This window comes from Lachnellula hyalina, assembly GCF_007821495.1.
Source record: "Lachnellula hyalina strain CBS 185.66 chromosome Unknown contig00114, whole genome shotgun sequence".
In the NCBI taxonomy this organism is placed as follows: Eukaryota; Fungi; Ascomycota; class Leotiomycetes; order Helotiales; family Lachnaceae; genus Lachnellula; species Lachnellula hyalina.
In genome coordinates this window covers 1-69255 of record NW_022157228.1, presented here as the reverse complement: position 1 = coordinate 69255, position 69255 = coordinate 1, and the positions used below count along the sequence as shown (strand labels likewise).

The 69255-nt window shown below is 48.0% G+C and overlaps 17 protein-coding genes across 17 annotated transcripts in view; 8 read left to right on the top strand and 9 right to left on the bottom strand.

Moving 5' to 3' along the window:
- The window catches only part of nuc-1 (Phosphorus acquisition-controlling protein), a gene marked incomplete at both ends in the record, with an annotated part of 2040 nt that extends 582 nt beyond the window's left edge, over positions 1–1458 (top strand). The window contains one exon of the mRNA XM_031152430.1: positions 37–1458. Coding sequence (XP_031003656.1) covers positions 37–1458 — 1422 coding nt within the window. The remainder of the gene's footprint in view (positions 1–36) is intronic.
- A 1003-nt stretch (positions 1459–2461) lies between these two features.
- On the bottom strand, positions 2462–2843 carry LHYA1_G007500 (uncharacterized protein; the record flags this gene model as incomplete). The annotated part of the gene is made up of 2 exons (XM_031152429.1): positions 2462–2750; positions 2803–2843. 2 exons carry the CDS (start codon positions 2841–2843, stop codon positions 2462–2464), a joined length of 330 nt encoding a protein of 109 aa, XP_031003655.1.
- Positions 2844–3340: 497 nt separating this feature from the next.
- cdcA (Tyrosine-protein phosphatase) lies at positions 3341–5530 on the top strand (the record flags this gene model as incomplete). Its single annotated transcript, XM_031152428.1, has 3 exons — positions 3341–3386; positions 3443–3964; positions 4026–5530. The coding sequence occupies 3 exons, from the start codon at positions 3341–3343 to the stop codon at positions 5528–5530; spliced, it is 2073 nt and encodes a 690-aa protein (XP_031003663.1).
- Positions 5531–6308: 778 nt separating this feature from the next.
- Positions 6309–7326, bottom strand: LHYA1_G007498 (14-3-3-like protein; the record flags this gene model as incomplete). Its single annotated transcript, XM_031152427.1, has 5 exons — positions 6309–6428; positions 6484–6554; positions 6607–6848; positions 6902–7208; positions 7266–7326. 5 exons carry the CDS (start codon positions 7324–7326, stop codon positions 6309–6311), a joined length of 801 nt encoding a protein of 266 aa, XP_031003662.1.
- Positions 7327–9253: 1927 nt separating this feature from the next.
- On the top strand, positions 9254–9793 carry INH1 (ATPase inhibitor, mitochondrial; the record flags this gene model as incomplete). The annotated part of the gene is made up of 3 exons (XM_031152426.1): positions 9254–9366; positions 9466–9597; positions 9754–9793. The coding sequence occupies 3 exons, from the start codon at positions 9254–9256 to the stop codon at positions 9791–9793; spliced, it is 285 nt and encodes a 94-aa protein (XP_031003667.1).
- Positions 9794–10328: 535 nt separating this feature from the next.
- NSP1 (Nucleoporin) lies at positions 10329–12406 on the bottom strand (the record flags this gene model as incomplete). The annotated part of the gene is given in 3 exon segments (XM_031152425.1): positions 10329–10517; positions 10569–12143; positions 12161–12406. 3 exon segments carry the CDS (start codon positions 12404–12406, stop codon positions 10329–10331), a joined length of 2010 nt encoding a protein of 669 aa, XP_031003666.1.
- A 499-nt stretch (positions 12407–12905) lies between these two features.
- LHYA1_G007495 (Uncharacterized protein) lies at positions 12906–14674 on the top strand (the record flags this gene model as incomplete). The annotated part of the gene is made up of 3 exons (XM_031152424.1): positions 12906–12981; positions 13036–13913; positions 13985–14674. The coding sequence occupies 3 exons, from the start codon at positions 12906–12908 to the stop codon at positions 14672–14674; spliced, it is 1644 nt and encodes a 547-aa protein (XP_031003669.1).
- A 1661-nt stretch (positions 14675–16335) lies between these two features.
- LHYA1_G007494 (putative RNA-binding protein) lies at positions 16336–17535 on the bottom strand (the record flags this gene model as incomplete). Its single annotated transcript, XM_031152423.1, has 4 exons — positions 16336–16350; positions 16386–17160; positions 17181–17378; positions 17432–17535. 4 exons carry the CDS (start codon positions 17533–17535, stop codon positions 16336–16338), a joined length of 1092 nt encoding a protein of 363 aa, XP_031003668.1.
- Positions 17536–17750: 215 nt separating this feature from the next.
- Positions 17751–18107, bottom strand: LHYA1_G007493 (uncharacterized protein; the record flags this gene model as incomplete). Its single annotated transcript, XM_031152422.1, has 2 exons — positions 17751–17847; positions 17887–18107. The coding sequence occupies 2 exons, from the start codon at positions 18105–18107 to the stop codon at positions 17751–17753; spliced, it is 318 nt and encodes a 105-aa protein (XP_031003661.1).
- A 6139-nt stretch (positions 18108–24246) lies between these two features.
- NIK1 (Histidine protein kinase) lies at positions 24247–28685 on the bottom strand (the record flags this gene model as incomplete). The annotated part of the gene is made up of 7 exons (XM_031152421.1): positions 24247–24297; positions 24438–24863; positions 24912–26160; positions 26245–26518; positions 26571–27671; positions 27779–27923; positions 27984–28685. 7 exons carry the CDS (start codon positions 28683–28685, stop codon positions 24247–24249), a joined length of 3948 nt encoding a protein of 1315 aa, XP_031003660.1.
- A 2788-nt stretch (positions 28686–31473) lies between these two features.
- LHYA1_G007491 (Uncharacterized protein) lies at positions 31474–35687 on the bottom strand (the record flags this gene model as incomplete). Its single annotated transcript, XM_031152420.1, has 3 exons — positions 31474–32367; positions 32414–32995; positions 33048–35687. The coding sequence occupies 3 exons, from the start codon at positions 35685–35687 to the stop codon at positions 31474–31476; spliced, it is 4116 nt and encodes a 1371-aa protein (XP_031003665.1).
- Positions 35688–36850: 1163 nt separating this feature from the next.
- LHYA1_G007490 (uncharacterized protein) lies at positions 36851–40027 on the top strand (the record flags this gene model as incomplete). The annotated part of the gene is made up of 4 exons (XM_031152419.1): positions 36851–37177; positions 37240–39159; positions 39226–39441; positions 39506–40027. 4 exons carry the CDS (start codon positions 36851–36853, stop codon positions 40025–40027), a joined length of 2985 nt encoding a protein of 994 aa, XP_031003664.1.
- Positions 40028–44055: 4028 nt separating this feature from the next.
- LHYA1_G007489 (uncharacterized protein) lies at positions 44056–45515 on the top strand (the record flags this gene model as incomplete). Its single annotated transcript, XM_031152418.1, has 3 exons — positions 44056–44545; positions 44598–45054; positions 45110–45515. 3 exons carry the CDS (start codon positions 44056–44058, stop codon positions 45513–45515), a joined length of 1353 nt encoding a protein of 450 aa, XP_031003673.1.
- A 4820-nt stretch (positions 45516–50335) lies between these two features.
- On the top strand, positions 50336–51426 carry pcn1 (Proliferating cell nuclear antigen; the record flags this gene model as incomplete). Its single annotated transcript, XM_031152417.1, has 4 exons — positions 50336–50406; positions 50478–51010; positions 51065–51354; positions 51409–51426. 4 exons carry the CDS (start codon positions 50336–50338, stop codon positions 51424–51426), a joined length of 912 nt encoding a protein of 303 aa, XP_031003674.1.
- Positions 51427–56519: 5093 nt separating this feature from the next.
- On the bottom strand, positions 56520–57830 carry LHYA1_G007487 (Serine hydrolase-like protein; the record flags this gene model as incomplete). Its single annotated transcript, XM_031152416.1, has 3 exons — positions 56520–56664; positions 56756–57510; positions 57591–57830. 3 exons carry the CDS (start codon positions 57828–57830, stop codon positions 56520–56522), a joined length of 1140 nt encoding a protein of 379 aa, XP_031003670.1.
- Positions 57831–58377: 547 nt separating this feature from the next.
- rqh1 (ATP-dependent DNA helicase) lies at positions 58378–63818 on the top strand (the record flags this gene model as incomplete). Its single annotated transcript, XM_031152415.1, has 2 exons — positions 58378–62640; positions 62688–63818. The coding sequence occupies 2 exons, from the start codon at positions 58378–58380 to the stop codon at positions 63816–63818; spliced, it is 5394 nt and encodes a 1797-aa protein (XP_031003671.1).
- A 4420-nt stretch (positions 63819–68238) lies between these two features.
- On the bottom strand, positions 68239–69234 carry RFC2 (Replication factor C subunit; the record flags this gene model as incomplete). The annotated part of the gene is made up of 2 exons (XM_031152414.1): positions 68239–68403; positions 68449–69234. Coding segments are annotated over 2 exons (951 nt in total), but the record flags the coding sequence as incomplete, so codon positions are not given.
- Between the last annotated feature and the right edge of the window lie 21 nt (positions 69235–69255).

Here is a 69255-nt window from a genome sequence, read left to right as displayed (position 1 = left end):
GGAAACCTGAATATATTTCTGACTTGGCAACAACAGATGGCTTTCACTCCACTTGTATCACCAGCAGTGACTCCTCTAGAATCCCACTTCAATATTCCGGAATACACTGTACCAGGAGCCTATTTCAGCCCCTTAAGCTCTCCAGCTTTACACGCCCAGAACGAGCACTCAGCCATCTACGACGCGCGAAATTCGGGCACCACAAATTCTCCTATCGATATGAACCCAGAAACTCATTCTGCGCCTGCAAGCTCAGTCATCCTTTCGAGAAAAGCAAGTAAACAAGCACCGCAGAAACCACGCAGTGTGCGAACCGTACGGCAGTCTCCCATAGTGAAACCGCGGAAATCCAAAAAGAGTGGCACAAGTATTCCTGCCCAAGCTCTTGGGGACATCATAGAACCCACCAATCCTCAGATTACCCGTTCGAATGCGGCAAGTCTGTCTTATTCTAACCCTAGTACGGAAGAGTCAGAGGACTCAATATCTCCTGAGCATCTGTCAGATATGGCTCCACCTCCAGTACCACCTCCTGGATCAGCAGGAAGATCTCCTTATATTACGTCCCAGAAGGAGAACCCGAGTCTTCAACACCTGGCTCTTGGGTCTCCTGCAACTCCTGCATCGCTGATGAGATTAACGCAATCACCTCAAGCGAACGGAGCTGGCAATAACCAGAATATGGATATCGACCAAGGAATGGAGGTTTTCGCCCTACCGGAACCTGCCACTTCTTCGAAACCAAAGCCTTCACCTATAGACACTCAGTCTGATGGTCAAATTACTCCCACGTTAGCTTCATCTGGTGTCCAAGCTCCTGGCTTTCAGCCTCTGCCATCCCCAGCTTTCAATCGTTCGAGGACAAGTGTATCTGCAAGTCAGAGTCCTCAAATTGATTCTATGAACGGGAGAAAGTCGGCTCAAACTTCTGCTCGCGGCTCTAAAAAACGTGCAGGTAGTTCAGTCCTCGCATCACCTGCACTTTTGCCACGGATATCTCCTAGTATGAAGCCACTTATCCCAGGGACTCCAAATTTGTCCGAGAGTACCGCTTCGCTGCTCCTAGCATCCAAGTCAAATTACCAGAAAATCTTAGAAGGTACTCATCTTCCTGGAGTTTCTTATCCCTCGGAGTTATCCACAAACTTGACCTCCAAACGCACCTCTCATAAGATTGCTGAACAAGGTCGGCGAAATCGTATAAACTTCGCCCTCCAAGAAATCGCTACACTGTTGCCACGGGACACTAAGGACAGCTCTGGAGAAAAGAGTGGAAGCGGTGATGCTGGAGAACCTAATGATCCTGGAGGGAGTGGGAAAGGTGCGGCTCAGAGTGCAAATAGCAAAGCTAGCACTGTCGAACAGGCTATCGAATATATCAAGCAGTTGAAGCAGGAAGTCGCCGACGCAAATAAGAGGGCGGAGGAAGCCGAGAAGCAGCTTGGTGTGAAGTCGTAGGGGGCTAAGCGTATTACGAGGTGTTTTGGGAGTTTTGGATTAATGATACCATGGCGCGGGATTGCTTTGGATATGTTTACGACGTTGGGAGGCTAATCGGTGGTCCCCCCTCAGCTTTCCTCATGCTCAACTACCAGCAGGTTGAAGAAGGCAGGGGTAGCCACCTATTAATCAGATAGCAATGCGAGGAGTTTGCTGCGTGGTAAATATAGTACACGTGACACCTAGCTCTTCATCAGTTTGGGAGACAAACTTGTGGAAAATGGTGTCTACATACGAGCTATAATCGTGCGGAGGTAGTGGGAGGGATGCTTGAACTCCCACACTATCAAGGTCAGGGGGACACGGTTAATCCTAGAAAAATAAGAATTTTGTTATAGTACAAATAAAGTTTAACTATCGTGGGATTGTTTTCACCTCGAAGCTTCAGTGTCCGAAAAGATGTGAAATCTTCTAGCTGTTATCATATCTCGGGCATCTTTGGGGAACATCTAGAAAATGCCTTAGCCTCTAATCTATAGAATATATTCTGGAAGTAGAGCCCTGGATTGATGAAAGCCTTCCTTTCCCGTGTTCATAAGTAAAGACCACATTTTATAGTAATTCTTGCAATAAGATTTTAGCATTTTGTAAACGATTTGATCTTAACTCCAGACTCTGCTTCTGATGTTCATCAAAGAATTCGGGAGTATTGTAAGGTCATACATAATCTGGCTTTCGGGAACCTGCAGCCGCTGATCCAAACACCACGCGAGGACCACGCCTTCATGATGCCGTGAGAAGGAAAGCACCTAGACATGATCTCCTGTCTCGGTCCTTGTCGTATCTATCCCCTACCTTTCGAAGTGAAAATCCATTTCGATCTCCAGGTCTGATATGCCTTCCAAAGTGCCATGATCCCCACGGCATAACTGCTTGTGTTTTTTGAGTTCTCACAACTCTTGCACATATACTCCCTTCCTGGCATACCGTAGTACAGAAACTTCCTTAAGCTTCCCAGTCTTCATCCCTCTTTCGCCTCAACACCAAGTACATCGACATCTAACTCCTCCATCACCCCCAGCACCACACTCAAGCTTTCCATAAACCCGTTAACCGCAACCCTTAGCATTCTATTCGTTGTCGCCTTGTATTCCGTGCGCAGAACCGTTTCTTCAGACCCGTCGCGTCCTTCAGGTGGGGAAACGGTCGAGAAAGATCGGCATACCAGAGGGGAGAGCTCCTTGTCAACTCGCAGAGCTTGGAGTGCGGCAGATGCTAGGCGGGCCGTAGGGAGGGGTAGGTCGATTGTGCTGGAATGCGAGGTTAGTTTGTTGTAGCGCAGGAGAGTGAGGAGGGACGCACAGTGAGCAGGGGAAAGAGTGGTCCAGCTGCTGATGGGCCATGATGCTTGTAATGTTTATCTTGAAGATTGATTGCAGTGTAAGCACAAGTCCTCTGCATAAAATTAATGTCGGCTGTGAGATTGGCAGTGGTGTTTTGAGGCGTCAAGGATGTTTTTGCGGAAGACTGTATGTTGCTGAGCCAACGGGCCCCCAAAATAATGGGTGCACTTTAGCTCCATTCGGATTCAACAAGTCTCTTGCTTTCGAGACCAAACATTCTTCAGATCTTGCCATTCATCCAACTACCTTTCTCTTCTTCCCAAGCTATACTTGATACCGAAGATTATTCCTATTCTCAGCTTTGTTTCTGTATCGATTACAGAAGTGCATATTTTGTGCATACCGGAACATCAAAATAAACAAAGTAGCACCGCACGTATCCTCACTTCCCCCGAAAGTCAACCTTCAACGGACTCGACGATACTTTCCAGCACCTGGGACAATATTGGTAGTTGCGACTGTCTCGAACTTGATACTTTAGAGCACCAATTCTCAAGATGACTCCTGCCGTCAAGTATGGGCAGATCATCGAGTATATCCCAGGTAAGCTTGCTTATTCCACACAACATTTCGCACTTCGCGGGGCATGGGTAGTTCAGCGTCGTCAGTTGGCGCAACATTATTACACATTGCTAGCATATCCTTCCTAATGGATTATGATTCTATGGTTAAATGGGCTGCATCTGTATCTGGCGGCGAGGAATACGAACTGAGCGCATCACAACAATCACAACAACAACAACAGCGCCCGCCAGCGCAACCCACTCGTCCGTTCATTGTGCTAACCTTCACAGACCGACTGTATCTAGCATCCTATACTACACCGCCAACCCCCGACACTCTCTTCCCATATCCTGATCGCCAACCTACCCGAAGATCCCCTAGCAAGCGGTCAACTAGAGCTGTGGATGGTCCTTCCGCTGTGGTGTCAGAGAGAGATCGCACCCCTCCCCACTATTTCTCCATCGACGATTCATTGTTATACAATGCCTTCCACCACGATTTTGGACCACTGCATATTGGACACCTGTACCGATTCGCTGTCCAATTCCATGATATTCTTGGTGCACCGGAGAATGTAGGCAAGCCAGTCGTATTCTGGAGCAAGGCCGATGCACGAAGTGAGTATTCCTCTTGTAATCGCATGTTTTTCGAAGCAGGCAACTAACTACACGATTCTAGGCCGAGCAAACGCTGCCTGTATTCTTGCCTCGTACATGGTCCTCATCCAGTCATGGGCACCACATCTTGCGCTTGCGCCAATAGCACAAGCCGACCCACCTCTCATGCCTTTCCGCGACGCAGGCTACAGTCAAGCAGACTACGGGATTACGGTACAAGATGTTGTATATGGTGTTTGGAGAGCAAAGGAGCAAGGGTTCTGCGCATTGCCATCATTTGATCTTGAGGAATATGAAAGATATGAACGGGTAGACCAGGGGGACTTTAATTGGATAACACCGGACTTCCTCGCATTCGCATCACCACAACATACTCCTGTTGCGCCAATACTGCCATCTTCTCCACTATATTCGACGCTTCCATCAACCTTGGAGGCAGTTGATGCTCATCCTACACTCCCAAACCCGTTCAAAAACGTTCTGAAGCACTTCTCGAACCGTAATATCGGCCTCGTCGTGCGTCTTAACTCGGAACTGTACTCGCCATCGTACTTTACTGCACTTGGAATAGAGCACTTGGACATGATCTTCGATGATGGCACTTGTCCATCTCTTAGTGTCGTTCGCAAGTTCATCAAGCTCGCCCACGAAATGATCACGGTGAAGAAGAGAGGAATTGCTGTTCACTGCAAGGCAGGACTTGGCCGGACTGGGTGCTTGATTGGAGCCTACCTGATCTACCGCTATGGCTTCACTGCTAACGAGATCATTGCATACATGCGCTTCATGCGGCCAGGAATGGTTGTTGGTCCTCAACAACATTGGCTGCACCTGAACCAGGGAACTTTCCGTGAATGGTGGGTAGAAGAGCAATTTGAGGAGAAAATGAAGGCGAAGCTGGCAACCATGGCACCAAGCACACCAACAAGACAAGGCCAAAAGCCTTACCTTGCCAACAACCAGATTGCCACCCCTCCCAACCGACGATCACCACTTGGAGAAGTCGACAACGAGCAGCGAAATAGCATCGGTATCCAAGAAGACTGCCTCCCAGCTCCAACACCAGGGCAGCCCAGAAAGACAAGCAGGGCAGTGGACCGCCACCACCCATACAGCCGCAACGTCTCCACATCCTACAGCACGACAGAGGACGAGCATACGCTGCAACGAGAAACAGAAATGATCTCCATCCATCGCCAATCCCTCGACGACCCCGAAGGCGAAGACGAATGGCAAGTCCGCATGCGCACCAACCGCAAACCCTCGCGTTCGCCCGGCCGCAGCGAGAAGAGCTCCCGCTCCATCAGCCAAACAACCACCACAATCTACACCAGCACCATCGATAATGATAGCAGAAACGATATCGAGAACATCGGCGCGTCACCAAACCGTCCCAAGACGCCTGGCACAGTGAAGTCTGGCAGTGGCTCAAGCACGCTCAACAAAGTCCGCGGCAGCCCAAAGCGCAGTGGCGATAGCTTGCGCAACAAGGAGCCATCTGGGGTCCGCAAGACGAGCGGGCGCGTAGGCAGCGTCAACGCGTCGCGGAAGGTGTCGGGGTTGTAGATGTGTCTATTGAGAAAGTGTGAAATCCATGCTGTGCTACTTCTACTTGCATAAAACCCGGCGTCGGAGAGTATATGAACTGAAATGTGGGGAGTACTGGCGCTTGCTTGTTGTTGAGTATAATGCTGTTGCTTTTTTCCTGACTTGCTCGCATGGGAGTCTTGTTTTGTAGTTCTTGTTTTCATTCATTCATGACGGCGATGTGGATAGTTTGCGGATTTGGATGGCTTGGCTTCGAAGGTGTTTTTTTTTTTTTGGCTTTTGGCTTTATCATGATTCATGAGCATGCATTCATTGCATTGCATACAAAAATGACACGAATTGAATAACAGAAAATTAAAACATTGAAAGAGCATCCATCTACCTGCCATGCTCTTGAATTAATGATATGTGTGCATGTTGTGATTTGGCAAGAGAGCTCCTGAAGAAGCCTGGATTTTATGAATTTGCTATTTTTTTGGTAGTCTAATCGAGAAAGCCAGCGCAGAACGAGAAGCCGGCAGCCGGTCGCATGAGGAGCGCGCATCAAATTTCATCTGACGAGAGGTCTGAGCGAGAAAAGAAAAGATGGTGGTGATCTCTAAGTCTTGTAAGAGACATTGAAAAGGGGCAAATACAGTCTGATGCATTAGAGTCTAGAGGCAAGCAAGTTGTGATCGACCTCCAAAAAAAGTTCATCGATACTCTTCGTCTCAGCTGCGTACAACATGCAATATTCCCATCCCGCCCCAATCAGCTGTACCCAGAGTACCAAACATCAACGCCGGAACAGAACCCTCTACTCAGCCTCAGCCTTAGTCTCCGATGGGGCAGCAGCCTCAGGGGCCTCCTTGGACTCGGCAGGCGCCGCGCTGCTTGTCTCAGCAGTTGGCTCGGCCTCGGAGGAAGTCCAGAGGGTCTGGATAAAATTAGTCCATTTTCTTGGAAAGCGCACCACTCCAAGGCTAACTTACCAAGTTGTCTCTCAGGAGCTGCATGATCAATGTGGAGTCTTTGTAGCTTTCCTCGCTGAGGGTATCAAGTTCTGTGAATAAGGTTAGCCAAATGAAATACTTTTACTGACTGACAAAACTTACCAGCAATAGCATCATCAAATGCCTGCTTGGCGAGGTGGCATGCCTGGTCGGGCGAGTTAAGAATCTCATAATAGAAAACGGAGAAGTTGAGGGCAAGACCAAGACGAATGGGGTGTGTTGGCGCAAGGTCGGTCTGAGCAACTTCGGTTGCGTTCTTGTAGGCCTCAAGGGACTTGTCGGCAGACTCCTTTCGCTTGTCGCCAATGGCGAACTCGGCAAGGTAACGGTGGTAATCTCCCTTCCTGTAATGAACTATCAGCCTCTGACAAGTCCTGGATCATATGACGGAACAAACATCTTGTGGTAGAAAACCTTTGATTCTCCGCTCTTGGCGGAAGGAATCAGGTGCTTGTCAAGAACCTCGAGGATATCTTCGCAGATCTTTGCGAGCTCGGCCTCGATCTTTTGACGGTACTCCTTGATGAGTCCAACTTGGGATGAGTTGCCTTTCGACTCCTCCTTTTGCTCGATCGAGGTGACGATTCTCCACGAAGCACGGCGAGCGCCAATGACATTCTTGTAGGCGACAGATAGGAGATTTCGCTCTTCGACGGACAATTCTTGGTCCTCAGAAGCAACGGACTTCATGTTCTCTACCATTTCTGTGAAGCGCTTCAGTATATTGCAGCCACATTGGGTGAATGTTCGCGGGTGCTAACCTTCGTATCTCTCGGCCTGCTCAGCGAGCTTGGCGAGGTAGACAGAATCTTCGTAACCCATGATTGCGGTTTGATGATATCTACGAGAGTGCAATGTTAGCGAGGCTGTAGATCGATTTTAAGATGGAAGTTGTAGAAAAGATAATGCTGAAAGCGGTGTGGGCCGCTGTAATAAAGGACGCATGTGTCATCCTGCCCTTTTGGCGCTCATCAGGACGGCGCGCAGAAGATGCGCCAAACGACCTTGCTGCATAGTCTTTATATAGAGTTGACGTTGCTTTGCTTTGTAGTGCCTTTGAGATGTTGTGCAGACCATAGCAGGAGTGCGGCAGGTGCCCCTCAGCCTCTGTGAGGGGCAATCGCAAAGCCTTGTAAATGCAGCCCCTCAAATAGAAGTGACCAGGCCATCATCGACTGGGACGCATTGCCGAAGGGGCAGTAATCATCGAGAGACCGTCGCCAGGCATGTATTGATGGCAGCGACCCCAAACACATTCAAGGGATTGCAACAGCGGGAAATGACGAAATAGAAGCGGGAAAGGAGCTCACCAGACTGTTGTGTTGAAAAGGGGGTATTGGCTAGGGGAACAGATCGTCAGGTTGATGGATCTGTAGGGGCGGGGGAGAATGCGATGTGGATTTGGATTCGAGGGTGTTGTGGTGTTCTCGAGATAAAGCAGGAGAGGAGAGGAGGGAAAGGTTGTTGTTGAGGCGGAATTGCAGAAGTCGATCGAAAGGAAAGGGCAAGGGAAGGGCCGCCAACTTCAGCTAGCGAGACTTTGGTGCGAAAGAAGCGACGTCCAGTGGCTGCGTTGGCTGTGCCGGTTAACACCACAACAATAACAATAACTGTAATTTGGTAATGAGGCAGCGGCAGTAAGGTCAATTTTAATATTGATTAAGAAGAGGAAGCCCGTTTCCTTGCTTATTCGGGTTGTTTGTTTGTTGTGACAGTACACGTATTATTATTATTATCGTAACAAGGGAGGTGCTGCTTGTTTGTTTGTTTGCTTGTATGTATTGACGCGGCCTTGAGGAGTGAAGGCTAGCAGAGAGGAAAACGATTCGTATGAAAGTTGAGTGGTTCTTTAGGAAAGCAAGCCATTTATTTATATACTCTCTTATAGCCCTACGGCTATGGCTTTGCACCCCCCTCAAGCTGTCAATGCCCTCAAGATTCTACAGTAGCGATGGTATGATAATACCACCATCTGAGCGCAATGGGATCCAGCCCAGGCCTCGATTACTGCCGTGTCTGGTCCCAGTTTAATCTCTTGAAGTGGCCACCTGGGCTCGCAGTCAGTTTTATGAAACGTCTTTGGAGATCTAAGGCAGTCCTTGTGGGCATTGTGGCTATGCTATGTTATGCTCCCGACCAACCGTGAACCTCTTGTTGAAGCGATATCGTGAGTTTCGAATAAGCCTGCATTATGCAGAGCCTCTTGTCTTGGAGACTGTAGCAAATGCATGGTAACCAATGGTACCAATGATGAGAGATCCGTCTTGGCTTACTTGGAGTTACGGAACACGGGGGCGGTTGCTGAAGGTCACATGTTTGGAGGGGTTCAAGGAGGGGCTCAGAAATCATCAATACTAACCAATCTAAGACAATTCAGAGCAGAAAGTCTTTTAAAGCGCTATCTAAGTAGAGCAAACATCAAACCCTTCTCTAATACTAAACATAGACTTTGCAATGCCAATCTCCAAATCGGTGTATGATAGAGATCACCTGATATCCTACGGTGGCCTGATCATCAGAAGCCAGCCTGGGAAGCTTTTCCAACTTTCTGCCAGCCAATCACGTCTGACCATCGAAGCTTGCCGGTCTCCATCGGCAGAACCATCACCTTCGGGTCACCAACCACAACCCTCCATCCAAACCAAACCAAACAAACCAATTCCAAGCCCAAGCCACGGAACCCCTCAGTACCAGGCAGTATAAAATCATCATATACTCTCTCACCAATTCCTCTTCCAAATCCATCGCAATGTACCGTCAAACCCTCACAAGGGCAGTTCGTCCTGCAGTCCGAAGCTTCTCAACTACATCTTCAGCCATGGCCGGCGGCGACACTGGAGCTCCCAGATCCACAGCACAAGGGTACTTATCCCTCCCTATGCTCCTCCCCCTCTCCCTTGATCCCATTCAAGCGAACAGCCAAACTAGCAAGCAAGCAAGCTAACGAAATACCCAAAACAGTGACGCCTTCACCAAACGCGAAAAGGCAAACGAAGACTACGCCATCCGCATGCGCGAGAAGGAGAAGCTCCTCGAGCTCCGCAAGAAGATCGCAGAGCAGCACGACCACTTGAAGAAGCTCGAAGAACACATGTAAGCCATCACCTTGCCTCCGATCCAATCCATCCCATACCTTCCCTCCCATATCATCCGCTACCTTTCTTTACACGCATCACACTCCATTTACTTCCTTCCCCTCCATCACCCCAAGAAAGCAAAACGCACAGGCTAACACCAACCCCCCTCCAGCAATGAGATCTCAAAGTCCTCGGGCGGCGAGCAAAAGTAAGTATTCATATCCCATTTCGGATATCCCGGGGGAGTGTGAAGTGGAGTGGAGGCAAACAAGCAAGTGGATGGATTGGGGTATTTCGTTTGTGGTCTCGACTTCTACATTCTGTCATTTGCTTCGTGCAATGCTGAACAGTGTGTCGCTGTGCCTATAGCTGAATTTCGTATGCCGATTTCATTACGAGAATGTGAAGGGGGAAGGAGAGGGGGGGTGGGGGTGGAGGTGGAAGGATATGAACCGTTGAATTGAGTTGAGCTGTATACAAGGAATGAACACATGGAGTTAAACTCTACACTTGCGTACGTCATGCAGTCGTCAGATACCGTTGTACGACACTACTTTGCTTCGTCCATCTGTTCGTTTTGTTTTCGCTATTCTACAAGTACAAATGTGATTTCATCTACCCTTGCCCTCATGCATTTTATTCCGCATTTCAGATATCACTCGCCCGTTTCAAAGGCCAGATGCTCCATCCCGCCATTGCTAAACGCCAACCCTCAAATACCATCCATTCATGTATACCGCAGCTCGCTCATCTCCTTGCGTACGACCGGTAGAAAGACTCCGCAGCATCATTCTCTAGCCCACCATATCCATTCGACCCAACACTCTGACCCAGCTTCTGAGCCTCTGCGACCTTTGCTTGGAGTAGTGTAGCATTCTGATCAATCCATTGCAATTGGGTCAGGTGGTCGTTTAGGACTCTCACAATATGTGACAACTATTTACATTAGCAATTATGCACTTGGAATCTAAAGGAGGGATAACATACCGGATCATCAGCTTTATTACTCTTGCTCAAAGATGAAGAAGCTTCATTAATAGCCTCAATCATACTTGTAAGATTCTTGCCCATATCCTCCAAACGATCCGTCAACTTCTCCGCAAGCTTGTAGGTGCGTTCTCGCTCTTGATCGGGTCCTTGTAGAGCATCGCCTGGACCTACTTGTCTCGCGAACATCTCATCAACCTCTGACTCGTATTTGTCCAGCCATGAAGCTAGCTCATCTTGCTGGCTCTCTACGTTAGAAAGTTGGCGTTCAACCTCTGAAGTCTCTCGCTCAGCCTCAAATGTCTTTTGGTATAACTTCTGGATTTTATCTCCGTTGTCTACAAGTAATCTATCCCAAGCGGCAACTTTGGCTGCTTGATCTTGGAAGTCTTTTTGATACTTCGACAAGTCAGAGGCCCATCGTGTAATGATCTCATCCATAGTCTTGTTCTTGAGACGTGATAACTGAGAAGCAGGGCCAGCTGTAGAAGCACCGAGAGCAGGTCCTCCACCGGGTTGTTGCGGTCCACTCGTGCTTGCTCCCGCACCTGGGGGGTTCACTGGGCCACCGGATCCTCCAGCTCCCAAGCCGCCTGTAGCAGGAGCTGTAGTAGATGCTGCAGCCGATCCAAATAAGCCACCAGTAGCAGGAGCTGTAGTAGATGCTGCAGCCGATCCAAATAAGCCACCAGTAGCAGGAGCTGTCGTAGATGCTGCAGCCGATCCAAATAAGCCGCCTGTAGCAGGAGCTGTCGTAGATGCTGTGGATGTCGTCGCTGACTGGCTTGCGCCTCCAAATAGGCCTCCTGTTGGAGCTGGTGCTGTAGTCGTTGGGGCGGATGTAGAACTGGTGCTTGCAGGAGGGTTTCCTAAATTGCCAAAGAGACTACTCGACGCTGGTGCAGTAGGGGCAGCTGTTGAGGTGCTCGGGGCAGTATTTTTGGGCGCACCAAGACTGAACAGTCCCCCAGTAGCAGGAGTAGAAGTAGGGTTACCAAACAGACTTGAGGTAGTCGTACCTGGGGCTGTTGTAGAGGATTGAGTGCTTGGGGTGCTCGCTGAAGGAGTGCTGGCCCCGCCGAACGAAAACGATGGGGTTGGAGTTGCAGCTGCGGTCGTGGAAGGATTTGGCTGGCCAGAGCTGGCTGGATTATTGGAGGTTGGATTATTGAGGTTCGCAAACATACCACCGCCACTGGGCTTGGGCGCTCCACCGTTGGAGCCAAAGAGTCCTGAACTTGGGGCTGGAAGGTTTTGGGTAGGCTTTGAGCCTCCTCCAAATAATGAAGATGAAGACTGCCCAATAGCACCCCCAAACACGCTGGATGAAGGGGCTTGGCTATTTGACGGAGGTGGACCAGCTGGAGTGGTAGAGCTCATGAAGCCACCGAATTGCTTGGAAGCTGCTGGGGTGGTTGAACCTGCTGGAGCAGATGTTGTTGCTCCACCAAATGGGTTCGAGGTGTTCCCAGGACTAGAATTATTCTGACCAAAGAGATTACTAGTCAATGAACTTGAGCCGCCTGCTGGCTGCGAGAAGAGGCCTCCGCTTGCTCCACCACTACTCGCGGGCGTCTTGGAGAACATATTACCGCCAGCTGGAGGGTTGCCAACGCTACCTCCAAAAAGAGAAGGCGTTGTCGATCCAGAGCCTGCGTTTGATCCTGCGTTTGCCCCCCTCCGAAGATAGATGGAGCTCCCGTCGTAGTTGTATTTCCAAACGCTGGAGGCTTCGATGTTGACAGATTGCCGAAGAGTCCAGTAGATGTAGTTATGCCAGAATTGGATGCTCCCGTATTAGGGGTGGAAGAGCCACTGCCGAACGTGAATCCCGACATGTTTGCGGTCGCTGGAGGAAGATTGTTGACGGGGCGTTCTCCTAAAGAGAAGGTTAGAGCTTATCCTGAAAAAGGGCGAAGAGGATAAATACGATTTAACAGACCAACTCAATAAGTTGGATTGGGAATCAGCTTCTGCGATCACAACCTCAGCTTCAGAATTCAAAGACGTTGTTCGGGCGCATGCGTGTGAATTGCAATCTTTTTGTTCAAGGTGTAGCTTTGTAGCTTTAGGCGCAGGCGCGTCTGGGAAAACCATCCTCGCGGTTGACATAAAAAAGCGGCGCCCATGTGGCAGTTGCCACTCGGTGGGGAACACTGAAAGTCGCTGCCGCTTTTTCAATACACAGCCCTGGCAACCGATATCAAAGACCCTGGTCTGGACTCCTGTCTTCAAACAAAACAACACCTCCTGAAATACAGCTTCTATTAATTCCAGACAAATCGCCCGCTAAAATATCACATCTCGCTCTTCAGTCACCATTTACGATCAATAACTATGCCACAAGACGAGCATGCGAATTTGGAACCGCCGCCAAGGAAGAGTATGGAGGATCCAGGTGCACACGACCTTGGTAACGATTTACCCTTCATCCTAGGACATTCCCGTGCTGACTGAATGCCTTCAGAATCTTCCGACGACGACGACCATTTTTCAGACGCCCAGTCTGATCTCAAGACAACATCTGGCAACATTTCCCCCGTGCCATTGACCAGAGTCGAGAAAGTCGACGGCGAGCCTAGCCATGGAGAAGTTCCAGGGACAGATGCTTATGACAAGAGGGTGCAGGATGCCGCGCCTGATGAGATAGAAGTCATTCCCGACGGAATTGTGTCTAGGTCGAGATCTGCTACCACTACTCGACCTTCTACGCCCGGAGGACAGCCCATTCCAATTACAGTTGTTGAGAAGGTTAACCCAGAAGCTCCCAGTCATGGAGAGGTCCCAGGGACACTGGCACACGATAAACGTGCTGCAGATGCAGTGCCAGATGTGGTAGTGAGAACTGGGTCGCATAGTCGTTCAGCAAGTGGTCGGTCGAGGGCAAGCAGCACTCCAGGGGATCAGCCGATCCCCGTTACAAAGGTCGAGAAGGTAGATTCTACACCCAGCCATGGAGAAGTGCCAGGGACCAAAGCCTTTGATTTGAGAAAAGGGGATGCTGAACCAGATATTGTGGAGGAGGTAGGAGACGCACCAGGTAGGAACAACCCCTCGCGTTGCATTTCAGAACCATTGACCAGATCAGGGTCGCCAACGTTGCCTGGTGCTAGATCCCAACCCATAAGCCACACGCGGCGGAAGTCATCTATAGCGTTGAAGAAGGCTTCAGCTAGCGATGACTACAATGAGGAGGAAGATGGTTCAGACGGAGAGTTTGGCGATGATTTTGATGATTTCGAGGAAGGGGAGGACGATGCTGAGTTTGGGGACTTTGATGAAGGGTTTCAAGAACCAACAGCTACTTCCCCTCCGCAACAGTCTTTTCCATCCCCGCCTTTATTTGTAAGTAGCAATCTATACAATTACAGCCCTATCTATTCCGCTGCAAAGTGACCATTCTAACAACCTCCCAGCCAGTACTAGATTTCGCCTCCCTCTCAACCCCTTCCGAAATCCACACAGCAACAGAACCCTACCTAAACACCCTCTTTCCCCCCGACACAATAGACACCTCCATCCTCCCACCTCTCATCGCCGAAAACCCCATCTTCCCCACCCCCCGCTCCGCCTCCCTCTGGTCCCAACTGGTCGCCCCTCCGCCCCTCCAACCCCCAAACTGGATCCGCTCGCGCATCCGCCGTCTCTTCCTCGTCTCCCTCGGCGTCCCCGTAGACCTCGACGAGATCCTCCCCGCCTCGAAACAGAAAAAACTCATCCTCCCCTCTATAAACCTCCAACCCCGCACCTCCAGCGACTCGCGCTCCGTCTCGCGCCTCAAGCAAGAAAATTCCTCTTCCACATCCCTCGACTCCCAAGACCAAACCAAACGCTCCGACTCGCGGCGTCGCAAAGGACCTCCCCCCGCCCCCTCCCTCGACTTAGTCTCCGCACGCCAATTATGCGCCATCACAGACGAGGCGCTGAACGGGCTGACGATGAACGAGCTGAAGGAGCATGTTGCGAGGTTGGAGGCCATGCAGGGCACCGCGAACGAGGTGCTCGAGTATTGGACCAAGAGGACTGATGAGAAGCTGGGGGATCGGGAGGCTTTTGAAGGCGTGATTGAGAATCTAGTCAAGCATGCTAGGAAGACCAGGAAATAAGTAATGTTAATTCATAACTGAATGAAGATACATATTGGACCTTCGGGTCACTCAATCAATGCTGCTTGCAAGATTCGATCTGGCTGTGAACGTTATATGCCGAGATTGTGATGTGAGTATGATTGATGAGACAGACAGTTGAAGAAAGAAAGAAAGAGAGCCTTGATCGAGCTTTCGTAACTATGAATCGCTCTCGAAATATTAGCCGCGTCAGCAAGTACAGGAGAAACTACAAATCTAGTATACCAGACACGAGGGAGTGGAGCTGAATTGCAGTATCGAACTTATTGCATACAAGAAACTCATACACGTCTCGAACAATACGTATAGTCCTCGTCGAACTAAAAGCAAGCAAGCTGATCTTACAGAATAATTCACCCAATGCCAAGCCAAACCAAGCCAAGTTCAACATCTAAATCCCCTTACTTTAAAGTAAACAAAACCCCATCTGTCAATTCAATCATTCTACCTACCTAAGGTATCATCTATATTCAAGTTTCAAATCCAGTACAGCGATTAAAAGCATATATATCCTGTTCATAACTATTAAGATCTTACTCCTCGAGGGAGATTATTTTAAGACAATTTATGCATAGTTAAAATATTTTATTTTAGTATTCATTTATAATAAGGAACGTTAAATACTTCGCGCAGATATCAATCGAAGTCTCCCTCCCATCCCATCCCCTTTTAAACTATATACACAACTTTGAACCCTAAATGGTTTTCGCACACATCATTCTTCAAATAGATCGATCCGTCATGTCTGGTATATCCATCCCCCCGAGTTACGTCGCTCATATATTTGCTTTTCCTCATAGATTCATTCCCCTCTGCCTGAAACACCCAGACCGATATTCCGCAGCAGTAAAAGCAATTCCTTTGAATCCAGAAGCGCCCCAAAGGTATTTAAGCATACACAAGGGATCAAACTACATGAGTCAAGCAAGTACAGCACGAATGAATGCAAGCAAGGTATAATCTGCGAAAAATCCATTGATGACTAGTAGCTAAGCCCGCATGATCGAGCAGGTTCCTTTTCAAAACAACGCACTGGGAAAAGAAAAAAAGCGAAGATACATGAGTTGCAAAAACCTCGCACAAGTGGAGAGTCTTTGCTATGTTCCATTTCTGGTCCGACCATGATGTGACGTGTGTATTGCAAAGAGTCTAAACTTTTGATGTTGGCTTTTGGGGGAAGAGGTGTAAAACAACGTTGACGAATTGTAATAAGGAAAGGCATTTGCATGCTCGAAAGCAACGAGCTCTATAAACCATGCATGTGGCAGAAGCTCACAAAGCAGCCCCTCTCAGATCGTGGGAACTGTATCAGGGAAGAAGAATGCAAAGCTATATAACAGGTGGCTCAGAGCGTACAGATAATGTGTTGTAAGGTAAAACGAAATAAAGCAGCGCGTGATAGATCCTCGTGGACGCATGAAGAGACATCTAATGCACTTTTGTACATGGGCATCGTGGAAAATGCAAAATCCCCACCCATCCGATCGATACTTTTGCAGTAACGCTAAGAGGAGAAATAGCTATCCAGGCAGTGGACGCGAAGAAGTAAAGCCGTATAAAAGGGCAAATTCAAGTGCAGAGAACGCCATGATCGCTAGAACAAACTCCAGACGCGGGACATGTATGAATATGTTTTACTGTCAAGGTGTCAGAGTCTGAATAATGAGATGATGGATTAGAAGTTACATACCTGCAACGGTTGGAAATTCCCATACGCGTGCTGAGGAGGCATGCCCATGGATTGGTACTGAGGTGGTGGAGGAGCAGGGCGATACGGGGTGCCGGCTGGCCCTGAATTGTTCTGAGAGCGACCCCAGGAAAGACGGACACGAGAGTTTCCAATTGGATAACCCTGCATCTGGTTGATGGCCATTTCTGCAGCATGGCGTTGAACGAACTGCACAAATCCACACCCTTTTCCAGGTGGGATCTTGACGTACGTAATTTCCCCAAAGCCTTGGAAGAAGGAGCGGAGCTCATCTTCGGTAACGTATCCTGAAAGTCCTCCAACGAAGACAGTGGTATTGTTGGGGTCTGTGAACTGATTCATTGGCTGCGGGGCGCCATAGTAACCCAATGGAGGAGGGGCACCCATAGAGTACATGCCAGGGGCACCGCCCATGGCACCACCACCACCACCACCACCTCCACCCATACCGCCTTGGATTGGCATCCCAGCTGGACCAGCACCGCCAGACTTGTTCTTTGGTGTCGCTGTAGAAATTCTCATGGGGCGGTTGCCGCAGTAAACACCTTGCATCTCAGTCAGGGCTCTTTGCTGATCTTGCTCGTCGGCAAAACGAACGAATCCATAACCACGGGACATTCCCGAGATGGGGTCGGTCATGATTTTCGCGGACTTGCAAGAAGGGAACCTGGCTTGGAACAGGGAGACCAAGACATATTCGTTGACTTCGGGGCCAAGATCACCAACGAAAATCGAGTATTCTGGGCCGCGGTCATCACTAAACAACAGTCAGCATACGTTACAAAGATGCGATAGCATGTCAAAGAGTTGTGGAATATAAACCGGGATTCTGACCGTCTGTCGGCGAGTCCACCGCCGGAGGCCCAGTTGAGCTTGAAGGGACGAGAAGTGTTGGGGATCATGGATCCATTAAGCGACAACGCCTTTGCAGCAGCAGCTGGGGATGCGAAATCAATAAAACAATATCCAGCGTTGCTATCGGATATTAGTCGTGGCACAAGAGATCTCGTTCATGTAGATCGGCTTACCCTGAGAACTTATCTCGGATCATCTTGACGTTCACCGATTCGCCCATGCCAAACCAGACAGAGCGGATGAAATTCTCATCAATCCAAGGCTCAAGCTCGCCCATCCTGTATAATGATAGTCAGCAGCTGCATTGCGGTGATGGGTGTATCTAGTGAGATAGAGAGAAGCAATGGGTTAAGGCCATGTCTTGCCGACGTTACAGTCGAGAGGCTCAAACTCCGACCGAGGAACGTGAGGTGAATAGGTTCACACAAAATGAAACGTGGGAGCGAGAGAAGGCCCATGGACGCGGGTAATGACGTCGTGGGCGCTGCACGGTTACTCCCCACAGCAACGGCGAATTCCACAGATGGAAAATGGCACCATAAGAAAATAGCAGAGTAGAAGCGATGCGGGATAAGTGAAGTTCATGATGCTAGTATGTATCATGTGGAAATATCAACAAGTAACGTACCAGAGAGTTGTCTTTGCATCAGCTTCACCAGAACCATCAACGCCGCCTTGTTGAGCGAAAGGAGCTGGAGAGCTGCCGTCTTGCCCGGGCTGTTGCTGGAGGGGCTGCTGCGCTTGTTGGGGGAGGCCTTGAGGAGGTGGTGGGCCCTGTTGTTGCATGGCCTGGCCGTTGTTTTCCTGGGGAAACTGGCCCTGCTGGTTTGGATCGTACTGGAACGCCATTCTGTTTGAAGACTCAGAGAAGAGAAGGCCGGAACAGTATGAATGTTACAAGAGGTCGTTGGTTGTGAACGGTGTCAGTAGTGGTGCGTGAAGGAACTTTGTGAAGGTGGGAGGTCGGAGAATGTAGATCGAAAGCGAGGTTAAGTTGATGGGCGGGATCTACGAATTCAATTAGTCAGTTTCGAGTCATCAGTCTCGGGTGAGAAATAAAGTAAGTGTTGGCAGGCCCCCAAACGGTTGATGTTGTCCAAAAGCGGAAGGAGTGACCCTCGAGGACACCAGAGAACCGGAATGCGTGGGGGAACAGGTTGAGAGGCTGGCTGTTCAGCGATACAACTACATCCATGCGTCGCTGTAATCGTTGTACAGGTCCAAGATGTCGCCGCTGTTTGCTCCACGGTGGGCGGTGCAAAATAGCGCAGGAGATAGTACAGCAATAACAGCCCAGGGCCGGTCTCAACTACCTTACTAGGTGTGATGCAAAGAGGAAACTAACACTGGAAGTCTAATCTGTATAATCAAAACTGGATGGTAATCTCTTGCTATAAAGATGCTTCCTCCGCTTGAATAGACTTGTAGAATTAGACAGTGATGAATTGCTTGAAGGAATGAAAATAGTACCGCAAACACGCTCGTTGATAAAATATCTTCGCAACAAGCAAAAGTACGCGAATTCAACCTGCAAAATTTTCAAAGCACGTCTGGATGCCTCTGACTGAGCTTTTCAAGCTATTTCGGCCACGCGCAACGACAATCAAAACGCAACGAACGCAAAGGGGCAATCAACTAATTCAAAGACAATGCAACAACCAAAGACAGATACCGGAAAATACGACCAACACCGTGAAACAGTCTTAAAAGGACTTATGCTCGATTAAGTGTTCGCTGCTGATTCAATTCACAGATGCGCAGGGGTGTGTTTGAAACGCAAAGGAATAATACAACGCGCCACCAGACAAGGTAGATAAAAGCAGAACCCCGCAACTCTACAAATCAAGTACCCCGCACTAATTCATTGGGCAGTGTTTCTCTAAGCTCGAAATCAATACAGGCCATCTCGTCGTTGCCCTAGAAAGATAGACGGACACGGGAGAACGAGCGAGCGCCTGCGGATAAACAAACAAGCGCTGCAGGTTGAAAATTTGCAAGCTTGAAAAAGGTGCAAATGCCAGACGGAGTGCGCCGTCTAAGTAAGGTTCGTCTAAACGCACCTCTGGCACTCATCGATAGGGATATAGACAGGCAAGAGTTGTACGCTTCATTACAAGCTCCGGGAGTCCACAATCTGCGCTTCGGAGTCATACAGCGCGCAAAATGAAAATCGAAAAAATGAATGCAAAGGCTGGTGTGGTTTACTTCTTGCACACAGCAAGCATCAATAGAATAGCAGTCAGGTGTTTCGAAGCTCTATTGCAGTAAACGCACTTGCAGCGCACTGGCCAGAGTAGCAAGAGAACCTAGGAACAGTGGTCCTGATACACTCAGATTTCCACTGTGCTGCCTCGATTGCTAAACCCGTACCACTGAGCGGCGATAGGCTTCTTAGCCTGCTCTTGCCACGGCCTTTTGAGGCAATATCTCTTTAAACAGGCACCATTTGGGAAATAGCAGAGGGCGCTCTTCGATGCTAAAACAGCTGGACGTGTTCACACACTGATTCTGTTCGCATATTCTCAAACAATATCGCACTGCGACTTCGTTTTGAAAGACTTTGCTCCATCAATCCGATTTTCCAAATATCGATGACGCTTTTTGGGTCCGAGTATCGAATATGCCGGAAAGATGTATATTCCTCCAGTTCCGGATCTTTCCGAGTCGCGCTTGAGGGGGGCTGCCAACCCAAATTGAGGGGAGAGAAGGGGAGGTCTAGCTTACCTCACAGATTCCAATAGCGGCTTGAAGAAGATATTTAGATCGACGTTCCTAGAGGTCGTTGCGTTCGGCGGAAAGAAGTTGAAAAGCAAGCCTGCAGCAAACCCGATTCGACTATTATTTTATGAGAACGCTTGCGCCGCAAAAATCGGAGGAGTGACGGCGTGAAAGACGGTGATTTTCGCTGAATGGATCGCTGGGGATAAGACCGAATCTGCCAGCAGAGCCAAAAATTAGTCAATTGTCTTTCGGATGAAACGAGTTCGCAGCGCCGGCGTATAGTGAAGTATAGATAGACCACTGGGTCCTGTATGAATGCTTTGCGCCGAGCTCGTAGCAAACGCGCATCAAGCTGTCATGCACCCGAAGACAGTGACCCGGATCAAATGGAATGCGCCAGAGGCAACAGTACAATTGTCCCGGACATGCAAGCTTCCAGGTAGGAACGACAGTCGACGGCGGAGCCAGCAAGGCGCAACAGCAGGCGTGCAAGAGAGGTATATAGTGGTTGAGGGGTTGTTGCGCGGTGGTTGAGCCTCCATCGCGTGTGGTCCAGTTAGGCGCAGGATCTTGCAAAGATCTACTACTACTTACTTACAGGTTGACCAGGTTAACAGGTGCTGAAAAAACCTTGATTCCGATGGGAAAGCAGAGAATTGGAAAACACCGGCGATACGAAAGGACACGAAGGACCGAGTTATCGACAGGAAACAATTGACGCAAACGGATGGACTGGAAGAAGGGATTCGATAGGTGCGAGGATGATGATGATGGTGGGATGGGGAGGATGGAAAGAGGAAAGGGAGGGGAGGTGTTTGCTTGCTGCTGCTACTACGACCGATCGGTACGTTAGGTCGAAAGGTAGGGCAAGCAAGCGCAAGTGCAAGGCGAGAATGGGTAGGGTAGGTAAGGCAGGCAGGCAGGACGCAAGCTTAGTGGTGGGCCTGCAGAGAGGCAGAGAAAACTAAGGTAATAATAAAGGAGGGGACGTGAGAGTTTAGGTAAGGAATGAGCTACCGGAGACTCTTACTTTTTAGGTTGACGGAGGGCCTTGTCTTTTAGTGGGTAGAAGAGGCACTGGACTGGACTGGTGGGATGAATAGACCTGTCCTGTCTGTACTGAATAATAATTACGAGTACCTATGAGCTGAGGTACTGACCTACCTACAGTATAGGTAGTGGTGGACCTCCAACCGTTGTACCAAGCACATCGACATGCAAATGCAGGCTGCAGATTCGCGGGTTGGGTTACTTGACTTGCAGGTACCATACCGTACCGTACAGCAGCAGATGGATGATGGATGGCAGGTTACAGTACCATACCGTAAATATTATCATTTCCATATGCATTACAGTGCAGTGCAGTGCCGGGGCTTGCTTGTGCTGTAAGCTTAAGGGATGGGTTCCCTACTCCTAGGCAGATATATGAGCGCGGAATATGATGAATTAGGCGTCGTGGCCATTTCTATTCGCTGAGCCTGCGCCTGCGCCTGCGTTTGTTTATCCCATGTTCGATTCTGCATAAAAATGTACGTGATACTCTATCATATCCAGTACAAAACTTTCAAAAAGGAAACTTGGATCCAGGCGTGATCCAGCTCTGGTCTGGTTCCCAACTTCTAGTGGACTTCAACATTACCCTAGTGTGCGTTTAAAAAACACCTTTTGGTCAGCAGCTACAACGGAAGCTGTGTCATGGATGGGGCTGGGTCCACCAGATACTCGAATAGGTCCGTCCGGCTACGGTTCCTCGGATCTGGCACAGTTTCCGTACATGGAGCAGAGCGATGCTTCAAGGGACAGGAACTGAGGAAGAGGAACCAACTGCTTGCAAGGCTGGATGCTGCAGGACAAGCTCGGGTTTTTAGTACTGTAGCAGATGCGGGCATACGGAAGGAGGGGCAGGGCAGTACCGTACCGTATTGTAGCAATTCGGGCAGGAGAGGGGAGAGAGGAGAGGGGCTGAGCAGATGGATGATACTGCCGACGGAAAGGGACGAGAAGAGAAGTGAGGGAAGTGGGAGAAGTGGGAGAAGTGGGAGAGGTGAAGAGAAGAGAAGACATAGATAGATACTTACCACGTCCTTCCCACCATCAGTGATACATGCACTTTCTAGGTGTGCATCATTATTGGCTTCTGATTATATGCCCACCCCTATAGTAAGATCCAAAATAAATGTTTGCATGATGACGCCATGTGGATAACCGTACTCCGTAGTCCCGATTCTCCCGGTCGTCACTCTAATAGAAGTAAAAGTCTCCCTCCCCTCCTTACCTACATAAGCGAGCCAGAAGACGTTCATTGGTCATTGTTTTCTATAACTACCCGTTCGCAGTATTCTTTCTCATCTTTTCTTAGCCCTTTTGGCTTTTTATCATTACAAAGTATATTTACTGTGGAATGGATCATCTCTTTTTATTGAACCTTCTTACTACACAAGTTTCAACTCACACCTTGACCACCCAAAGGCTCGAGACTCATCTTCTGGCAACGGGCACACACCGAGTAGCATGAAATTCAACCTTCATGCCGTCTGTCGAAAAGTCATCTCCAAACCCACATCAACAAGTCAAGACTTCCTTGTCCGCCAAACCTCATTCGACAGCCGCAAACCCACTATAAAAAGCCATTTCTATGCCAAATGAATTCGGGCAAGACTATTACAAAGCTAGAAACCTAGTATCAGCCAATGAGAATCCCGGCATTCCTCAACAACAAGAAGAGGGCGGCCGCCACGTGATAGTGAGATGACCATTTCCGGTCGTCGAGGAAGTACCAAGTACCAAGTCCTCAAGTACTTAGGTACTTAGGTACTAACATACCTACGCACCCGCACCTCTCCCTCTGCCGTATTCCGCTGCCTGGATGATTGATGAACGCATGCCGCCACACATCTCCTGCACGTAATAAGTCAAGCCTCTCATTGGCACCCGAGCCCAACAAATCCCCGAACTACCTTACTACTCTCGCATATCGAATCTCGCGTTGCACCCCTGAACGGCTGAACAATACAATCAATCAATCCATCCATCCATCCAATAACGATATACATATCCAGGACCTATGGACATGTAGAAGTCCGTTTCACTCGAACACCTATCTATGGCTTCTTCAACATCATCTCCCTCAGCTACCTACATACATCTACGCCTTCCCTCCCCTCCCTACCTACACCTACCCAAGCGGTGAAGGCTTGCTTTATGGTTCAAGCGAACTGGGAGGTCGCATCTGACAGCTCACCAACCCCGTGTACTTACTTGACTTGTCTTTCCCCAGCACCGGCAGACTCCGAAACCGCACCACAGCGCCGTTCCATGTATCTATCCGTCCTTGCCTACTGCCCCGTCATCTGATCTCACCTAAATACGACACCTCACAAATCCAAACTATAAAGCAGAGGGGAAGAACCTGATGTTACACAAGCCAATGACCCCTAGTGATCTATCTTAGGCACGAGGAAGGAATTGAAAGTCCTGAAACTAATAAGGAGAGGTCATGTGATTGTGTACATATGTTTTGTACCATAGTTCCTCCTAAACAGGACATGAGATGAAATGTTGTTCTGTGCCCGCCATTGTACCCTCTCTTTACTTTCCGCCCCCTTTTACCTTCTCTTCCACACCTCCTATCCCCTAGTTCCAACTTCAAGACCTCACAAACTTCCCAGCTTTGCCAAACCATCCCATCCGTTGCTCGATGGTTCGCTCGCTGGCTACGTTTTACTATATGAAATTAAATAAAATAGACCTTTTTTGAGTACAGTATTCGCGGACTTCTGAAGAAGTCTATAGAAGAACCAAGGCACTTTTTATACTTGTAGGTCGGGGGTGCGTCCGACGTGTCTGTTCCCTCCTGCACACCACACCACACAGAAAGAAAGAAAGAGGGAGAGGAGAGGGGGAGAGAAAGACCATTGAATTTTCTGCCTACACATACACACAAACACATATCAAAACAATTACTTGATGACTTTCTTTCTTTCTTTCCCTAAAAGGAAGAGCATCTGAGATATATGCTAGTCCCCACCTAACCATAACCTATCCCAATCCCACAGAACACTCAATCAACAAAGCAGCCCAGATACAGGGGCGAAAATTCAAAGTAAGCAGAGACAAATGCAAGTAGGCTGGCTCCACACACGCCCATTCCGTAAAACGCCATGCGCGTAATTTCCGTTCGATTTCGATTTGGACTCGATCTCTGTCGTTCAAAATTGTACAAAGAGAAAAAGAGGTAGGGCGAGCAGCGGGTGGTATCATCAAAAGATTATCGAGTCCAGTCGAGTCGTATCGTATCGTAGTATCTATCGCTCAGCTGCTATGAGCGCGAAATAGGAGCTATTTCAACGAGTATCGTCTTAGTAAGAGTGATTCATGTGCTCCAATTTTATCTACATTCATATATTTGAGAATCTGTACGGTCGGGATGTTGCATCAAAGTTGAAGTGGCGGACTTACTCTAGAAATTGGATCGTCTTGATCAGCAGTTACGATCGCCGGGGACTCTAGTGAGCCGTGGGATATTGGGCCGGTGGTTGAGAAGGGGCGCGGCTCGAGTGCGGGGCGCAGGAGCGAGTTCGAGGGGTTGGGCACGGAGGGGGAGGCACCGTTTGTGTTTAAAGCTTGTGGGTGCTCTTCGTTGGCTGAGGATCGGACGTCTCTGCCCTTTTCAAGTAATGCTCCGCCCAGAGTAGCGCACTTTAGGATTGTCTGGATGAGGTGATTTTGTTTCAAAGGCTTCGATAGGTACTCGTCCATTTGCGCTTGGATGCACTTCTCTCGATCTCCAAGCATGGCGTGAGCCGTTAGGGCGATAATGGGCGTTCGTTGTGACCCTAAGCTTCGCTCATATTCTCGGATCTTTGCTGTGGCCTCGAAACCTCCCTATAGCTCGGTTAGTATTGCAAATTGGGAATATTTAATTGAATTTACCATGATTGGCATCTGTACATCCATTAGGATAACATCATATCGTTTATCCTTAATCGCATCAAGTGCTTCTTGTCCATTACCAACCACTGTCACAACATGATGATATTTCTCTAAAATCTTCACAGCCAACCGTTGGTTGACAATGTTGTCTTCTGCCAAAAGGATATCAAACGATTTTGTGTTGTCTGCCAAAGATGGTGCAGCCCGATTCTCCAACGCTGGAATCATGCCGTTCCCAAGATCGATGGTCAGACAAGGCGTTGTCATGTAAGAAGTTATTCCCAATTCCAGGGCTGACTTAAGACTGACGTGAACAACTGGTGCTAACAGGACGACTGGAATATACTTGTACTCATCAATGGCCCGTAACCTTCTCGCTGTTTCAATCGAGTCCACGACAATAACATCGTACCTGGATGCAACCTTGGAGCCGCCACCAGATAGATTAACGTGCTTCTCGGAATCAACAACAACTGCTACCAGTCCAATTTGTGAGAGCATATTGATGATCTCCGATCCATGGCCAGTCTGTCCTTTATCGATGAAGAGAACATTGTGGCCTTGGTAAGGCATGAGTTGCTTTCTGATGAAACCGATATCCGAGGTGGCCAATCGGACGGTGCAGGTGAAGAAGAACGAACTCCCCTTGCCGTATTGACTCTTTACCCAGACATCTCCTCTCATCAAATTCACCAATCTTTTAGAAATCGATAGGCCAAGACCCGTACCTCCGAACTTTCTTGTCATTGAGCCATCAGCTTGCTGGAAGGTATCGAAAATGAGGTCAAGCTTGTCGGCTTGAATGCCGATTCCAGTATCAGAAACGCAGAATTCAACAGCGTACTCATCCGTGGCGCAATGATCTTGAGGAGCTTTTCGGATCGTCAAGGACACTTCTCCGTGTTCGGTGAACTTGATGGCGTTTCCAACCAAATTGAGAATGACTTGACGTAGACGGAAGGAATCACCAACAACGTGATCGGGTACCGAGCTATCTACATGGTAAGTAAGATCTAGGAACTTCTCATTTGCCTTCACGGCCAGCGTCTTAAGAGCATTAAAGACAGTTCCGCGCAATGTGTATGGGATCTCTTCCATAATCATCCGGTTAGCCTCAATCTTTGACAAATCGAGAATGTCGTCGATGATAGTCAACAAACTGTTCGCCAGATTGTGAACGATATTTAACATCTCACGTTGATATTGAGTGAGGTCGGTGTCGAGAGTAAGCTGCGTCATGCCGATTATACTATTTGTTTTCTCGCATTAGCATAGTACGAAGTCTACTGTTTGGAGGGATCCAAGAATAGCAATTAGTACGAGGAAAGCCTACCCATTCATTGGTGTTCGAATTTCGTGAGACATATTAGCCAAGAACTCGGACTTGGTTCTATTCGCCAGCTCAGCTGCCTCTCTGGCAGCGGTATTTCGTTGAATCGAATCTCTCAAGTTGAACACCATCTGGTTAATCTTCCGCTTCAACTCGTCCATTTCTCCAGATGCCTCAACCGTAATCAACTTCGTGAAGTCTCCATCCGTCGCTGCATTCGTAATGTCCCCAAATGCACGGACTTGAGCTGTCAAATTCATGGCCATCGTGTTCACATCTGTGACGAGTTAGTACTTGAGCCGCATGCCGCGTTTACCAGGGTCACTTACCAGTAGTAATCTCTTTCCATCTCCCACCAATGCCAGCAACATCAGCTTGACCACCCATCTTGCCATCAACACCCACGTCCCTAGCGACTCTCTGCACCTCGTTCGAGAAAATACTCAAACGATCCACCATGTTATTAATAGTCTCTTTCAAAACGAGTATTTCTCCAGCTGCCTCGACCTCAATCTTTTGGCTCATATCTCCATTCGCAATGGCCTGCGTAACTGTAGATATTCCTCGCACTTGAGATGTCAAATTGCTTGCCATGGTATTGACATTCTCAGTCAAGTCTTTCCATTTACCTTCAACATTCTCGACTCGAGCTTGTCCTCCCAAGGTTCCATCTGTCCCGACTTCTCTGGCGACTTTGCTGACCTCAAAAGCGAACGTGCCTAGTCTGTCGACCATAGTGTTGATAGTATCTTTCATGAAACCGATTTCACCTTGCATTTCAACGCCAATCTTTTTCGTAAGATCACCCTTAGCCACAGCGGTAGTGACCTTTGCGATTTCTCTCACTTGCGTTGTGAGGTTCATAGCCATGCCGTTAACATTCTCTGTCAAATCTCTCCAGGTACCTTCAACATCATGCACGGTAGCCTGACCACCAAGTCGTCCTTCAGTACCGACCTCCCTGGCAATCTTGGTAACTTCTCGAGCAAATTGCTGAAGCTGATCCACCATGGAGTTGATCGTGTCCTTGAGTTGCGCGATCTCGCCCTTACACTGCGCTTGTACCTTCTGTGTCAAATCTCCATTTGCCACCGCTGTTGTGACCATGGCAATATCTCTGACTTGAGTTGTGAGGTTATTGGCCATAGCATTGACGTTTACAGTCAGTGTATTCCACATCCCCTTGACACCTTCGATTTCTGCTTGACCGCCCAGTATACCCTCTGTTCCGACATCCCTTGCTACTCTAGTAACTTCAGATGCAAAGGTTCTCAGCTGATCCACCATCGTATTAATCGTTTGTTGCAACTGTAAAATTTCACCCTGCGCGGGCCTCTCAATCTTCTGTGTCAGATCTCCATGTGCGACTGCGGTCGTGACCGAGGCAATCTCTCTAACTTGGTCGGTAAGATTTTGTGCCATAACATTAACTGTATAGTATCAGCACTAATGATCTGCCAATCATTTTCGCCTAGAACTGAGGCACAGGTTCAAAAGCGCGAGAACCGAGCAGGTGTGTAAGCGCATGCAAACTTACCATTGATCATAACCTCTTGCCATATTCCATCAACTCCTTGGATTTGCGCTTGACCACCAAGAATGCCCTCAGTTCCGACCTCTCTGGCAACTCGAGAGACCTCGACAGAGAAAACTTGAAGCTGGTCCATCATAGTATTGATCACCTATGTAGCATTCAAGTCAGTCTACAATAAAAACCGAAGGGCGAAATTGACAGCACTTACCCTCTTGAACACGGTGATTTCAGGGTCCAGCTCTATAGCGTGTATCAAAACCTTTTTGCTCAAATCACCCTTAGCAACAGCCGTAACAATCTCTCCAATCTCCCTCAAAGCCTTCTGGAAAGCCTCATTCGCCTGCTGATGTTTCCTCAACTCTCTCTCAAGGGTCAAGACACGCTCTAGCTCCTGCCGATTCTTTTTCTCCTGTTCCAGAATGAAATCAAGCAACTTCTGCTCCAGACCCTCATTAGCCACCTTGGCTTGTCGAATCTGTGCCGCTTGGTCAAGCACTCGTTCCTCTAATACCTCAGGGCGGTGTATATCTGGTGAAACTCGCTGAAGTTTTTGCGGTCGCTCATCGGTAGGTCCCTCTCTAGAGTTAAACAAATTGGCGAGCTGTTGTCTTGTGGGAGGAGACCTTCTTTGTCCGCCAGTAACGACCTCCGCGAAACCCGATGGTGCGCCTGTCTCGTTCGGTGTGATGGGCAGAGTTTGATGGTGGACGAGATTGGCTTTTTGCTCTATTCGTTGAACTCTGCCAACCAGGCTGGACAATTCATGCTCGAGTTGTGTTTTTCCGGCCGTCGCAGCACCCGGCAGGGTGACAGGTCGACTGATGCGAGTCGATTCGATACCCGAGTTCGTCGCAAGACACTTCAGTATCGAGCTCGCGGCCAGAAGAGTATCTTCGTCAAGGGAGGCCATGGCGTACGTTCGTTTAGCCAGGCTGAACGGATGGGTGTTTGATTCGGGTGTGTATTAGGACGGCATGAAGAATCGAGGGCAATCTCAACTGGTAGTTAAAGTCGAGAAAATGATCGAGGAGAAGTCTCTAGGGTGACGTCCTAAAACCCCGTATTAGAAAGGCTCTCGTATTCCTATCGCTCGACCAACATTCCCGTCTGCAAGATAGCAGTAACTCTGGTCGGATGTTGAAGGGAACAGGACAAAGGAACTTACCTCCAATAAAGTCAACAATAGACTCTTCTTAAACGATACTGTGAATGAAAAGATGGGTAGGTTATTGTGAAGCTTTTCGGGTTCTTCACCGCGTGGACAAGGGGCCGGGGGCTAACTAGCTAGCCGGACAGGGCGTAAGGTTCGAAGGATGGTTGGTACCTAGGCTGAGGGGCAGTAGTACGAGTACGTTGATAAGCTACTATATAAGTATCTGGCTGGAGAAAGAAAGAGAATGAAGATCAGGAGGCTCAAGGTCTCTCTTTGCTCAAGACTCGGATGCAATATAATAGGTAGGCGTGTAGGTACAGTTGTTGATGCAGTCAGTCCAAAGGAGGTTGTCCGTTTCTGTTTCCGCAGATTGATTTGGCAGATTGAGGTTCGATTAATTGGATTGGCTCCCGAGGAGGTGCATTAGGCCTGAGGCCAGGATCCGTTGTACCCAATGCGTGATGGTGGGCAACGCCAGGCGAGTAATGTGGCGTGGGGCTTACGGATGAAAGAGATTTAGAGTGAGAGAGAGAAGAAAGAGACTGGTGGACTAGGTCTCTACGGTCTCAAAAATGACCAAAACTGAGAATGCAACGATAGGATGCTTTCTTCATTCCTTTCATTTCCTCCTTTCCTTGTTTCTTCCTTCCTTCTCTCCTTCTCTCCTTCTTTCAAGAATTACGATTATACTTCAAAGTACCGTACAGAGAGGGTCCAGTCCAGTCCAGTCCAGTCCAATCCAGTCCAATCCAGTCCAATCCAGTCCAATCCAGTCAGTAATGTACGGCAAAGCGGCGCGGCCTCTGATTTGAACAGTGCCGTCCGTGCCATCTACACAAAGGCCGCCCATATCCGCCCACCTCCCTATCCTATTGGACGCCTACGACGTGGAGGCAGGGAATCCGCCCTGCTTCAAATGCTTGGAAAGGACCTCGTGCGAGTTGAACAAGCCAGTCAGGAAAGAAGATTTATATTACTCCGTAGTAGTATATTCTCCCAACCTTCCCCCTCTAATAACCTCTCCAATAAACTCTCTCCAAGTTACCAGTGAAGTGAAGCCTTGTCCTGGTAGAGACGGGATAACCAGGACCCTACCTATGACATCAGAGGCGTTTTCCTGCAGCAAGGGTACTCATACCGAGGAGGGGAGGGTACGTACAATCATGTTCCAACGCCTCCTCTCCATCTTTTGAGTATGAATGCAGATATAAGCATCTCATACTTGCGTTATACTCAAAAAACTAGAAATCTCTATAACAAACTTTCTATAAACTCGTTGACATGTCTAAGCAGCCATTTCTCCCCAGAACAAGCCTTCACTTTCTCACTCATTTACACAATAACATTGCACTTATCACCCACAAGCCACATCACATCTCCTTCCCTTATCGTCCATCCATTACCCCAAAGCAGATCTTCCCAGCCCGTACGGAGTAACAGAGACAAGCAACCTGGAACAGCTGAGATGTTTCAGATACCGCATCCCAGAGTACGATCTTCGCGATCAGCAACAAAACTCATACATGTCCGCTACTACTTCATACTCGGTAAAATCTCGCGGGTCGTTTGTCGTTTTCCGATCAGCTTCTTGACCCCCTCGAGCCCCTTTTCCCCTTTCCCCCCCCAAAATAAAATCATCAAATCACAAATGATGTCACTCTACAGTACCCCTCATAAATAACCTCATCTCATCTCATACTTCCGATGTTTTTTTGGCTGGTGTATACCTGTAACAAGTGACAAACAAGTACAATGTACAACCAACCAACTCACCTTAATTTATCCTCTACATCATAGGTACATACTCCTTATTCCTCCATCCTCACTCATCTATCACCTAGTTGACTAATACGGATATAATTTTTTCTATTTTTCATTTCAGCATTATTAATTTTTTCCCTACTCGTGTATTCCTGACTCAGGCGTGGACGTGCTTGTACCTGTCTGTTTTTAGCCCAAGCCCCAAGCCCATTGCTTATTTTCTCCACACACTTAGTCTGTACTCGTACCTCCGTACCTCCCCACCGATCCTTCCCGCCTTGGGAGGAACCGTTGGACAGTGTGCTGTACCAATTGCGGGTCACTACACTTACCGAGTTTGCGCCGAGTATTCGTTGTTGTGAAATGGTACTGTACTGTAGGTTTATGTTGCAGCGCGAAGATGAAGGGGGATGGATAGGGGACTGAATGTTGGTTGTAAATACTCAGGTAGGTACATATATGCATTTGATGGCTTCTTCTAGGGACTACCTCTAGGGGAGGGGTCGTAACGATTACCGGAACGGAGGAATGTTGCGTAACTATCCAGACCTCTGCTATGTCATCTACTTCTATAATATCAAAACACACACTTATCAATCTCACGTATAGTATAACAAAATAAGAATCTTCATTACACGCAAATCAATAACCGTCCCTATCTAATAGAGACTAGAAAAGTAGCACTATGGTATCTCTTCTCAACGCCCGCGTCAAACTCCCCCATGCCTAGAGCCCAAACACCTTCGCCATAACGACCTCCAAAGTCCAGCAAGAAAAAAAGGAATCATCTCCTCAACGGTAAATTATTCGCTCCAAATCTCGCTCCTCCGCCACTCGCAAGACTCTGCCTCACAATCGTCTCCGCCGCCGCCGCAGCAGCCAGTCGTTCCTTCTGCCGACTCCTATCCCTCAAATATGGCGCCGCTTCTGGCCGCATCCTTAAGATCCTCAATATCATGTCATCACTCGGATCAGCCTGCGCCTCCTTCCTCTTCTCCTCCTTTGCCTTCTTCATGGTGCCCAAATTGCGACTTAGCATGATGCTCTTCGTCCGGCGCATGGAAGTAGACCCCATAAGGCCTCCAAACGAAGCACCCAGACTGGCTGGCGCAGAAAGGCGGTTCCGCTGTGCTTGTGCGCGTTGAGCGGTTGCGGTGGCCATGCGCTCCGAGGTGCGGATCAGGCTGTCTGTTGTGTCAAAGTAGAAGAAGTTGAGGGAGGCGAGTTCGTGGTATTTGGGCGATTTCAAAACGTCGGCTGGTACACCCATTGCTTCGCCTGTCTCTTCGTCGCGGACGTAGAAGAAGTCGAACAGTAGTTGGAGCCAGCGGAAGACAATGTCTAGTTCTTGCTGGGTTAGGGGTTTTTGGGTGGACGGCTTGTCTGAGAGAGGTGGGACTAGGAGACCTTCGATGGCGAGCAGGACCTCTTTCCATAGGCGAGTCATGACCATAACCATTGATGCATCTGTTAGCGTCTGTTTCATGATGGCGAAGTTCTCATCGAAGTAGGTGAAAAGAGGTTTCAGCGCATTTTCGATGTCTAGTGGGGTAAGACTCGGGACAATAGATTGGCGATTCTTCCATAGACTTGTAACTGCAGCTACGGAAATACCTCCTCGTGACAGCAACATTTTTAGGGCATCCTGAGAGAGCGATGCGCTGATATATGTGGATAGCTACATAACATTAGCTTTGTTATTGTTTCTCATTTGCAAGACATACCTTATCTGTGATCTTTCTGGTCATATCCCTCTCCGTCCGCTTCAGCAACCTGAAAGCCTTGCCAAAATAGAACTGGATATCGTCCCGTTCCCCTTCCATACTGACCCGTAGTAGTAGTCGGCCTTGGGTGTCCAGGTTCAACCAGTATTCTCGTGGCATGTAGTCGCTGAAATGTGTAGGGTCCAACTTGAGGGAAGTCCTTCCCACGTAATCATGATCACCGAAGGTATCCCAATCCCAGACAGTTGCGATAATATTGAGAGCACCTTGAACTGTGATATCAACTGACTCGTCCCAGCGGGGATTGAGATTTCTCATCACTACCCTGGTCTTCGCTAGTCGCTTTTGATACTCGTCCCCAAGAACAACATATGGGTCGCTAGTCCCATTCGGATCACAAGCCTTGAGCTCTTCTGCCTCCACAATCTTGATAGTGAAGACATATTTGTTTGTTCGCCGTGACTTTTCACGAGGGGGTGCATTTTTGGCCAGCACTTCTGCACAAGCATCAACATTCATCGTTTTCTCAAGAACATCAAGTTGCTGAACGGCGTATTCGATATTGTTTAATTTCACAAAAGACTAAGACATGTCAGCAAGGCCCCAGTAGATTATTATGGTAGGGTTGTTGTACCTCAGGGTAGAATTGAAAGGGTTCGATTTTCTCCTTGTTGTTCCAGGCATCCTTGGCAAGCTGCATCCATTTTTCCTGTTTGGTTTGCAAAGCGGCTGCTTCCTGCAAAGGCGACAATCTATCCATTTCTTTACTAAACCTCTGTTCGATGACCTCACAGTACCGAGCAAGCCCGACGCCAAAAGATTTCGAAAGGGCTGTCATAAACTTTGCGTACTGAACATCATCATCCCATTCTAATTGAAATATTTGATCTGCAGTTTGATTAAACAAACGAAAAATATCGATAATAGAGACACTGTGCCGTTCATCATCTGTAGCGCCGTGTTCTGGATGATCGGATCGGACTTGGAATTCGTCTTGCTTGATGGCTTCGTTCACGAGCCCTAACATCTTCTCATCTGTCACAGCGATCCAACGCCATACAAATTCGGCAAGAAGGCCCTCGATGTGAAACGCAAATGGTCGGTTTGGAAGCGCGGAATGATGAATACGACGGATTTCCACAAGCTCTTTATACAAATCAAAGCCATCCTGTAGATCAACCTCAGAGTTGTTGCTCCGCGCAACATGAAGAATTCGCTGAATTAAGTCACCAGCATCATTTTCGAAGCTCGGGAACATTGTCTCGACGAGAATCGTCAAAGGATTTACTCCCATGATTTCTGGATTCTTTCGATATCTCTTTTGAATCCGTTCGCAAAGCTTTACAACAGCCTTACCAAGTTGAACAACGTGATAAAATTGCCACTCTTCCTGATTCTGCGGCACTTCAGTCTCGAGGTATCCGCGGTATACAGCTGCAGCCTTGGAGGTCAGACCCTCGGTAAGCTGATTCTTGTATGATTCAACCTCGCTAGGACCTTGAGAAAATGAAGGGTCGCTCAAGATATGGCTCTCCAAGACCATGAGAACAGGACCCGGAGAGGGAGGCTTTGTATCGTAACAATGTTGCAATAGATCATATAGATCACGAAGAAGAGCGTCATGCAAACTTGAAAGTACTTGGCGATAAAGGGCGAAATCCGACACTGTCCAGTGACTTTGATCCATTGACGACAAGCCGACAGGTTGAGTATGTGTGTGCGTATGTGCACGTTTAGGTTCAGGAGGCGGAGATTTGACGAATTCGAAGGCAGTGTCGATCTCATCTAGTCCAATCTCTTGGTCCAAGAACTTTTGCGTCGCAACATCCAGAAACAGGACAAGCCTAGTGAACTGTGGAATTCGCCAGCGAACGCACAATTCAGCTACAAGGTCTATTGAAGCCCGAGACAAGAGCGATGCTGCAACAGGTCCTTCTCCTGATTGGGGAGCGTGGAGTTGGTCGAATGTCATTGCGTGCATCAGGATTGATCTGTAAAACGCACGTGGATCTGGGGGGATGAATGTATACGTAGATTCTTCGAGGAAAAGTCGACGAGGGTTATCTTCTTCTATTGACAAAGAGCTCATATCAGCAGGCTGTTCGAAGGAATAAAATGAGTTGGGCTCCACAGGACTCGCAATTGTTTTAGCCAAGTCGGAATATGCTTTGTCCTCGGAAAGGCTTGCTGAAGCAGAGTGAACTGGTGGAAGGGGTTTGTTTGTTCCCGTAGTCTTCACGAGTTCAGGCCTGGCTTGCAATATTTCAGCCATCATTTGAGACAAGTCCGGCACCTCACCCTTCTTCCAAGCTTGATATCCTTCGTCGAGATCAAAATCATCACTTCTTAGAGTTCGCTTGGTATTGGAATCAAGGCAATGCTGGTAAGCCTTCAGGTCTGTGAGTGCTGCTTCCTCCGTCCATATTTTTTTGTTGGCATCAATGTCGGATTGTACCTGCGAGTTTCGAAGGCCAAATATTTTTGCTACAGTTTGTACCATAGCCATATCCTTGACTTCCAGGCTGAGTGGGATCACGACTTCTACAGTACTTCCAGCCTGTCCATCCCCTTTATCAATGAATAAATCTTGATCGTTTGTCAATAGCTTCTTCTCCAGTGTTGTCAATCGAGTCATGAGCTCGGGTCTGTCCTTGTCGTCGCCATGGTCTTTTAAGGTGTTACTGATCAATCTGACAAAGAGGGCCACATGGCGATCGACCAAGAGCTTCCACGTATCATCATCTGGAGCCTTGCCCTTCTGGAGCGCTTTGGTTGCGTTGGAATAAAATATCAACACCAAATCCTCTACGCGCCTTTCCTTGTCCATTCTTTTCCGGAAGCCCTGCTCAGTGAAGGCTGTATAGGCTTCAGCGAATGTACGCTTGACCGCAGCATCATTGTATCCCGGGAGCTTCTCCGTCCCCATGAGAACACCCTGAATACGCTTCTCTAGAGGTGACATAAAGCCGTGGGGAAACTTTGCGCTCTTGGTGTCCTTCACTCGCGAGAAATCTTGAATTAGATCTCCGATCATCACTGATTTTCGGGTTGCGAGTTTGGGGGTCGGTGCCGCTGCAACATATTGCTTTCTCTTCGCTCGGGGCTGGAGGAGGTGGTGAAGGTAGGCAACTCGGAGAGCAAAGGTATATGCATCGTTGTAGCTCACGGCCTTTGATCGTGTTCGAGAGGTAGTTCGAGATATTGACAAGCGATCGAAGTTCTGAACGCTATTCAAACGCCTATTTGGCCGAGATCGGGAGGAAGCTGTCGACATATTGTGTTGCTAGAGAGTTGGCACGGCGTTTGGTGTTTGGGGTTCTGGCGGGGTGGAACCTGAGCGCTTGTTTAGCCCAAGACTGTGCCGCCGTCTTAAGGAGTTACAATATATCTTCTCTCCCCATTGACTGCACGCACGCAGAGCAGATTCATGAAAAGGTCGTGATTCCTACAAAGGATGCCCGGTGTATCCTGACGCGGATTGTATATAGCGATGATGAAAGTGCGGCGACTGCTACGCCTCAAAGCAGGGATAGTTATTAGCCCTTGTTCCGTGTTGCGTCCCCCGTCTGTTGCAAAGTTCACAGTGGAACATAAAAGCGGCACCAATTCCTAACCCGGCACTACCTCGACTACATAGCAAAAGTGATGATAATAAGTGCCGCTTTGTGCATCCCGCACGAGCGAACTTAGCGACCCCCGTATTACTCTAAAAAGGGGCGAAGTACTGTACTAGACAACAATGGATCAATTTGGATGGATGAACGAGTGGTACGAAGGAAGTACGTGAAGCTAACATGCCATATCCATCCCATACTAAGCAAACCATAATAACCGCTTCTCGTGGACCATTAATCTTGAGCAAGGGATTCAAGAACTTTCAAGAAATCGGTCAGCCGAACTACCTGTACCAGTACACCCATATACCTTTTACTACAACCAGTACTCTTTCTACGTCTCCCATTCAAGAATCCCCAAATCCTTGGTATACCTTGAATACCCGTATATCACCACATGTATTTCCAATAACAAGCACCAGTAAGCGCATTTACTAGAAACATCTACGGTAAACCCCTCTTTGAGTCGCCGTCGCCTCGCCTTCAGCCTCGATGAAACCAGTCACATGACCCAGGTGAGGGTTAGAATGATTGGTTTGCCAACGACCCCAGATTGTCAAAACTTGCCGCCTTACCTTACCTTGTTGACCCATCCAGCCATCTCACCTCACCCATCCCAACCAGCACTTTCGCCATATTGAATACTTTTAGGAGTGCTGAACCCATTGGATCTGTACTGGTTTGATGGTACGGGTATTCCTTGGCCAATAATGCGTGTTCAGCTCCGGGCTGCGCAACGTGACGGTTCAAATTCAAGCTCAAGCCTTGAAACACAGCTTAGAGTCCGACTCCAACTCCGACTCCAACTCTACCCTCAAAGATCATGACCGCCAACCTTCCAAGCCCTGATCTTACTCTCAGCGATACGACCTCACAGCCAGATGACCAGCCGATAGCCATCCCAAAGACGTCCGCGGCCTACCAGCCATCGAATCATATAGAGACAAACGGCTATGCCGACCAACCCCGAATGTATCCCAACGAGCCAGAAGCTTTGGAGAAGTCGGAGAGGATCAGTATTGATGCCAGGACCAAGATCTCGAGCCTGCTAAAAGACAAAGAGCAAGAATGGACGGCTGTTGTGGAGAAGAAAGGTCCCCTACATTTACTGGATCTACCTATGGACGTATTGAAAGAGATCGTCAAAGAGGTAGGCGGCTTAATCCATCAACATCCATACTCAGAGCTAACCATTCATCTATCTCTATCTAGGTAACCCATACAAATGACCTGACTGCACTGGCCCTCACCCACTCTGCCTTGCATAACCTCGCTATTCCCCATATTTACTCACGATTTGACATTGTATGGCCAGACGCCCATGCAACAACGGACCCGAGGACCGGAGTGGATGCTCTCACATATGGCCTTGCTACTTTGTGCATGGGGAACGTCTTTACAGACCTTAATAGAGAACAATCCTATACGTGCACGAATTGTGGTACCGTCAATAGTGCAGAATGCCGCCATGATCTGGTGTCATCACCCCGCAGTGGTCAGCGGCGACTTGGAAATCAATATCCCCAATTTACACGGAAGTTCTCTCTTGGAAATGGGCCTGCGGACTGGGTACAAGAGTATTTGATTACGAAAGAAAGTGGAAAGATGCTTGGAACTCTAGTTGCGCTTGCCGTGGCTAGGATGGTGAACTTGGAAACATTTGTCTGGGACATGCCCACTGGCGTCTTACGGGATGTTTGGCTGGCTTTATCCTCCCTACAAAGTCGAAATGCAGACCACGATTGTCGACTAGAGCGGGTCTGGGTTAGGTGGCATGATAACTCTGACCCAGCAAATATGACAGCAGCTCAAAGCGCGGCAACGAACTCAAATACCACCCCGCAGATGTTGGCTACTAGTACTATGACATCTATTGGGTGGACTCTACCCCCTGGGCCTCTTCCCAACCCCACTGGCACCCCTTACCCGCGGTCCTACGCACAAAGTCATGTTGAGTATCCAACACTGAGTGTTTTGCCACCCCTGAAGAGCCTATCTGTGCTTGACATTGACGAACTTGACTATCTGGACGAAATGAGTGTTCTAATTGCGAAATCTCAAGACCGCTTACGTGAATTGCGGGTTGGAATATCTACCAAGGCAGTCAGCCGAGACTTTGCACTTGCCTGGGATGGTGATGGACTTCACCAAGTTGATCACAATGCACAGTGGCCTGGAGCAAGCACAATACCTGAGCGGCGGCTGGGAGGAGTTTTGGGCGTGCTCTTAGGGCGCATTTTTGATATTCGTAAGAAGCAAAAGACTACGAAGTCAGAAAAGAAAGAGCGAATTGCGACTATGGCTTCGTCTACTCCTGTGCCTATGGAGTCGCAGCACACAGAAACACAAATTCCCTTCCCAAGTGACATGCAAACTGACGATATTTTGGGGAATCAAGTATCAGATCCGTTGAATAGCTCCGCAGATGGGTATTGGATTGGCAAAAAAACCAATACTGGCAGTGAAGCAGTATCACCTGGAGTCACATTCAACATTGATGGTGGATCGTTGCCAACTGATTCAAACGACCTCAACATACTTGCTCCCCCTTCTGGGCTGACCGCTACCCCGCCACTAGAATCTGCTCAGTCTGATGTGGACTCTCTCAACGCTCTGATATCAGCTCACGGAATTGACTCGGCGGTAGATTTGCAGAGTCATGATATCGCACAACCAGACATTATAGCAGATCTTCCATTACGTCGCTCACAAACCCAAAGTCAAAGACACTCGCACTTCTCTGAAACTTCTTCTACGGAAAGAGAAAGATTGGAAGGGAAATTGAGACTTCAAACCTTGGAGTTGGAACGTATTCCCTTGTCTGTGGCCGTACTTCAAAAGGGCTTGGACTGGTCAGTATTGACAAACTTGACGATTCTCGATTGCTCTCAACACGATAGACTGTGGGTCATGCTTCGCCGGCACTTTCAACCATCACCTTTGGGCAGCACTCATTCTTCAAAACATGGATCTAGCGTATCAATGCAGTATCACCTGAATCTTAAAAAGATACATACGGACGCTGCTTCTCCTGCTCTCATTGCCTTCTTAAAAGATACTCTAGCACCAAATACTTTGGAGACGCTCTTTTTGCAAGATCGCAAACGATCCAACACAAGTAGTGTCACAATTGTAAGCATCCCGCAAACCTGAAATATTATATATCGAGCTTGACATGAGCTGACTATCAAACTTCAGGACGCTATCTACCGGGGTCCACTGAAGAGACATCGTGCAAGCCTTAGGAAATTGATGCTAGACAGTTCAGACAAAATCCCCAGAGGGCCAACAAGCTCGTCAGATAGCTCAAAATACAGGGCCTGGATGCCAAACCGCGATGTTCTTAACTTTATCACGAGTGGACGCATGTGTAACCTTCGAGAGCTGAGTATTGCTATTGACTATAAAGATTGGGTAAGTCGACTGATGCCTAGGTATCTGGTGATCTTCCAGCTACGCAATGTACTAACACTTCCAGCATCACTTCCTCCAACGTCTACCTCAAGTTCCTCACCTCCGTTCTCTGAACATTCCCTTTATTGCCGACCACGTTACCACTGCGTTCGACCCTCGAGAACTAGCTATGCAAGTCGTCGATGTAATCGTTCTGCGCCCTGAGGTCGAGTTGTGTTACATGGGCGTTTCGCACAAGTGCTTCGAAATCTTGGAAAATCGGCCCCATGACGAGGCTCATGGGTCGGGAGACGCGCACTCGAGCGCTGCGAACTTTGGCTCCGGCGTGACTGACGAAGAGGATGACGATGAAGACGAAGAGGGAAGCGATGAGGATGACGATGAGGACGAAGAAGATGACAACGGGACTCAAATCCCTATTGATCCCGATGAGACAGAGTCAGAAATGTCTGACCACGACGACTCAGACACTGATTCTTTTGATGGTTCTGAGGATGGTAAATCGAAGGTCAGACTTCGTCTGCGAGAAATCTTATTCTACGACGATAAGGTGGCTATCTTCAAAGCTCGTCATGGGAAGCTCTAGTAGAACTCAGGAATCGCTGGATGGTCTCTGCCTGAAGACATCAAGGTAGTAAAATACCCAGCGTCCAACCCAGAACAATTCTTCCGAATCGATTTTGCTCGACCATTGAATTAGGGAGTTCGTAACGGGAAATTTTTTTACTTACATAGGCGTGGAGTTTTTTGAGCGCATTTGGGAAGCAGGGCTGAAGCATTGGTACCTAAAATAGGAGTGGCGAGTCGGATCTTACAATAGGAGGAGACTTTCTCTCCCAAGGCGAACATTTGGTCGGCGATAGGGATAGGGACACGAAAGTCCAGCACTTATTTAGCTCGGAATACGGATGATACCAGTGCAAGTCTCAGCAATTCTCAGACGTTCTATTTTATTTGCCGATCCAAGTCCAGAGACCTCGTCAAAGTCACAAGGATATCTTGGTCGAGATTCTAGACTTGTTGTTTACATGCATTTCCCATTTCCCATTAGTAGGTGGATTTGCTAGGATCTCTTTCACAAACCGCAAATGGCCATGTCAAGGTAGCCCGTCTATTATTGGCATGAAACACCTTTGAAAATGCGAGTAAGTGTGGTGAGGGGCTCGGCTTGTCAAATTCCTTGCCAACCGGGCAACTCGCCAGTTGGAGAACAAATGAGATATCATTGACAACCTCGGCCTCACTCGTTTCTATGAGATCATACTTAGGTTCGTAACTCCGCAGAATGTATCTTTTTTGATAATGGCTTAGCAGGCGCTAAATAACTAGTTTTGAGAGGAGATTAGCTCGCCGACGATCAAACTGGTGATTTTTCTACGCCGCAGAACATAGCCGTAGCGAATACCACCTTCCACCCTCATGATTTCCAACGAGCCTCAAAAGACGGGCTCCACTATTCAGAGAGCGGCATCCTACGGCCTTGTCCGTCAGGGCCGATGTGGCGGGGGATTTGATCAAGGGTTCTGGGCCTCGATCATCTGAAAATCGATCTACTCTTTTTTTGAACAGGGCTAAAGACCGAAGGAGCAAAGGACCCGGAATCGCCTCTTTAGACAATCTGACAAGGGCGCCATTGGACCAATATGGCAGTCTCGGTGTACAGCTTGGATGGTGAACCGTGTGAGTGTACTGCGTATGCGATCGGATTGCGTATGTTTCTTCGAAGGACTTAAGCTTACAGTGCCTGTCTAGACAATTACCATACTGGGTAACTTGTCGCAACTGCAGGGTTGATGACGATGTATCTTGCACATACTTTCAAGTGAGTACCAAAAGCTTTACAGTCCAAGTTTTGACTTAGGACGCCGTTAAGCAGCTCTCGACTCATTGTGGACTCTCACTAATGCGGGTAGCGGTCAGTACAGTTTTCTCAATTTAGAGTATATACTATACAGCAAGTAGTCCCGATCTTCGACTTCTATTCCAGGAGATTAGCGGTGTATAGCTAATTAGCAGGTCGAATACCAGTGCTACTAGAAGCGTACAGCGCTGGACAGCCTGGGACCTGGGTAAACTACATGATTTTCTGAAACAATCTCTTTTTACGCCATAGTCGGGTTTCTTAATGATCCTAAACGCACGATCATTAGCACTACTTGTTGAAACTTATTTATATTTAGGAAGTACACTAAACTTTATCACGCCTAGTTCCTACAAGGGAGGTCATGCAGTGCGGGTAGAGTCTACTAGTCCATACCATGTCAAGAGCGGGGCATGGTGTGCTCGCACATCGCATCTTTCTATTGGTGCATACTTCGTCCGCAAATACGTACAATTTAGTCGGACATCGAGTACTTCGCGGGACAAGTATTAATCTCGGACTAGTTCTATTGTGCCGAAATCTACTTACTATGGGCGGAGGAAGAGCTTCGTGGTTGAAGCCCTTAGACTTGGACCCCATAATCCAGATAACCCATATCTCTCCCGGCGCTTGTATAACTTCTTGCCTTAATGTGGAGAGGCGCAAGCTTGCTATTTCGGGGACCTTTCAACGCCTCAATCGCCGCGCTTAACCCCGTTCCCGTTGTTCTATAGGGCGGGTACGAGTAGCGTTTGTAGACTTACTGTAGACTTACTGACTTGTTCAAGTCCACAATTATGGATTTCCAGCATACCGGGAAACCCCAACAGCAGAGCAAGAGACTAATCTGTAGTACTCCGAGCAATGGGAAATGAATTTATTATAACCCCCAGATAGCTTGCCATTCCAAGTCGTTATTCCCAGCCCGGATAAGCTACTTTTGCGGGTCATATTCTATGCGAAGACCGATTGGTACGAAAGTACAGTATCTAGTTTCTACTTTGAAACCAGAATAGATGGCCAATCACGACTCTTCCAGCGTCCAATGTCAGGTGTCGGAATGCTACAAGGGCTTCTGGAAGCGTGACGATCTCATGGGGATCGGACGATCAGGGCAGTCAGGGCATCAGTGCATCAGGGAACGTGTGGCTTTTCGGAAACTAATCGCTGCGTAAACCTTCTTTGACAGCGATTTGCAATACTCCATCATTCAGGCATATCCTAGTGCTTGCATGGGGCCCTCAAGACCCAAATTCTCACAGGCACGACCCCAAATAACACCCGCGCAGCGGTTGTTGATAGCGCCTAATTGTTACCTACAGGAGTTCCTATCTTCAGACTCTCCACTCAAGAGGACGAATCGCAGACAGGCCCAAATTGATCATGGAAAATGCAAGATAGCCTGGAATCATCATGGCAGTGTTTACACGGATGGACTGTACTGTACCTCAGGATTCTAAAGGAACAGTATGCGTTTGATTAAGAGCTGCAGACTCGAGGCCGCGACAAACTCGCCCCTGATACCACGTTCAATGCAGGAGGTGTTGAGTGTTTGCCTCTTGCGTCTGAAGGTTTACCGTACAGAGTAATGCGATGCAGGTACGGGCTACAATAGGTGAGCGCGCTCAATAATATGGTATGGTAACATGAGACGATCGCGTGTAGCACGCCGGATGGCGGTTGTACCGGCAGTCGAACACAGTCAGGGGGCTGGATTTTACACCAGTTTACCGCGCCGTTGCGACTTGAAGATATTTCTGGAGATTTGTGGTGGCACAGTACGTGTGAGCACGAGGGGGGTGAGTTAGCGTGTTACAGAATCACAGAAGCTTGTACCTGACTACGACTCGAGCTCAGCGAATACTGTAGCTCCACAGTTGCTTACAGTGGAGGTACCCTTGCCTACTTGACGAGGCTGCGAATTGCGAGCCAGCGAATGTGCACAGCTATATGGCCAGCACCGGTTGCCTGGTCGGCGAGCACATGCTCTCCTAATCTCGTTTTATGCTGCGATTTAATATTCCGGTGGTCGTTGTTAGGTCAGATGCGGTCATGTTTGCGGCATGAGCAGCATAGCAACATAAAGGCAAAAGAACAGAGCACAGAACCATATACTCACGCCCCCAGTCATCGTACACACCATTTAGCCCTCAGGAAGGCACTACTATAAAGTATGCTGTATATAGTAGCTCTAGGCGGCTTGCAATGACAAAGTACTCTACTTGCAAGTAGTTCCAGCGGGCAAGCTCGGAGCTTGCAGCTCTGCGACCAGTGCCATGCAGGCTGTCCTTGCTAGGGGCGCGCGAGGGAGCCTTGCCGTTGTACGGTTTTGTTACCTTCTGCCCAAAATTCCAGAGAACGGGAAAGCTGTTTCTATCAATGGAGGCTACTAGCGTGACAGGGGGCCGAATCCTTCAAAGCTCTTGCCAAGTCAAGTGCGATCGACCAATGGCGTGAATCTCGCTACAGAAACCCTGGACCAGGTTATTCCAACAGGGGCTTACTCGAAGATACATTATAGCCCTGTTTCCCATGGTCACTTTTGAGGCGAAGTGATAGAAAACGTTTATGCCTCTCCCAAATAGGTTCTCATCTCATCTACTCATTTAAACAAAGGACTTCCCTGCCACGATATCCCCACGTTTATAAATCCTACAGCTCACGCGTAACTGTATTTATCTATTTCGAGTATCTTTCATCTAAATCCATCGTATGTGCCGCCTTCACCAGTCACAGCCCCTCATCCTGCTCTCATGGACTCCTTCTATATAGACTCGAGCACAGAAGACTCACGTCAATCTAGATCAAGAGCCAACTCCCATCTCTCCACAACAGCATCGCACTTTCAAGGCTTAAACATCCTTGAGTCCATTCCTTTACCAACGCTTGGATCATCTGATATTCATCCTTCTCAACCACCACGCTCCTTTCCACATCAGGACAGAACTCAATCACCATCATCTATCATCGATTCACCTGCTCCTCAGCAACTCACTCCTTTTCCGTTACTATCACAAAGTGATCTGCACGCCGAGTTATCTTACTTAGAATCGACTCGAGGATCAATAGAAGGACTTGCACTCAGATTTGAACCAGAATCGTATCTTGGAGATCAAGACAGTGTCGGTGAACAATCATCAATATCACGTTCCAACTCAATACCAGCAAACATGTCTACTATTGGGATTCAGCAATACGATGCTCGCTTTGAGGCGGGACTTCGTCAATCATACACATGGCCTCGTAAGTTTCTAGCTTATGTTCATATCCCTCAAAGCATACTAACAATATCTAGATTTCGAGATGAATGAGCAATTCATTCCCCAAATCTCTAGCCCTCATTTGAGCCCTAACATTCTCTCATACGAAGAGCCTAAGATGATGCCTATCTACGCTCGTTCTATTTCATCCAGTCCTCCACGGGCAAGCCTTACTCCTGAACAGAGAGAGTTGAAGCGCCAGCGTGATCACGCACGAAGAGATTCTAAGACCCGTGATCGTGTTAGACGGGAACGTTCAACAAGCAACCCATATGTTGTGTCCCAGAGAGCTTCTCCAGAACTGTTGCCACGAACACTTCCCGAGTACACAACAAGCCTCACACCATCTCCTCTTCTAGCTTCGGGGCCGCTTCCTCCACAACAACAAGCACATCCATCTCCTGCCTTGAGCAGCAGTTCTTACTTGACGCCATACTCGCCACAGCTCGCCGAGAATGGACAGTCTGATATGTACAGCCCAGTTTTCACAATGTAAGTTTTGCCCATAACATCTGTATCAAGAAGATGGAGACTAATGACTTGCTAGGAGCCCAAACGATTTCACATCAACACCAACTTTCACATCTCTGCCGTACTCGAACGCCGGTCCAGAGTCTAGCATTCACAGCTTCGTTGGCCGACCACACTCACACTCACTTTCATCAGTCGGATCTCAACCAAGTCTTTACCAGCACCAGCTTCCTAAAATCGGTTCCTCGGATAATGGAGACCACGTTAGGGTCGTTCACAGCCGTCCTAAGCCACAGTGCTGGGAACACGGCTGTAACGGGCGCCAATTTTCTACATTTAGCAACCTCTTACGACATCAGCGCGAGAAGTCTGGGGCCGCAGCAAAGTCAAGTTGCCCAAATTGTGGAGCGGAATTTACGAGAACTACTGCACGAAATGGCCACATGGCGCACGAGAAGTGCAAGCAACGGAGGAACTCATAGGGTGGGCAGCAAGGGTTTACATGCATTTTTTGGAGTATTTGCTTTTAGGGCTTGGGTATGGGGAGTCGGGCAGTAGAAAATCATTCGTTTGGCAACAATATGGGGGTTCTCCGTTTAGAAGTGTACTTGTACGATTATCAGGACGCTTATGGTTGACGACATTTTTTGAGAACATTATACCCTTCAATAGTCTACTTCAAATTTTAAATAAAGAATTATCATAACATCACACGTCCTGAGAATGCGCATGGGGCTGAAACCCGGGGCTTACATTATTGAGTACTATTGACGGCTGGAGGAAAAGTCTACCTGCCAGAGGTGTGACACAAAGGCAGCCTGAATGAAGACCCAGACTTCGGGAACTAGATGTGCGAAATAATAGTCTCAAATAAGAAACAATTACGTTAATCAGTAACGAGCATGAGTTTCTACTAATGCATGGAATAATAAGAACGACGTCCATATGTTCAGTCAGGTACACACGACGTTTGATTTGTTTGTAGTTGACAGTCGGAAACACAGCCCCTTTCCAGAATAGCATGCTCGACGTCGGCTCGGACAGACTCGGCCTGCTGATTGGAGGGAGAGGCTAGAATTCTACAGTACTGTAGCACTACACTGCACTGCTACAGTAGCGGCGTACCTGCCTGCAGCCGCACCTGCACCTGCAGCTGCTGCAGCTTCAGCAGCTTTCCCCATCTAAAAGTCGCATGGCATGGCAAGGTATGAGTGAGTGAGTGAGTAAGCACCATCGTCAGACCGAGAGCTCCCGTCATTTCCCCCCTCTTGACACGACGCAGCTGGTGAGGTTGAATAATAGATCTACATACATACACCGGTCATTTTCAACCCGATGCACCGTTTTCATTCACGTCTTAGAAGAGCTGCACTACGAGGCAAGCTACCCATGCCATGTGCCTCGTGGGTGAGATGACGCTGTAGTGTCATCAGAAGATGCCTTTTCTACGAGTACTGTACCTGTATTTTGGGTTCAGTCCGGTGTGGGTTGTCAGTACGAGTAAATTGTCTTAAAATACTGTGCCCCGAGATGACAGAACCGCCAGAGATCTGAAACGGTGGGGCTTCAACACGCCAGAATGCCATCCCCAAATCATCCCAGCACGCCACGCCACGTCCCAAAGCTGAAGATTTGATTATCTCTCTCTGGTTGGCGACCCGACCCCAAGCCCTCCCTCGCACGGCACAGCGACCTACCTCATTTCCTCTCGTTTCTGGCAAGTGCCCCACCGTTTGCGGTTCGCGCAGACTACTCGAAACTATTTATGGAAACGGGTCGGTGCTCTGTACGTACTGTAGTACCACGGTGCCATCGATCGAGGCTGCAAGAGCAAGGGGCCACCACTGCCAGACTGCCACTGCCGTCATAAAAGGCATAAGATTAGATGGCAAACGGCCGACTTGGAATCCTTCAGCCTTGTCCATTGGTACAAGTTTGTGCAAACTTCTTTGTGCTACTCACCTGATGTCTGCGAAAGAGCGAGGACGGAGGCCAAGAGTGCCATTTTCTTTCAAAGGTAGGATGCCTTGGGCGCTGCACGAAGGCGGCTTTCTGTGTCATTGCATATCTTGATATTGGCGAGGCCATTGCTTCATATTCGACTAGCATCAGCGTGCCACGCAATCTCGTGATAACTTCCTCAATGTACGCACAATTTACTATTCTCATCGGAACAGACCCAACATAGAGGGGCAAATCACCCTCTAGAAGCTTTGAGAACAGGAAGGAGCGCTCCACACCTTACCTGGTCCTCCAATCCGGAGACTTCCCCTCTGGAGGATGCGGCACAGTCTTCTCCACAGATTCTATATGAATACATCGGCATGACCGGTCTTTCAGAGGAATGAGATGCGCAAGTGCCATGGCGATTCCGATATGGCTTCAGAGGTTGTTGTACTTTTTGGTCTCCACTGCTGCAAGTGGGAAAGTATTGTCTAGTAGAAGTGCATATGTTTCTGCAAGCATTGTCCCCGTGTATACTTTCTTCACGGATGTTCTTGATCGAGTTTCTTGTCGATCTGCCGCCGTGTCATATGCTTTCGAAACCATGACCATTAGTTGAGGTTACAAACGAGCGGGCCAATCCAAGTGGTTGGGACGTTAACATGCGGAGAATGAATTGTAACTATGAGACAACTTAATTGATTACATCCATCTCTTAATTGCCCAATATGGCTATTTTGATTTCATAGAGCGGGTTGTCTGGGACCAACGGAGAATAAGTTAATCCGTTTCAGTGTGGTTGACTGCAGGAGGACACTACGTTAATGTGGCGGTGTTTGCCTCTCCTCGTGCCTCAAAAATGCAAATTTGCAACCATCACGGATGCGTCTCTCGTTATAATGCCCGAAGAGGATCAACTAGGTGTAAGCTGAGCCGTAATCGGCGACGTTTGGCTCGTATGTTTATTAATTGTCTTGCTCACGTTCCATTTCAAGCCGTAATTCTAACTTGTTCCTGATCCGATACCGAAGTTGGGTGTCTGCATGCAAGGTACAAGTTGGTGGTGTCGTTGGAAGCCTCGTGTTAGGGGTAATGCATCATCTCTTGCACTTCCACCTCAAACCGAGGTACGGTGACACTGACGATGATGCTTTAAGGGGATTGCCGATCGAGTTCCGAAATTTCAATGATATTCGCTCTGGAAACTTCCATGCTAGGCAACACACTTTTGGAAGTTCTGGATCTGCCCACTTCAAACTGAGGCACGAAACCTCGCCACGTTTCTTGTAGGCGGGTGGTATTAGAATCAGCGCCCTCTTGAGCACTACTTCGTATACTTCTAAAGTCAGAAAGCCATCTAGAGTCTCAAATTACGTTGCGGATACTTGGTGAGACGCCTCGTTGACTCATCAAACCTTTACTCATCCACTAGATATAGACTTACTCATACATACGAGATGAGGTGTAACATGGCTTTGCTGACATAACGATGATACTGAGATTCAAGGATTGTAAGTGGTGTTTAATTCATTTGTGTGAGTCCAAACTGGATTTCCTATTCAGGTATGTTTTCATGGGTGGTCTTAGATTTACAATATTTCAATTTAGGTCAATTAGCGCACTAGTATCTGAACGTCTACTGAAATTAAAGTAGGCACACTACTTTCATGACTTCCAAGACATAAACCTTGAATAATGTATATGTCCGTCTTGCATTATACTTTTCGGCTTCCATGGTGCCATCCATGCACAACTTCTACTAGCCAACCCGGAATTTACAAACTACGTTCCCGTCCGGCTTGCGGGATAATCTCTCGGCTTCGCCGTTTCCTCGTGGTGCCTTTCCTTTCAGAGCAAGGGGGGCTGTTTATTAAAGTGGTCTCTTGCCCTCTCCGCTCCATACGTGGATACCTTCATCGGAAGTCTACGATCTCATCGACACATCGCTTGCAAGCAACGCGCAATGCTCGGATGCAGTATCGCCAGCGGGATATTATGAGTATTACAACTCTCCCAAGGGGGGGGGGGGGGGTTCTTTTTGAGATAACGAATAATGCACAGTGGCACAGGCACTGGCTAGTTCAATCGCTTTGAGTGAGATGTGTGGTTTGGAAAAGTATATTTCCGCTACTAGCTTGACAGACAGAGACACCTCAAAAATCTATACACGATGTGCACGAGAAGCTTCGATTGCCTCGGAGTCAGATACTCCAGGGAAAAGATAAGCCAGAGGAATCGAGTCGAAATTCATCGGAGAATTTCTTGTACTCAAGGATATCTTGTAAGCTCTGGCAGCTTTCTCGAAAGGCTACAAACGCCGAATTTGCGGTCCAGCAGGTACGTCTCTGGTTGAGCTGTGGCCTCAAGCTATTTCCAACCGAAGACTTAGCACTGTGTTCCAAAAGCTTATCTGAGTGAGATTCGCTCTTTCCAATCTCGAAGTTGAAATCGAAATTCTATTTTCAAATACATCGCGGTACCACACCGGGATCTGCGAAAAGGGAGTATCTTCCTCATCCTACTATCCATGATTTTGAATTCTGCGATTACGTACGTTCTGCAAGAACGAATGGGTGTCTATTCCGAGAAGGAGAAATCTTGTTGCAATTTTTGCAGGAGTCAATGATCGAACAGATAGATTGCTCCTTTAACAGGCAGCATGGCTGGCTTTCGATGTACGCCGTTTTACTTTCATCCCTTTCCAGACTCATTTTGAGGAGGCAAATTCAAAAACTACAACTACTGATTTAAAAAGCATTAGCCATTCCCGACAAATACTTAACTTGTTGTTGCAAGCCCTGTTTGGCTTCGATACTGTCCTGTTCCTGCTTCGTCCTTTTCTGTGACTCGTTTTCTAGAATGCTCATCCACGTTCTGCACTCGCTTTCTCTGTGTCTCGCCTCGTATCATTTTGAGTATATCGCAGAAGTCGTGAAGCCATTTCGGAATCTTTGTCTAGCATCAACCGAGCTTTGATACGACTATATGTCTAACGCAGAGTTTTAGGACTTTGCTCTTGCGTTGCACTTGCTTGCATAGAAGGCTTAATAGATTCACAGGACTTAGTTGAGTATGTATTAGAAAAGCAATAAAAGAAAATCAAGAAGTCCGTTGGGACAAAAGTGATCATAAGGAATACTTCACTACTTTGAAAGAATTTGAGGGATAGTTTGTGTATGAAGAGCGTGGTACAGTAGCACCGATGTAAACACACTTATTATATCCTCACGAAAAACACATAATCCACCATGCATGAGCCAGGAATTCTCAAACAGATAAAGAAGATGTAATAAATGGCGGTGGTGAATTGTGATATTGATACCCCTCGCCAAATATAGGACGCTGATTGGTCCCCACCATGCCACTTAACGCGCTTTTCAAACCGCGTTCGCGTCTCCAGATCCAAACGGACCAAACCCTTACACAACAGTAATCCCAACTTTGCCAGAATTTCCAACTTCCATTAATCTTTTCAACCTACCTTCACCCATACACAATAGTAAGCCAAAGTACAATACCAAATCTGCCAGAAGTAGACAACATACTGACTTGCGCTTCGCAGTGTTGGAGGCACGACTTGAGCAAGCTGATCTCCTGAAGAAGGTCGTTGATGCAATCAAGGACCTTGTTCAGGACTGCAATTTCGACTGCAATGACTCTGGCATTGCGCTCCAGGCTATGGACAACTCACACGTCGCGCTAGTCTCCATGATGCTAAAGGCAGAGAGTTTCTCGCCCTACCGGTGCGATCGCAACGTCGCGCTCGGCGTCAACCTCACCTCCCTTACCAAAGTCCTGCGCGCCGCCTCGAGCGAGGACATTTTGACAATCAAGGCTGAGGATGCTCCCGATGTGCTCAACTTGGTCTTTGAGAGCAGCGAGAGCGATCGGTTGAGCGAGTACGATTTAAAGCTCATGGATATTGATCAAGAGCACTTGGGCATTCCGGATACTGAGTACGCTGCTACGATTAGCATGCCTTCTGCGGATTTCAGGAAAATCTGCCAGGATCTCATGCTGCTGTCCGAGTCCGGTATGCTTTCTTGCTCTCTAGAACACGCCTCTGGCTAATATTTTCGCGCCACAGTCTCAATCGAAGCCTCCAAAGACGGTGTTAAGTTCACTTGCGCTGGTGATATCGGCAACGGTGCCGTTACCCTGCGAAGTCATACCAATGTCGACAAGCCAGACCTCAACGTTGATATCGAGCTCACCGAGCCCGTCGCCTTGACCTTCTCCCTTAAATACCTCGTCAACTTCTGCAAGGCTGCTGGTCTTTCAAAGTCCGTCAAGCTTTGCCTATCTAACGAAGTTCCTCTGTTGGTTGAATATGCATTGGCGGGAAACAGCTACCTAAGATTCTACTTGGCCCCAAAGGTAAATACTGCCAGCCAGCTCATTCCTGCTTATACATGCTAATTTTCTATTCAGATTGGTGATGATGAGTAAATGTGACAAGTACCAAACGGTATTGATGATGGCATGAGTTATATAGCATATTCCACAAGGCGTGTTGGTTGACTTTATGGATGGATATGGATGACAGTTCTATTTAATGGGAGATCAAGGAGAAATTCAAGACTTGCGACCCTTAAGAGAACGGATAGCGTACCCACGGAATGAACAAAATATACACGTTCTCCACCTGAAGTCTACAGTTTTGATGCACCAGTGATCGTGCGAGTGATCTGCAGACTGGCATACAATTCGGGACTAGCGCGGGGTATATAACATTTAAGATCTGCCCCGCCATAGTTTTGGATCACTGCCTCGATGAGGAATTTCCACTCCCCTCATTCTAATTATACTGCAATATGCGATCTTTTCAGCTTCGCATTGTTTTCGCAATTTGTTAATCGTTCCCAACGCCGTCTTTCACCCTTTCTTCAACCTACAGAATCAAAATTCTGATACCCCACCTTTTCGAATCCCCCGGGAAGTAAATAAACACAATGTCAGATTCAGACTTCCCCATTCCCGAAACGAACGTCCTTGCGGTCGCCAGCCATGTGAGAGCCCTTCCACTCTCCTCGTCTCTCTGCTAACCCGACTCCAGGTTGTCTACGGGTAAGCTAGCCCTCCCATCTTTTCAGGCATCCCACTGAGTAAGGCCAAGCTATGTTGGGAACACCATGGCGACCTTTGTAATGCAACTACTGGGCTGCGAAGTCGCCGCCCTCAATACCGTTCAATTTAGTACCTTCCACTCTTCCCACTGCTCCAAAATATACTGAGCAAGGACACAGGCAATCACACGGGTTACGGCCAGGTAAAGGGCACTCGAGCCACTGCCACTGAAATCTCAGACCTCTACCAAGGCCTCAAAGACTCTTACCTCGATGACTTCGACATGATGCTCTCGGGCTACCTCCCAGGCGCCGCCTCCGTCGAAGCCGTGGGCACCATCGCGCGGGATCTGAAGTACAAGGCGACGATGAATCCCGGCAGTTTCTTCTGGGTGTTGGATCCAGTGATGGGCGATAACGGACACCTGTACGTGGCTGAGGATGTCGTGCCCGCTTACAAACTGTTGCTAAAGGACGCGGATTTGATTCTGCCGAATCAATTTGAGGCTGAGTGAGTTCATACTTCGAGGCTGGACAAGAGAGTGGTGCTGATGGGGACAGGACGCTTTCGGGGGTTAAGATTATAGATTTCGAGACGCTGAAGCAGGCTATATCGACGTTGCACGAACAGCACCAGATTCCGCATATTATTATTACCTCCATATCGTTACCGAGTCCTGGGGCTACGCCGTCACTATCGATTGTAGGATCCACGATTACTTCAAACGCGAAACCTCGAATCTTTGGGATCAAGATACCAACGATCAATTGCTATTTCAGTGGCACCGGGGATATGTTCGCTGCATTGATGCTTGTACGTTTACGGGAAGCAGTGAGCAATATAGAGGGCTTAATGAGCACACCTTCATGGGTCAGCGACGATGATGTAGAGGCGACGGATTTACCGCTTGCACGAGCATTGGAGAAGGTTTTGGCTAGCATGCATGGAATTTTAGCAAGGACGAAGGAGAAGAGAGACGAGGAGATGGAGAAGTTCAACAGTAGAGTCAAGGGTTTTGAAGAGGAAAGTGAGAAGAGGTTGAAGCTGGCCCAGTCAAAAGCAGCTGAGGTTCGGCTGGTAAGAAATGAACAATACCTAAAGCATCCACAGGTCAAATTTAGAGCAGAGAATGTTTAGATAAGCTATGCATCATAGAGGACAAAGAGCAATGAGATTCAAGGGGCGCTTTGCATGCACGTTTCCAGAACACGAACAAATCTCCCAGACCATTGAGGTTGTTGTGAACCATTTCTTGATTCAGATCTACTACATTCAATCCAGCACACCATAACTCCATTATCATCCCAATCATCTCGCATATCATCCAACCAGTGTATTACAATTGGAAGTCTCAGACTTACCCAGTGCTTCCAAATCCTCCCGCACCCCTAACACTCTCCTCTAACTCCTCAACAGCCACAACCTCCGGGGTATAAATCCTCTCCAGCACAAGCTGTGCAACGCGATCTCCCTCCTTAACCTCAAAATCCTTCTCGCCGTGGTTGAACAGCAGCACCTTGACTTGACCACGGTAATCCGCATCGATGACTCCCGCACCAGTATCAATCATATGCTTACTCGCCAGGCCGGAGCGCGGGGCAATGCGTCCATCTGCAGCAAACAATCATCAGCATTGATTGATACCCCTCAGTTGATTGGTACGCTCCCAACTTGGAATTAAGAAGAAAACATACATGTTCCAGCCGGCACAGCCATACTAATATCCGTATCCACCAGCGCCTTTCCCCTCGCTGGCACCACCGTCTCTTTTGATGCATAGATATCATAGCCTGCCGCGAACGCGCTGCCTCGAGTCGGGAGCTTGGCTTTGTCGGATAGCTTCTTGATGAGCAGGGGGGGCTGGGCCTCGATTTTGGTGACGGGTGCGGAGGACGAGGAGGCCATTGTTTCTATGCTTGGGTTGGGTTTTTGGCGTTTGGGGAGTGGTGAGGAGGGGGTGGACATTCTTATTCTGCAGAAAATCTGGGGGAAGAGATGGAGAGACGCGTTGCGCGTTTGCATTTCGTGTTTTGGGGGTGCGGGGAGAGAAATATTGAGGTGTGGGAATAATCTTCTCCATGCGGAATGATTATGTAGGGAGTCCTGCATCAAAGTTCTGGGTCTTTCGAGCAAATCACTTAGCTAAGCGAAGAAAGGGGGGTTCATCACTAACAACATTTCTATCTGTGAAATATCACAATCGTCCTACTTTACAAATGGTCCTCGCGCACTACTTCAGGAGAAGGGAAATCCGTATGAACATTTCAAATAACTCATATTATAGTGCCTATCACTAAAATTTATGCTCGACTCAAACTGCACTCTCTCCGAGACAAAGAGTAAGAGAGCCGAGTCTCAGCGTCGATCTTGAATGCACCTAGTTACATACCTAGCAGCAATCTACTACAGCTAATGAGGGCATTCATCATTTGAACATTGTCCGCATGGTCAAGTGATGAGAGCTAAGGGTTTAGGCTTGATTTAGGGCGACTTGAAACGCTTAAGCTGGCGCACATATCGGCTTTCTCCAGGTCCCAACCGTGGTGGATTTGGCCCAGCTAGAATTTAGCTGCGTTTGTGTCAGCCTTGTTCCCTATGAGAACCAAAATCTATCATAACTATCCTCACATATATCCGCTACCATCAGGTTACCAGACAATAATGAGCTCTCAAAAAGTCATAACCTCTTCACTTCCTGGTCAGGTAACCTGTATTAGCTTTAAAAACGTGCTATAAATGCCATTAGTTCCCTAATATTGTGCTAGGATAGTTAGAATTGGCCACGGTCGGACGCTAACCCTGGACGGTTTCCACCGTTGGTGTTTTTACATATATCCACTGACTTCAAACTATGGTCCATGAAGAAAAACTGTATTCCTGGTGCTTTTACTAACATCATAGAAGCACATAAAACCGCCCTCCCCTCTCAATCGGCAAATCTTTTTTTCACCATCTTCATCAAACCTTTTGCTCTCAGACTATCACAAACGGTCAATATCATCTGCTGTAAGACAACCATCCATCTGAGTTAAACCAACTCTACTAGAACACAACTCAGCTGTGAACACACTGTCACTCAAGCATCCACAAGTGCACAATAATTCGACAAAAATGGCTTGCATTCTGAGTATCACCGCTCTCCACGCTGCCCTCGAAAAGTTAACCTTAAGCACCACTAATAATTTAGACAACGACACCATGGAAGTTTATCACTCTGGCAGCACGATACCAAGTATCATGGATATTGATCATGAATCTGGCCTAACGACCCCGGACGACATGGCAATGGATCTCAACACTGAAACAACAATTTCAGACACACCCATGAAAATGGATACTCCCCTTGACTATGACTTCACCGAACTCACAATGCCAGAAGAAATGGACATCGACGACAACATCATTGCATCAAGGCACTTTTCGGAAACAACAACGACGCCACATCAAGCGCAATGGACTACCTCACGGACGACAACTACCTTGATTACAAAGCGCTCACAGCCGAAGAGAAGACCACAAATCCACCATTACCAAAATCGAAAGCATACCAAATTCCCGAATCGGTCCCCGAATCGACACTCAAGTCAGCTGATTTCAAGAGCAAAGCCGCAAGCCCTGCTTTACGCCCGGGTGATCGCTTTACGAAACAAAAAGACTGTCTAACAGCCACATCTAATGGCTTGCCATCAAGGTTTCACAAAGCACAGCAAAAAGAATTAACCTACAGTACGTCGTTGTGTGACGGAGAAAATGTGAAAATCTCAGATAATCATCGGGCCCAGAATACAACGACATTCGGCTAACAATCGGTACCAAACAATGAGACACAGAACTTCACGGAATATCAGGAAAGGGACAGATCGCCTATAACGACTAACGAGAAAAATCTCGACCAGCTGAGAGATGAATTCGGAACCATGGTTGAGTTTGAATTCGCGTTTGTGAGATAAGGAAATGACTTGTTATTGGAGGACGAGGTTAGTGAACCAAGGGCTGGAATGAACATATGATGGGGAATGGCAGGCACTCTTTGATCGCAGATGTTTTAACGAGGTTCTGCAACAAATGAAAAATTTCATCTACAAATCTTTGCGTGTATTCAACATTCCTGAGGTTGACTGGATATAATGACTGCCACAATTTCAAGCGTATATTCTTCGTTGCCCCATTCCTCAGCGGTTTATTCTGTGCGCACCACCAGCACTTGTATGTAGCTCTTTGAGCACCCCCCCAAACGCGAAAAAGGAAGGAAGGCTGGAGTGATTTAGCGATTCCGACCAAACGGTGGGAGTACGTCAAAGGTTGAACTCAAACCGGCCTCGATGTGAACGGTCTGTGAAGGGTATATATATGTATGTACCAGGTGACCAGCACTTGCCGATCTAGACACAGACGAAAAGAGGAACACAAATGCATCATTTTAGACAGAGATGTTTGTAGCAGCTGGTTGCAAAAACCTTACGTACCATCTTATTCTATATTCCCCAAATTCTAACAATCTCTTCCACCACTTCGTCTGGTCGTGCAATTGGGAATTCATGACCTCCTCTAATAACTTTGAATTCCACTTTCTCTGCTCCAATTTCTTCTTTAGAATCTTTGTGCAACTCATCGGCAATACTATAAATTGTTAGTAGCTCGAAACTTTGAATACATGGAGTAAGGGGAATAACAGTCAGACTTCAGACCAAGCATACTAGAAATAACTTACATAATTGGATCCGTTTCGCCCGCCATGATTATAATCTTCTCCTTCAACCTGCCAAGATTTCTCCATCTCCCTTGAACATATTCAATACTGGCAAACCTAATAGAGCTTACAAAACTCCTCACAAACCCTTCATGGTTCGCCAGCTGCCAATCCGTTGCACCACCAACTGTAATACTAGGATGGTCTTTATTCAAAGGCGTATTATCAAAACCCTGGCTACTATTGCCCTTCATTTCCTCCTGAACAGCTTTCTCCAAATCATCCTGCTTGACACTACTTGCATTACTCGACCCGCCTCCTAGCCGTCGCCGAATGAGAGTCTCAAGCAGAGAAGTAGGAAGCAATCCAGAGTAAAGCAACCTGCTCTGCCATCCAAAATGGTTCTTCCTAATCAGCCCACTCGGTGCTAGCAATACTAAGCCTCTCACCAGGTTGGGGAAAGAAGAAGCGAAATCAGCCGCAATGCCTCCGCCCAACGAATACCCGATAATGCTGAACCCCTCCGGTGTCCACGATAGCGGGGAGGATGTGATCGCAAGCAGTATCTGTGAGGTGTAGAGCCGTGAATCGTGGGGAAGGTCCACACTATCTGAGTAACCACGTCCCCAGAGATCAAGCAGGAGGACTCTGCACCCTTTAGACACGAGGGCGTTGGCAATGCCGCCCAGAGAGAGGCAGGGGGTGCTGATGCCGTGGATTAGCAAGACCTTCCGGCCTTGCTCGGGACCGAACTCATAGGCACGGAATATGCCATACTGGGTCTTGAATTAGAGATAGACATGCTTACATTTGCTTCTTAGATATTTGTCAACTGACGGAGAAAGGCGGTACATACTGGACTGGCTACGTCCCGAGCGCCTGGGAAGGCATCGGGCGGGTACGGCAGCGCATCTTGCTCTTCTTTGCTTAATATCAATAGTACGGCCGTTCTTGGACTGGGTATTGTCTTGGGAGGTGCTGAGTGGAATGCATATCTGGTTATGGCGACAAGAGCGAGAGTTGTTGCGACTGAGGTGCCGACGAGAGCAAGGTTTCGAGGCTCTAGCCGAGGGAGCCGATATATGAAAGCCGTCATAAAGATGTTAATAGAAATGGACTGTGCAATGTTTGTTTACTGGGAATTCACTGGTAAGATTACAGTTGATCAAGGTCTTTAGCCCTGAATATGTAACTTCATGAAGTGTAGTTGGGAAGTTTGAGCTCCATATTTGATAGAAGCCCCTCGGCAATTGTCTCAAGGTACCTAGGTAGCCAGTAGGAAATACATTCTGGTGAAAACAGTACCGGTAGAGCAGGGTCAAAGGTGGTGATGGTGGTGGTGTATGGGAGGATATTTCTAGGTTTCTGGAGTTTCTACTTGACAACAGACTACAAAGGAGACAATTATGTGAAGCCTTCCATACTGAAAGATCCAGGTCAGGCAAATAAATCCTTGGGAGGGGCAGATGCGATGGCGATCATGTGACTAGAATCGCGTTGTGAAATCTCACGCGTTACAACGACGCGATGGATAGCAACCCGGAATATCAACAACGATTCACGCATGCCCGACCTGTAATGCACGAAGAGCCTTGGATTATATCGATAGACATGCCTGGAGATGCATGCGGTAACAGAGCCTCATGACTAGACATAACCTCGACGTCCATATTTCTTGGTTGTTGTCTCACAAAGTCACTCCGCCCGTGGGGGGCGTTTCTGTTGCAGTCCGGACGAATTCAACATCTGCGGCAGATATTACTGAAGCAGAAGCAAACTTTTTGGAGGAGGAAATAGAAGAAATACCAAGGGATTTTACTACACCCGTTGCAAATTACCAGGCTACCCAGACGGTCAATGTTGTTCAGTCTTTTGTTCGCCCGCCGCTCCCTTCATCGATTGCTCCACAACCACAATTGCGAGACTTGATAAATGCACAGGCAGACGAGTCAATGGGAAAGTTGGCTTCCGCACAAAGGTCAACCAGACCAGGTCTTTTGAGCCAACATCAGCTTGCTACTCCAGCATCTACTACTGCCTCAAACTCCACCTCGAAGTCGAAATCGTCCTTGACGCAATCCTTTACGAATTCCTTTCGAGATAAGACCGGTAAATCCAAACAGACTTGTGTTGCGACATCTATCTTACAATCGCCTCTAGAGACCCCTTTTACGAAACCCACGGCAGGTCTAGATACTCCTTCTGCAAGACCTACAGCCGCCCGTTCACTTTCCAAACCTTTAAGACCCTTTCAAACCCCGCAAACCCCTCGACAAACCCCTGTACCGTTAAAGGGACTCAATATCGGAACCATCAAATCTATCGATCTTACTGGGGATAGCTCTAGTGATGTTCCTACCTCTCGTTCAAGCAGCACAGAAGGGTTTGGAGAACCGGTGACGCTCTGGCGAGAGGATTCGGCATGGAGGCCGGAGCCTCTTGTTCGTGTTTCCAAGAAACGCAAGAGTAATGAAATATCGGCTGGGAGCCCTCATAAGAGACCGGATGGTGAACGAAAGACGGGACTTATGGAGAGAGATCTAGTGGACAATAATGACGGGTTTATGGATATCGATTCCTCGGACGATGGCGCCCTAAACACTCAACGCCCGCGACCGATGCTTATGGAGCCTCGAGCTAGATCAGTACAACCAAGCGTTGAACATCAAGATACTGATGATAGTGTCGAGGAATTCCAGATCACCGAAACTATAAGCCGAGTTGAGACTCGCACTCGGAAGAGTATCAGCCGGGTACCCTCAGTGAGCGACGTTGATCCTATTAGATCGACATATCCAGCTCCTATTCCCTTGAAGAGAGCCGAATCAAGACCGAAAACTGTAACAACTCCAAAATCACGGTCGACAGTTCAAGTTGCCGCATCCCCCATAAAGAAATTTGAATCTCCAACGCCTCAAAAACCACGGAAAAAACGACTCGAGAGAACTATTCAAGACTCTGACGATGATGACGATGTGGTATTATCAGATGTAGAGAAAAGGGCCAGCTGTTCTTCTCGGACCTCTATGAAAAATAGTCCTCGGGTTGCAAATACCCCTGGGGTGTCCAGAATGCGGGAAGTACCAGAATTTGAACGAAGCAGCCCTGTAGGAAATGATTATAGAAATTCAAAACCAAGAGTAGGGAGTCCACTACGCCCTATATCACGGAATGTTGCCACCAGGCAAGAAAATGCCGCTTCTCCCTTCCACCAAGACTCGCCCACCAAGGAAGCTTCTGTTCACAATCCACTGTTACAACACTCAAGCCAGCACACACCTTCATCTACCCTCACTTCAGATGACAGGAGACTTGTAAATTTGTATTTGACGAAACCTAAAACGATTGCGACCTACTTCACTCGTGTGGAGAACGTGCTCCAGCAAAACTCTGTCACTTCAATGGAATACAATGACAAGGATGAACCTGCTCCCAAGCAGCTAATTGAAGAGCGGAAGACCTTGCTAAACAAAAAGAGGGCATATCTAAGCCTAGAAGGTATTGCAGAGCGCCACAGGACTTTGGTAGCCGAAAAGAAGGACATCACTCGAACTCTATACGAGCTGCTTGATTCGGGCGTCGATACAAGTCTCCAGGACGAACAAAACGCATCACTTACTCAAGTTATTCGAAAGCTAGAAACAGAAGCATGTCAGCTCTTGTATCTCTCCGGAGCAATCACAGATGGTTTTGGTACAGGTTTAGATCTTGAAACCGAGCCAGTGCATCCAGCTGCCTCATTGAAACCAGACGAGGCTGCTTCGAGCATTATTGGTAGTGCTCAAATTGTTCTTCAGACACAAGTCCCCCCTTTGCCGCAGAAGGCAACGTCAAGTTCCGTTCAGTATATAGCAGAAACATCGTCCCGAGGCGAATTCAACCAGAAGACCACCAGTATGTCTCGCCAGGCAACTCCATCTCCTATACGGCGCGCCGATTGGTCTCGAACCTTCACCGACCAGCAACCAGACTTAGGGCCTCCAGCCGAGTCAGCTCCAACTGACAGAGTCTTTCGGCAGCCAAACTTCTATCGTAACCCTTCTCCTATGGACTGTGGTATGGACGATGATGACTTTGATGCCTTGCTTGAAGACGAGGCTCAGGAGCTGTATCAGAGTTCAAATTTCAAGGAACAGGTAGCTGGCGATGCCGACGACGATTACGGAGATGAAAACTATGATGATATACTCGAGTTCGCCCAAGAGGTTGAGCGTCAGTCTTTGGCAATACCGCCTGTAGGTCGTACGACACAGAAGCCAGCTATATCTGAAACCAGCAAGCGCCCGGCCTCCGCCAAGAAAACAATGTACTCTATCATGGATCCAGCTCATCCAAGCATGTTGTTTAGGTATTCTTGGTCTGCTGATGTCAAGAGAGCTCTTAAAGAGCGCTTCAACCTTCGAGGCTTTCGACAGAACCAACTGGAAGCCATCAATGCCACCTTGGGTGGAAAAGACGCCTTCATTTTGATGCCGACGGGAGGTGGCAAGTCTTTGTGTTATCAATTGCCGGCTGTTATTACATCTGGGAAAAACCGAGGAGTGACCATCGTTATCTCGCCGTTACTCAGTCTCATGAGTGATCAAGTCGACCATCTGAACAAGCTCCAAATACAAGCTGTCTTAATCAATGGAGAAAAGACGCAAACGGAAAAAAATCTTGTTTACGATGCACTCAAAGGTCCATTCCCGGACCAGTATGTCCAACTGCTTTATGTAACTCCAGAAATGATAGGGAAAAGCGGTGCACTCATGAGCGCTCTTACCGGTCTGCATCGGAAGAATAAGCTTGCCCGGATCGTTATTGACGAGGCACATTGTGTTAGTCAATGGGGCCACGATTTTCGACAAGATTACAAGACTATAGGCACCATAAGGTCAAAGTTTCCGGGCGTGCCTTTTATTGCCTTGACGGCGACAGCCACTGAAAATGTCAAGACTGACTGTATCCACAACCTTGGCATGGAGGGCTGTGAAGAATACAAGCAAAGCTTTAACAGGCCAAATCTTTACTACGAAATCAGGTCGAAGAAGGGAAAAGGTGCTAATGCCGAGATTTTGGAAGACATGTCGAGCCTGATATTGAAAAAATACAAGGGTCAGACAGGGATAATTTACACACTATCAAGGAAAGGCTGTGAAGAGCTGGCAGAGAAACTGCGCTCCAAAGGAATCAAAGCTCATCATTTCCATGCCAGTATGGACCCTGAGGAGAAGGGTGATGTTCAGCGAGCTTGGCAAGCTGGAACATGGCAAGTGGTTGTCGCAACGATTGCCTTTGGCATGGGCATCGACAAGCCCGATGTTCGTTTTGTCATCCATCACACAATACCAAAGAGCTTGGAAGGCTATTACCAAGAAACAGGTCGAGCAGGGCGGGATGGAAAGGATTCTGGATGTTATCTCTATTACGGCTACCAAGATACGCGTATTCTTAAACAATTCATCGAGGACGGGGAAGGCACTGAAGAAGTCAAGGAGAGACAACGGGACATGCTGAAAAGAATGGTCCAATTCTGCGAGAATCGACATGATTGCCGCAGAGTCAACATTCTCTCGTACTTCGGCGAAGCGTTCGCAAAAGAGGATTGCAGACACAAATGTGACAATTGTAACTCCGATGCTGTCTTTGAATCGAGAGACATGACGAGCCAAGCTCGGGCAGCTATGAACATCGTCAAACAGATACAATCCGGCAATTTTACGCTCCTCCACGCGGTGGATATTTTACGCGGTCAGAGCAACGCGAAAATCAAGGACAACAATCATCAAAGCTTAACTGAATATGGTGCAGCAAAAGATCTACCTCGAGGTGAAGCGGAACGCATTTTCTCAAGATTGCTCATGGAGAATGCTCTGAAAGAGGTTGTCATAACTCGAAGAGGTTTCCCTCAACAATACATTCATGTAAGTGTAACAAATCGACCCATACTACTGTACTGACATGCTCATAGTTGGGAACGAACTTTCGGGACTTCCTCTCTGGTCGTCGCAAGTTAACATTGATGCTGAAAGTATCAGCGTCGCCAATAGGGCCCGAAAAGAATGCCCAAAGGCAGGCTAAAAAGGCTAGCGGCCCCAGTATTCCACGAGGCTCGACAGCTCAACCTCAATCGACAATGTTCACATCACCCGCTTCCCCTTCTTCACGGAGAAATAATACAAAGGGGAAGAACCGTATGGTCGAGGTCAACGACGACGATGATTTCTTTGCTTCAAACGAATCCGACGCTTTCGAACCCATGCCTCCCAAAGCCACACGCAAAGTTCGGCATGCATTGCCTTTGGGGCCCCCAATTACGACAGATGACCGCTTGAAGGATCTTCCAGACCTTCATCGAGTCAGCGTTCAACAATTTCTTGACGAAGCTAAGGAGTCGGAGGAAAGACTTCGAAACGGGAACGGCCATTCTAGGCCTTACTTTACCGATAACGACTTCCGAGAGATGGCTATAAACTGGACCTTGACTATAGATGACATGCTCCAAATACCAGGAATCAACGAAGATAAAGTCCAACGGTATGGTAAAAGATTCCTACCGCTGATCAAGAAGTATCAAGTTGGCTATGATGAGATGATGGCTTCCAACGATGATAGAGATATGGATCAAAATCATATGAATGTCATCGACCTATGTAGCGATGGGGATGATGACGAGTACGATGAAGAGGGTGACGATCACCTATCCCAGGCCGAGCAACCGTCCAAGTACTTCGCATCGGCGCAAGTTCAAGCATTCAACGCCCAGATTGCCCAAGCTGCACAGTTACCTCAGCGTAGCCATCCTAAGCCGGAAGCACCTAAAAAGCCAAGAGGCGGGTCTAGGGGTAAAGGCAAGGGTTTCAAACGAGGCTCTCGGAAGAGTAATGACTTGGCTTCGGGGTCTGGATCTGGATTCCGTGGTGGTCGGAGCAACTCGGGTGTTTCCAAGAGAGGCGGGTCTCGAAAAACATCTGCTGCTGCTAAGAGGGGTGGTACCAGTGCCGGCTACCAGAGTTCAAACATAATGAAATCGTTTGGCAGACCTAATGGAGGTGACGGTGGCGGTATGGGTGGAGGAAGTATTGGTATGATGCCAACTTAGGGAGCACTAGGCAGAAATCATCTTTCTTTTCTATACAGTGAGCGTTTTAGCTACAGGCGTCATGGGGCATCACACATTTGCAGGAGTTCTGGAACATTGGAACATGGGTTGGAAGGTCGCGTACAGTAGTTTATTCATACAAATGTAGACTCGATCATAGGGCCCTATGGCCCTCCATCCAAAAGCCAAAAGTCGGAACACCCACTTATGGTGAGACGAGACAAATATTCAATAATAAGTGCTATCCGACTCCTCCCTAAGCTCATAATAGGCTTTGTTGCCAGGAAGCTGAATCTGTTGCATCAGCAAGAACTCCGACCCAACATCCGTCGTATCATTGCTTAACTTGACGGCTATGATAACCTGGTTATCCTCGCAACCGTACCTGGGATCCACGCAGTCCAATTCGAGCTGCAGGAATTCGAAGCCTAGATTGGCGTACTTTTCCTTGTCGCAGTCGAAATATCTCAGCATGTGCTTCATGCCGAAGGCGACGCGGTTATACCCACTCCCGTTGATCCCCATCTCCAACACTTTGTCAAGCCGGGTGTTGCTCTTACTGCTGTCTCCGTTGGGTGTAGGGGGCTGTACTAGGGCAGCAGGGGCGCCGTCCATGATATGGTCCGAGACAGGCGGGATGTTCAGCCCGAAGCACATGCTTTTGTTGTTGAAGACCACTTCAACGGCAGCCCAGCGGTCGCGACGGAAAGCCGCGTTCATTGCAGTGCCCCTTTCTGTTTGGGAGACGTCGGTCTTGACGGTGATGGATTGTTTTGAGGAAGGAGTGAAACACTCGGCCTTCTCGTTGTAATGTCTCCATCTGTAGGACCGCGCGCCTTTCCCCGAGTAGGTATGTACGATTCGGTACTCGCCGTAGAGCTTCTCGTGGTTCTTACTCACGTCAGTTTCGGGTCCTCTCTACAAGCAAACAAGGAAAGAGGCGTTCAGGAGTTTCTTACCCTGGCATCACCTAAGTCGAAATAAGTGCAGCATCCCACAAAATTCCGTGGGCAGTCTTCGGCTTGTTGTTCGATGCTGACTGCATTCATAATAGGTGAGTTATCAAAGCGTTCTCGTAGACTGCGGTTCCGCAGTTTTTTTGCCAGCAATAAACCCTCCTTGGAGGTTTGATATGTTTTTGGTAGCGTTGTCGCTGCTCTCTCTGGAACTTCCATGGCTGCCGTCTGTGGCATCTGTTAGCTAGGTAGTACATGAGGCCAAAATACTGGTAGGCTGAGCCAACCAGGGGAGTCACTCACAGGCATTCTTAAATCAAACAGTCCAGTTCTTGGGTGGAGGATGCTGTAAAGAAGTTAGTTGGGCGTTTGCCAAGGCATGATCTTTCCTCTTTCTGGGCACAGAAGAAGCCCGCAATGGTTAGGAGCTCATACGAGGTAAATGCTTTGTACTTCGACTTAGTCCGTTCGAGCGACTGAAGGTCTAGGATGATGAAAATGGAACATACATACCAATCTCCGCTTCCTTGAGAGTTCAGATGTGGATAGCTTCTTGGGAAGGTCTCTGTAGTCCTGCAGCGTGTTCTCTGTGGTCCTGTTGGAGGTTCGGATATTGAAAGTAATTCAATGGCTTCGCGGTCTGGGAAGGAAATGACACGGTGTTGTTGTTATGTGAAAAGCTCCCATCACCGGTGACCAAATTAGTATTTTGCTTTGTTGCGAGACAGAGGACAATTCACTTTCTTATAGAGGCAGACTCATCATTATACTGAGCAAGTACAATCCACATTTCAGAAAGCGGAAATATTCTTTCTCGTTCCACTTGCTCAATACAGATAGACCTTTTCTTCGTCGTGCTGTTGAGTAATGAATGAGACAAGGCTATTCTATGTACTTTGGTACAATCAGCTTTGGTTCGATCGCTCTCTTGTTTCTTACTCATCTGCAAACTTGTCAGACCTCGCTTTATTCTGAATTCAATGGCCCAACCAAAAATTCCGCCATCCAATGAGGGGGAAAGAACATGCCAGCATCTGCATGATCTCTTGTACATGAAGTCTTATAGAAGAGCAGATATCTTTGAAGGACATAGTGCTCCAGAGTTAAGGTCTCGCTTATGAGTCAACAGCACTTTGCTCTGTCTGGAGATATGCTTGGAAATCTCATAGCAACTCTTTAAAAAGGAGGGGGGGAACTGTTTTTGGGTTGCTCCAAACGATGCAAGATGCCGTCCGCTGCATGTTGTATTGCTTTGTATTGGACTATACCTGTACTGCCTGTTTGTACATATGTTTATGTGCGAATCAAACCTGGGGAATCGCCATTTCTCGCACTTACGATGTGGAAAGGAAGCAGCAAAAGGGGAGAAGCCAAAGGTCAGGTTGGGAAGGGTTTCAATTGCTCGAACGGGCTAGCATCAGAAACTTTGTCATACAACGTCTTGAGTCTACTGACTGTGGGCTCTACATAGAACCTGGACATGTCGAACTCCAGTGTAGGGGAGAAGGGCAGGAATACTTTATTATTAGATTATTAGATCTAATTCCGAGACTGATATCCGCAGAAGAAAGCGTCTGTTGAATGCTTCCCAAATGGGTAGACACGTTAAGGAGATAGTAGGGCCTAGTTCAATGCTTAAGTCAGTATGGCGTATTGCCCCTGAATCAAGGTACAACGGTGCAACGGAGTGAAAATGTAACCAACCATTGTCACTTGTCGAAACACGGGGCTATTATTATACCGCGTCTGACAGCACCTTGACAAATAGGATAGGATAGGGGCATAGAACACTGGTACCTTGGGCACGACGCACGAATAGTAGATCTACTTCACTTCTATAGAGGCTGCTAGGCTATATGTAAAATGTATATATGTATATATGTATAGTATATGTGATGTAGAGTCTTGATTGTAGCGTTATTTGGACCAATTTGACTTTGAATTCGTCTTGTGATCAGGTTTCACTTCCACTACTACTAGGAACGTAAATACGACATTGGCATGGAACTCGCCTGGCTTTGCCGCATGCTAGACAGCACCTAAAGCCTATTTTAGGCTTGGCAAATTAGCCTCAGCCTCAAACGGCCTGCCGTTGCCACCTGTGCCGCATCTTGTGAAAAGAATAAAGAAATTGCAACCCAAGGCATTAGGATACATTTTACGTATTATTTAGGTAGTATATATAGCTCTAGCAGCCCCCGCCGCCATGATGCTTGCTTTTTCTTCTTCAACCTTCATTTACAGATCTCACCACCGGTACTACGCCACTTGTATTCCATAACTACACTCGTTGAACGTCCTGCTACTTCTTTATCATGCAATTCAAGTCTGAATTACTTGCCGCTGGGCTCCTGGCCGGCTTCGCAGCTGCTGCCCCCCAATCACCAGAGTAGGCCTTACCCAAATCTAATATCTATTGTATATTCGAGTAGCCTCAACTAACAACACACCCCTTCAGACAAGTCACCTCAGCCATCGATGCTTTCTCCTCATACTTCGACGCTCTAGCCACCAACACAGCCCTCCTCTCCCTAGAGACCTATGCCACCGTCCCCTCCATCTCCTCAGCCCTCGAAGCCTGGGAATCAAGCTTCGTCGCGGCCATCCAAGCCGGCGAAACTGCTGCCCCAAATTTCGACACTTTGCCAACTGAAGTACGCGGCCCCCTCTCCAGCGTCGGCATGAGTGTCTACGGCGTCGCGACCTCGATCTTGAGCGCCGATGATTTCACACTCTCGGCGCTGCCGACTAGCTTGCTGGCCGGTATTGAGGGCGGTGATGATGACGACGATGACTCGTCTTCTGCTGCTGCTCAAACCAGTGCGGCCTCGGTGAAGTCGGGTGCAGTTTCGGCTTCTGCTTCAGTTTCTGCCTCCGCCTCTGCATCTGCATCGGGAAGTGCAGCTTCGAAATCAGCAAGTGGAAGCGCGGGTGCTGCGGCGTCATCTACCTCTAGCCAGGCTGGTGCGGCGCCCACTGGAGCTTTGAAGGCTGCTGCTGGGATTGCGGCTGGTTTTGTTGGTGTTGTCATGGCTTTGTAGGGGTGAAGATGTGAATGGGCGGGGCAGTGGGAGGATGAAGTTGAGGATTCTAAAATGGAAATTTTGAACTGTAAACCTGATAGAACTGGAAAATTGAAAAATAATATCGCTTTCGAGACCCACCCATTAAAGTTCTAGATCCTGCAAGTGAATTAAATCGTCTTTATCTGTTGGTAAGAATCTGAGCTTATATCTTGAAAATCATCAACGCATTATAGAAGGTTCTATATATCTCGACTTCGGTGAAGAATCATCATGCTCGGAAAAGATGCCATTTCCAGATTCCACCCACGAGTGCATTGGCTCCAAGAGGAGCTTGAATATCTTGATTTTCATAAATAGCACGTCACTTCATTTACTCCCACATTGCTCCTAACGCCATACAAGCCATGCTATGTATCCATTTCCGCCTAACCATTATTTTCAAGCTCCAGCTAAGATATTCGAGATGCGCAATGACAAGTCCAAGATCGTCAAGTGCTCGTCCGAGCCATCTACCAAACGCTTGTCGGTTTCCGAGAATACAAGAGTAATCTTGTTCTTCTGGAGGTCGGGAATTGCTTCATTGTAGATGAGTGATTGGAACAACTGTTATGTGTTAGCTTGGGTCTTCTCGGGAAAAGAAGAGCCTACTTGTGTAACAACTTGAGTAGCACTCCATCCATCAGCAACTAAATCTGTGACCACTTTCGATACAGCATCATAAACCGCCCCCTTAGACTTAGGCTGCATCGCCTTAACCAATCCCTCAATCGTCTCATCCGGAATAACTCCCGCAATATCCTCAATACTCCTTACAGTAACAACCTGCTTCTCCACATCAACATCCATACTCTCCTCATCCTCATCCTTCTCCACAGCTCCAACTAACCGCGCAGCACTCTGTAAGAACGTAATCGCCTTTCGCAAATCCCCCTCACTGCATCTAATCAGCGTCTCCACAGCTCCATCCTCAAGTGCCACTCCCTCCTTCACGGCGATCTCTTCAACCCTCCTAGCAGCATTTCCCTGATCCAAGCTCTTGAACCGAAACTTACTACACCTCGACGCCAACGGATCAATGATCCTCGTTACATAATTGCAAATCAAACAGAACCGCGTGATCTTGCTATACGTCTCCATCGTTCTCCTCAGCGCACTCTGCGCATCTTGTGTCATACTGTCCGCTTCATCTAGAATGATGATCTTATAGGGAGGACATGGGTATTGGGCACGGTAGGCGGCGGAAGGATTGGAAAGTTGCATGCGGGCGAAGTCTTTAACCTTCTCGCGTACGATGGAGATTCCGCGCTCGTCGGAGGCATTTAGTTCGAGGACGCGGGACTTGACGAGTTCGGGGCCGTAGAGCTCTTTGGCGAGGGCAAGGACAGTGGAGGTTTTTCCTGTGCCTGGGGGGCCGTAGAAGAGCATGTGGGGAAGCTATTGTGGTGTTAGAGAGAG